At 34.4% G+C, this 72,089-nt stretch overlaps 1 pseudogene; it reads left to right on the forward strand.

Moving 5' to 3' along the window:
• The first annotated feature begins 21,486 nt into the window (after positions 1–21,486).
• Positions 21,487–22,027, forward strand: LOC123641442 (annotated as a pseudogene).
• Positions 22,028–72,089: the final 50,062 nt, after the last annotated feature.

Genomic DNA, 72,089 nt, shown 5'->3' on the forward strand with positions numbered 1-72,089 from the left:
CCTGGAACCTGTAGTCAGGGAAGGACTAGAGGAAGAGGGAGGAAAAGCCCCAAACCTATACCATTGACAAAAACACTCAAGACTCAGGCTAACTTGGGTGAATGATTATAGAACCCTTCCTTGCTCCACACCTTACCAATACACCAACAGGACTCCAGGATAGTAACAGTGGATGGCAACTAAAGAGCCACAAGACACAGGCTCGCTCTGAGAAGAAGTACAAAGCCAAGAGTAAAGGAAAAAAAACAACACTGGAGACATGGAAGCCTCTGGCACTTGGGGATACAGCAAACATTAAACATAGCTCAGCTTCTAGTCATGTTAACGTAAATCCTCACACTAAAGGCCCATTTACTTCAGTTCCTTTTACCTGATACATGTCCAGCTTTCAAATAATTATTATAAGGCATACTAAAAGGCAAGCAAAAACAGTCTGAACAGACATAGTCATTATTAGAATCAGACCCAGATATGACACAGATGTTGAAATTATCAACATCTGTTTAAAATAACTAGGGCTCATATATTAAAGAATCTCATGGAAAAAGTAGGGGACATGCAACAACATATGGGTAACATAAGCAGAAGCATAAGAACTCTAAGAAAAAATAAAAAAGAAATGCAAAACACTCTAACAGAAATAAAGAATCCTTTGATGGGCTCATCAATAGACTTGACATGGTCAAAGTAAGCTTAAGTGAGTGTGATAATAAGTCCACAAAAACTTACCTGCAAACTGAAATGCAAGGAGAAAAAAGAATGGGAAAAACAAGCAACAAAAAACACAAGATGGAACATCTAAGAACTGTGGAATAACATCAAAAGATGTAAGAAACTACCAAACTGTCTTCTAAAGTACCTGTACCATTTTATATTCCAACTAGTAATAAATGAGAGTTCCTGTTGCTTTGCATCCAAGCCAGCAATTGGTATTTTCAGTTTTTTTTTCAGGTTTTAGCTGTTTTAATTTATTTATACTTCCTTAATGGTATATGATGTTGAGCATTTTTTCATAGAGGTAAGAGAAGATATCCTTGCCTTGTTCCTAATCTTAGGGGGAAAGTATCTAGTTTCTCATCTATAGGCCATTTGTATGTTTATTTGTGTATGTTCCTTATCAAGTTGAGGAAATTACCTCAGCACAAACACCCTATATTCCTAGTTTGATGAGATTTAAAAAAATCATGACTAGGTGTTGAATTTTGTCCAAGTTTTTTTATGTTTCAATTGATATGATCATATGATTTTTCTTCTTTAGTCTGTTGATGTGGTGGATTGCACTGATTGATTTTTTAATGTTTAACAAGTATGATATGCCTGGAATAAATTTCATTTAGTCATGATGTATAATTATTATTATACATTGTTGACTTGCTAGTATTGTTGAATTGATATGCTAATATATTTTTAAGGATTTTTCGCATCGATGCTCACTAGAGATATTAGTCTGTAGTTTTCCTTTCTTATGATGTCTTTATTTAGTTTCAGTATTAGGATAATGCTGGCCTCATAGAATGAGTTAAGATATGTTCCCTCATCTTCTATTTTCTGGGAGAGTTTGTGGAACATTGGTATCATTTCTTTCTTAAATGTTTGCTAGAATTCACCAATGAAACCATCTGGGTGGTCTGGGAGTATGGAAACACTTTATACTATCTTTGCAAGTTTCTATAAATATAAAATATTAAATATTTTAAAAAATGAGTTTATTAAAAATAAATTTCAGAGTGTCACCCCATAACATTCTATGTGTTTGTCTACCTATATGTCTCCTGCTAGTTGTATGTATGCATGTAGCAATGTATAAAGATTAATTATTTCAGGATTGAGTATTTGTGTGATGTTTTTTCTTCTTTTTTGATTACATTATAATAAGCATGTCTCGTTTATAGAAACAATAATATTGTGCTAAAATAGTGAAAGGATAGCTACTATATTACCCACATGAGGAATCCTGTGGTGAGGCATATTAAGTACTTAGTTTATTACTCACTGTGTAATGGACATGCAAAATGATTATTACTATGATTTTGTTGCAAGCACTTTATGTTCTGACCCTTGTAAACCTTTCTAGTCTATTTTCTCATCATTTCCTACCCCACAATTGATGCTTCAGTATATCATAACAAAGATAAAGTATGTGTGATTAAGAGTTTGAACTATCTGGTCCAATATGCTTGAGTTTACAGCTGAACTCTGCTTCTATGAGGCCATCAGCAAATTCTTTAATTTCTCTAGGCCTCAGTCATGTCACTGGCAAAATGGAAATTATTACCATTATCTGCCTCATAGGATTATAGTGAGGATTAAATGGAGTGCTAGCAATTAATAAAAGATAGCCTTTTGACTACTTCCACCGCTATCAACATCACACCACCACTACCACCACCATCGCTTCCACCGCTCCTACTGATACTACCACCGCTACACCACCTTTTTCGTCATTATTTATGTGGGCCTTTTTGTTGGGAATACATATTTTCATGCTCATAGTCCACTATTCACTTTTCTAGTGGTTTCCTGGCAAACATTTAACAACTGATTCCAAGAAAAGAAACTATAACAACAACAAGAAAACTCTGTCACTTGTAATGAATGGCAATCTCCACAGAATAAATACCTTCACTGTTGCTGATTTCAGTTAACCGATATGACATTATTAAATGCAAAATAGAAAAGAAGCAGTAGCACCAATACATAGTATTTCTACCACATAGATTCATTAAATGTAAATAAAAAATAGGAAAACATTAGGATAATAATTAGGTAGTGATGAGTTTTGAGTATTTATTAACTTTGTTTATAATGTAATTTATTATTAGTTTATATAATTTAATTTTAACAAAGGCTGTGTTTAACAACCAGTTTGCAAATTCCTAAAAATTTAGCAATCAGCTCTCATGAACTCCAACATATTTCTGCTTGTGACTTATTAATTGATTCTCACCTTATAATCTTAACTCAGAGTTTACCTTCCCTAGGTATCCTTTATTGACTTCCAAAATGAGTCACTGAATGACAGAAAGAAAGCTGAAGTACCTATGGCTTATAATATTATTTTTTGTCCAGAATATAAAATTAGAATCAGTATTGTTCTCAGCCATTGACTATACTTTTCTCCCCCAACTCTTATCCTTATAAATTTTACATAAATTTTAAAATTACATGTATAAAATTAAAAAATTAAAAATCATATATACAGATTTCAGAAATGAATACTTCCTAGAAAGGGTGAACTAATTTTAGAATGAAATATACATTTAATACTATATTTTGGGTTTCCAAACAATGTTTAGCCCACTTCATCTAAGGTTTGGAGCCTTATATTTGTCTTCCTATTCCAAAATATTTTAGTGTTTGAGTGATGGTGACAGAAACTTCACTGAAGGGCACAGCTCCAAACAGCTACTCTCTCCACGTTTCTGCAACCCTCCCTCTATTGCCTATTCAGGCCCAGGGGAGACGATGACCTTCAGCTATTGCTAGCTCTAGGGTATTGCACTATCACCTGTTGCTTTTCCTAACTCCACCCACATTTTTGTAAATCTCAAATTACCCAAATTTGGTTTGCCATCTCTGTCTTGCACTGATATATTATCTTTGTCAGGCTTTCAAAAATATGAATGCTGTGTTTTCTTTATAAAATTAATGGGGAAAATAATATTCAGTGTGAGAAGTAAGAGTAGAATCTGAATTCTTTTTTTCCCATTTTATGTTCTGTTTATCATTTGATTTTTTAAAACAACAAAATCTAAAAAAAAATTTTAAATGCATCAGAAAGCTTTCTATAGTTTTCATTCTTACTCATAAAACCTATTGCCTGTTATCATTTGTTTTAATATTTACCAAACTTTTGGCCAAAAAGTCACATTCAATTGTTTTAATGTATGTTTCTTTGATCACTAGTGAGATTCAACAATGTATGCTACTGAGGGTTATTTTATTTCAAGAAACAGATTCTGTCTACCTTAAGTAAAGAAAAGGGGTTTATTGGAAGGGTACTGGAGAGCTCATGAAATATGAGAAGGAAAAGCAGCATGCAATTGCAGGCATTCCTTTCTCCCATAGTGCTGCCTTCAAATGATTTGGTTTCAATTCCTTTCCATTCTTGTGCCTCCATTCAGGATAACAATTCCTTGGGGAGAAGTTGTGATTGGAATAGCATAGGTCACATGATACACATTGTGATGAGGAGTGCATGGTTCCACTTTTGGTAGTTCCAACAACATCATATGAAGTGGAAAATGTAGTTCCTCAAAAGATGCCAATCATATGAAGACAACAGTGATTATCCTTCTTTTCATGTTTTTGACCATTTGTATTATTTCTTTTATAAATTGCCTATAACATTTTTTGAACCATTTCACTTTTGGAATGTTGGACATGGTTTAGAATGGCTAATGTGAGATTTTGTATTTTAAGATTATTAATAGTTTGGTATGTTTGTTGCAAATATTTTTTCCTATTGTGTCAACAACTTCTAGATTAGTTTTTATCATTAGTTTTGATATTTTTTCATGTAATGAAATATTTGTTTTTTAATTTTTAAATCTTTGTTCAAACTGAAATTAATTTTGGTTTATAATATAAAATAAGGATTTACTTTAATTTTTACTAAATGGTAAGCCAATTATCTCAGTACCACTTACTGAATAATTTCCCACTGATGTGAGTTGCTACCGTTGATATAGTAAATTCTTATGTTTTCTTGGGTCTGTTTCTGGAATTTCTATTCTATTTCAATATGACTTTTCAATTATGGCTTTGTTTTTTCAGTCATAAGTTCCATACTATTAAATTATTATAGTTCTATAATGTATTTTAAATATATGATAAGACAATTCTCCTCTTTTAACTCACTCTCCTTTTCCTAGCTGTTGTCATTCTTCCAGATGAACTTTAGTACCATTTGCTCAAGTTCCCCAAAATTGTACTTTATTTTATTTTGTTACATTAAATATTATTATCAATTTGAAAAGAATGAAAATAAATACAATAGTCTTCCCATGCAGAAACAGTCTATTTTTCTATTTATTTGATCTTTTTGTTTCACAGAAAAATTTTGTAATTTTCTTTATATAGATTCTTCATACTTTATGTTGGTAATTATTTTTAAAGTATTTTTATTAATATTACAAATGGGAGTTCCAAATTGATTATTATTGGTATGTAGGAGATTTTTTTTAACTCAATTTTCCTCTTCTATTAGTTAAAGTAGTTTTTAGTCAATTCTCTTGTTTCTTTCCAAATATTTTTTTCTTGAATCAATTTTAAGATCCATCCACATATTTGATTAATATTTTCCAACCTATTTTCATAGAATTTTATGTAGTGGTGTTATGATCTCCATTCTCTTCTCTACTTTTGCATACACCTACTTCCTCTTCCCTTCCCTGTCATGATTTTTCATTTGCTATCTCTATCTCATGTGTATGTGTTCATCTCTCTTTTTTTTTAATTTGTTTTGACGAGATTTCTTTCTTTTACTGGTATTTTATAAAACCAGTTTTTGGATTTATTATGAATTTTCTTCTTCCTTTGCTTTCAATTCATGAATTTCTGTTTTTATCTTTAGTTTCTTTATTCTATGTTGCTTTATTTATATTTACCTTTTAATAATTTCTTCAGTCAAAAACTTTCTAATTCACTCATTTTAATCTTTTAAAATTTTTTAATAAAACATTCAAATCTATGAATTTTCCCCAGAGAGTTTCCCATGTGTTTTGAAATATGTTTAATGGTATGCAATTTTTGGCCAGAAAGATATTTCTGTCATAATATTTTACTCTGTTTTTGTGGAGGTATTTTCTTCACTATAGAATGTTAATACCAGGATGTTTCTAGGTATCATTCCCTTTTTATTCACTCTGCCTTGTGTAAAGTGAACTGTTTAATTTCTATTCTTATTCCAAGTCAATAGCTTTTTCTCCTGTTTCTTATATTATGTTTTTTATTTTTTCTTAATGATGTGTTGTATTTTGATGTTTCCAGAATTTTGCTATTAAACAAACACAGAGCTAGAAACAAAACTGTAGCTATTAAGTATAAACTTCAAGCTTAACTTCATAAGCTTTTTAATAGTTGGAGGAAGATGCTTTCTTTCCCCATTTCTCATTAAGATAAGAAGATAGGGTTTATATAGCTTATTATATTTACTTTTCTCTTCACACCAGATGATATTCAGGCCTGAATATTTAGCAGACTTTATTGAGAACTTATAGGTAATCCCTAATTATATTTACTCAAAATTTTTCCTTGGATAATTTTGAAAATATTATAAAAATTTTCATCTATCTGATATTTTAATTTTATCTGATAAAAAATTCAGATATATGAGTCATTTATGGCAAAATATTTTGATTTAATTTTCTGAATTTATATAGGTAAATTTTAAATAAATATTTTATTTAAAAACAACACATTATCTACTTCTATATTAAAATCATGATAATTAAAAAATTTTATGAGATTTAATAAATTGGAAAAATAAATTTGATTCCAGTTTTGTCTTATGACATTATCAAACCTGTTGAATTTATAGTACTAGACTCTACTCCACGCTTTTGAACTTTCCTTTGAGTATTATTACAAACTTTCTCATTCTCATGAATTTGAACATAGAAAAATACCAAGATTGAATTGCATAATCTCACCCTTTTGTTAAGTTCATATTAAAGCAAATACATTGGAATGCAATAATTCACAGCTTTCCATGGATCTGATTTATACCTTCTAAATGAGAGAAGATATTTAAATGTATTGCACATGTGCACATCAAAATCCCAGTGATTCTGAGCACAGTAAAGTAACTAATGGAAATAAAGCCTTTAAATGGTTAAAGAGGTTGAGGTTTTTGTGAGGAATGCTAGATTCTGTTCTGGCTATACTTTATTAACCACAGGTGGTAACTGCTGCTGGGAATTTATGAGTTTTTATTTTTTTATTTTTTTCTTATAGCTTTGTAAGAGTTTCTCTTCTTGCGTTTTTAATAATTAATGTAGAGAGGGTCTTTTATTTGTGAGCAAGAATGATTTTTGTTCACTGCCTTGAGGGCTAAGGAATGAAACACTAAGTGTTGTAAAGATTTGGTTAAGAAAACTATAAAATAAATAATTTCACTGCATATGTCTTTTACAAATTGTCTTAGATTTATTAATTTATATAATTAGAACATCACATGATCATGTGAGCTGTTCATTAATTTCCTTTGAATTCTAGAACTAAATCTACAAAATAGCTACGGTTCAAGTTGCACATTTAATATTGAGTTTATATCTTTGTCCTTTTGACATAACCAAAAGGTTAATAATTGGTAGATTTAAAGATGTCCTTATTGATATAATAGAAAGTTATAGCTCATGTTAACAAATTCCATCAGTAATTTGACTTGCTTGTTATCTTGTTATCATCAAAAATAATAATGGATGTGAGTACCTTGAATTTTTTACTTTCTATCAAATACTTGCTTTTACTCTGAGAAACAGATATGCATAATTTAATCTAATTTTATCTTACTCATTAGAAATTAATTAATTAGCAATGTATCAGACTAGATGACAATCACAATTAGCCCAAAGTTTATGATCTCCTCTGTTTTAAAAATTCCCATCCAAGTGAAGCTTATGAACTTTTCATCATCACATTCTTATAAATCGCTCATATCTTTCTTTGAATTGAAATATGCCTAAAAGGCTCAACTTCAGATATAGAAATTCCCAACTCTAGAATCAACAGCAAATGTCTACGTTTGTAGCATTTCTACACCAATATAGGCTAACCATAGTTTGCCATGATCACTTTCTAGAAATTTTTAAGACTTTTCTTCCTTAATTCAACTACAATAGTGAGTCTTATTGTTGGTGGAATGTAATTCAGATGAATTTCAAATTTTTCTCTTTTTACTGAAAATATTAAGTTATAATTGATACAAGTTATATTTGATAAAAAGATCTTGCTTCATGAGCCAACTAATTCCACATCTTTATAGCACAAGGCACCTTCATAGCACCTAGCACAGCTTGTAGTTATACACTTATTTTGTAATTGTTTGACTCATGTGCATATTACAGTAGATTAAGAGGTTCACAGAGGAGAGACTGGTTTTTAATGCCCACTACTACATCTCCAGCATCTAGTGCAGTGCCTGGCATTTAGTAGTCATTTGATAAATACCGCACAGTGTTGAATCAGTAAATGAATACTTTATGTTGAGTTTTCCTTCCAAAATAGTATTTACATAGTTAAGATATCTTATCCTTGGAAATTATGACATGCTGTTCTCTCATGTTTTGGTGCACAGGTGATTAGTCACTATCAACTTTTTCTGAAATACTATTTTCATTTAGTAATAACTAAATGAAATTAAATTCATATGAATTTCCCACCTTGGAATGCACCAGACAATTGTTTTCTAGACAAGATTTTATGCATCTCATAGAAAGGATATAAACATATGCCTCTACTCTACATTTTATTTAAGTGAAATTTTAGATACTGATTTCTTAATTATATACTTTTAAAACAGTCTGCATTTCACTTCTTTCTATGGGAAAATTTCCAGCAATAAACAGCAGAGAGTTTGAGAGGTTTTTTTTTCTTTTTGGCTGCTTGTATAATATATAATTAAGAGTTAATAAATTAGATGTGCTGTTATGTTAAATAGATTATAATTAAAAGGGACTACATTTTTTGTGGAATATAAATGCATGTTTTATGATGGGATAAGGAAATCAGACATATTTAATTTTTGCATGACAATGCAAATGTAAATGCTACAGAATTATTTGTATTTAAAAATTTTTAATTTTATTTTAAATCTTCTGATTTTAAGGACATGTGATTAAAATGACCTTAAACAAAAATTAGAATTTTAATTTGTGGAACTGTTCTCTAAGATAATGGGCTTTAAATTTAATATCTTTATACCTTTTTGTAAAATTTGAAAATATGTGCCCTTCAGTTTGGCAGGCTATCTGAAAGCACTTTATTTCCATGACAGGTAGGAACCTTACAAATATATTCTGGTTTCAGAGACATGCTAAGCTCAGTTATGACACACAAGGACATAGAGATGAATTTTCCCTCTGACCTCGAAGAATTCATATTCTTTAGAAAGAGTGATTAAATTGGGTTCCTTCATTGGTTTTAATCTGAAAAATATATGGCAAAATGTTATTATTATTATAATGTTGCTTTTGAAGTGTAAAGGAATGACTGCCCTATTTTTCTTGATGAAAATTATGTCTGCAATTTTCACTATTGTTTTATATATCATTATTCTTGAAAAATGGTTTGACTACCTTTGAAAAATAAAGAGCCCCAGAATGAGCCATTAAAGTGGTTTTGAGAAGGTGAGCCAGCTGTGTTTGAGAACTTCTGGGAAGGGTCAGATTGGGGATAATATATAACATGCATGTCACATGTCAGTGTCAATTGAATGCTTGTGGGTAACTTCCTGTTCATAACATCGAAGATTTTGAAGCTGTGTCAGATTATCTGTACCTGCCATTGGTAACTATAAAGATGAAGGCCTTCCAAAACCACACAAAAATAGAGACAGAAAGAAACAAGTGCAGAAACTGCTGAAGGGAATTTCAGGTCTCTGTTCCCATTAAGGACATCTAAAGCAAAAGCAACAATCAGATTCCTGCTTAATCAATGTCTTGGGTATAGGGCCCCAGAATATCCTCTGAGTATTCTTACAGACAAGAAGTTTGAGAATCAACTTCTCTATTTAAATGTGGCCCTGTATTTGTTAATACTTAGAAGAGTCATTCTCAAAATTGACTCCACATTACAATCACCTAGGGAGCTTTTAAAAACTATTGATGCCTGGGTTCCATTCCAGACTGAATAAATCATCATCTTTGTGACTGAGGCTCAGACATTGGTATTTTTAAAAACTCTCGAAGGCACAGCCAGGATTGAGAATCACTGGCTTAGAACATTAAGTGAAGAATGGAAATTTCATATAATGGTAAAACCAGATGGTGACTGAGCACATCTATTTCTCCGTCATCTTTTCTAAGTTCCCATTGGAATGTAAAAAAGTGAATAATAATAATAATAATAAAATATACAAGTTCTGAAAAAGAAGACATGATTATCACAGGTCCAAACATTTTAAGACATTTTATAAGACAGAAGCAGATGGAATTAATTGGTGATGAAAATTAACAGAGAAAACCACAGTACAGTGTACCAGAGAGCTACAAGCTCAGATTCAATCAATACAAAGAAAAAAGAATCACATTCTTAATAAATGGGATGGCTGGGGCTTTCCAAGTTTCTGTTTATTACATAAATAAAGGGGCTGTGAGCAAAGACTTGAAGAAAAGAACAGAATTAGAGCTATTACCAGAACTCTGCTGAATACAGAGAAGGGAGGTGGAGAGAAAGGAGGAGATGGAGACAGAGAAAGGCACTTCTGCACAGAAGTGGAATTGACTCAAACATGCAGCCTAGTGTGAAGCCTTCATTACTTTGCCAAATATAGGGCACCCTGCTGCCCTCCCTGCCCTTCTGTATCGAGACATCCTTTTCACCCTGAACACCCTGTTCACTTACACAGAAACTGTAGGCATGCTTCCCATAAAGACAAAAGCATTGGAAGAAAGGGGCCCATACAATTTCTAGACTTTTGCTTAAAAAAGTAGTCCTTCATTTATTCCATAAAGGGCAATGAAGGATAACCAGATTTATGAGAGAGAGAGTCCTCACAGACAGTTGAAGTGTTAACCAGTAGAGGGTTTTATTGGAAAGGCTTTATTTAGCTAGCTCACACAATCAACGGGAAGTCTGGAGAACCAAGCCTAGAGACTGGGCAAGAACCTTGGCATTGGCATACTGTGCATCAGGAACAGTGTAGGATACTGCTACCAGTTCCATGTCCCTCAGTACATACCATCATGCCACCAGACCCAACTCCATTCCCACCAATGCAAATTATAACACACAAAATGACAAAGCAGGAGGGGGAGTTTTCTACCCCCACCCATAATCTTCTCTTGAGGGAGGTGAGCCTGTTTGTCTCTCTGTTTTGAGAATTTAAAAATATTTTAATGCAGGAATCCTAAAACTAAACAAATGATCACAATGAAAACCAAAACCCACAAACAAGAAAAATAAAAATATAACATACAGAACAACTGACCTCAGAAGGAAAAAAATTAGTAAGTTAGGGAACAGAAGAGAACCTTTAAACTTTTCTAATTAATGCATTTATAGAGATTTGGTAGAGTTTCATCAATAATTCAAGCAAGAAAATACTACCAAGAATAAGGAAAAATACAAAAGAATGATTACCTGAAGATTTGAGAAGAAATAATATCTGAAATTTTGGAAATGATCACTGAACTAATAAATTTAATACCTCAACTATATAGTAAACTGAACATACCTTATGATCAAGTTTGTGATCTGGAAAATAAAATAAATCTCCCCAAATTTATATTTCAAATAAAAAATTATTGAAAATTTTAAAAAAGTTAAGAGACTCTGAGAGTAGACCCAGGGTTAGAAAAGGTATCTAAGAGATATTCCAGAAGGAGACCTTACAAAGACTGTAAAGAATATGACAAATAAAATAAATAAGATTTTTAAAATCAAAGAAGAATTCCCCTTGTGCAAGAAATATATAATATTTGGATTGAGAGAGCTCACCAAGAATGTTGTAAGATTGATGACAAAACTACCCATGCCTCATCAATCCCTGATGAAATCAGAACATTAGGAAAAAAGAGATATTTCTAAGAGTATACAGAAAAAGTAAACAGCTTACTCATAAAAGATGAGAATCAGAATTTTAGTTTTCCTGTAAGCAACATTAGAAAATATAACAGACATTTGAAAAAAGGTCTTCAAAATTTTGAATCTAGACTTTTATCAGTTAAGTGTAGAGGTAAGCTAACAGCAATATTAAACATATAAAATTAAAAAAAATTAATCTGTAAAATGGTATATATAAAAAAATTAAATTAGAAAGGACTCTAACAAAGTCAAAAAGGAATTAGTAGATGACATAATGTACAAGAAGCAGTAACAGCTGAATATAACCCAGAGAAATTACAGAAAACTAGAAAATATTGTTTTGCCTTTTTTTATTTTTGCATTTTCTTATATTTTCTTTTTTCGTTTGTTTGTTTTTTGAGACAGAGTCTTACTCTGTCACCCTGGGTAGTGTGCAGAGGCATTATGATAACTCACTGCAACCTCAAACTCCTGGGCTCAAGGGATCCTCTTGCCTCAGCCTACCTAGTAGCTGGGACTAGAGGCATGTATCATCATACCCAGATAATTTTTTTTTATTTTCAGTAGAGAGGGATCTTGCTCTTGCTCAGGCAGGTCTCAAACTCCTAAGCTCAAGCAATCCTTCCCACCTCAGCATCCCCGAGTGCTAGGATTACAGGTGTGAGCCACTGCGCCCAGCCAGGAAACTGGATGTAATGAAGAGTATTTATTACTCTTTAACACTTAGAAGATCATCCTTTAAGTGGCAAACTTGAAAAAAAAAAAAGTTTTGTCACAACCTATTTCCATATGGGTGATCTTATTGTCAGGGTCACTGATTTTTTTCCTCAGCTATGTCAACTTGACTGATGTGCCTGTCGAAGGCATTCTTTATTTCTGTTTTGTATTTCTAGCATTTCCATATGATTCCTATAGTTTTTGTATTTCTGTTGAAATTATCCATTTGATTTTGTATGTTATCTACCTTTTCCAACAGAGCCATTAACATTAAATCTCTATCTGCTATGGTCTGAATGTGTCCCCCCAAAATTCATATATTGAAACCTAATTGCCAATGTGATGGTATTTAATATTAAGAAGTGGGGCCTTTAGGTGATTATGTCATGAGAGCCCCAACCTCGTGAATGAGGTTAATGCATCATAAAAGAGGCTTTACTCAGCATTCACCCCTTTTGCCCTTCTGTCCTTTCTGCCATGTGAGGACACAGATTGTCCTTCCTGGGGGAAGCAGTGTTCAAACTGCTATTTTGGAAGTAGAACCTGCCAGTGCCTTGATCTTGAACTTTCCAGCCTTCATAACTGTGAGCAATAAATTTATGCTGTTTATAAGTTACTCAGTATGTGCTATTTTGTTATAGCAGGAGGAATGGACTAAGACACTATCTGAAAGTTCCAACATCTGATCTATGCCATGTCTAAGTCTGATGCTGATGCCTGCTTTTTCTCTTCCAAATGTTATCCCCTTTTTTCATATATCTCTTTAAAAAACAACTCAACATATTTTGTAGGATAATAGATACTTAGAATAGATTTTATGCTTGGAAATGAGCACATGTTTCCTTCTGCTAGGCCAGAAGTTCTCAACCTAGGGTGATTTTGCCTCCCAAAGGATATTGGATAATAATGTCTGGAGACATTTTTGATTGTCACAATTGCAAGGAGAGTGCTACTGACATCTAGTGGGTAGAAACCAGGGATGCTGCTAAACATCTTATAATGGGTAGGTTGACCCCCACAACAAAGAATTGTCCAGGCCAAATGTTAAAGAGCAGAGGTTGAGGAGCCCTCATTTAGAGTGAAAATTGTTCTTGTATGACACTGAAAAATTGATTTGGAGGATCACACCCAGAGCAGACAGTGAGGGGTCTGGGAATTATGTCAGCCTGGGTCCTGGTTCCAATATGAATCTATCCCAAATCCAAGTAGCTTAATCAAAGATTCAATCCAGACAGGTTTTAGTATGACCTATTCTCAAAAAAAAAAAAAAAAAATTGAAATAACTACCAATGCATTAGCCAGAGAGGAAATGGAAACAGGCCTATGTATACAGGTCAAATATCACTTACATTTTTTTTTTTTTTTGAGACAGAGTCTCACTCTGTCACCCTGGCTAGAGTGCCATGACATCAGCCTAGCTCACAGCAACCTCAGACTCCTGGGCTCAAGCAATCCTCCTGCCTCAGCCTCACAAGTAGCTGGGACTATAGGCATGCACCACCATGCCTAGCTATTTTTTCATATATATTTTTAGTTGTCCAGCTAATTTCTTTCTATTTTTTTTTTAGTAGAGACAGGGTCTTGCTCTTGATCAGGCTGGTCTCAAACTCCTGAGCTCAAACGATCCTCTTGCCTCGGCCTCCCAGAGTGCTAGGATTACAGGTGTGAGCCACCGCACTCGGCCTCACTTACATTTTAATAGATACCCATGCTAATGAATATTAACTACTCCAAAGATTTCCTTTAAATGTGTGACTTTCTGTGAAGTTTGTATGTGCAATTTCCTGTTTCTTTTGGACCCAGATTAACACCTTTAAAGAACGTTCTGTGCCATGTCAGACATACCCGCCCCTCCAGAAAAAAATGACTTACTCGCAGCAACCTTTTGAAAATTAAGATTCTGAACTGCCAGACCTCACTGACTATAAAACAACCGCACTATTCATTTTTCTTGGCCTCCTGACAAGATACTTTAGTGCTTAGCTTCCATTTATATTCCCTTCTCACCTCTTTAGTAACATCTCAGTTAAGGTGTCTACGTGACTTGAACCTTGGCCTGTCTCCTGCAAAGGAGTCAGCATTTCCATGAACCATCACTCAGAAAATACCTCTTATATAGTTTGGACTATTGCTAGATTCTTCTCTTCCTTAAGTAATTCTGGTGAGAAGCATCTTCATCTTAGGGAGTTGGAACTTATTTGTGGACCCAGATAATTGCCCTAATAGTGAGTGGCTATGTAGAAAGAGAAGAAAGCAGATTAACATTTAATGAGCATCTGCTCTGTGTCTGGCTCTGTGCTAGGCACCATATACAGGCATACCTCATTTTATTGTGCTTTGCTTTATTGCACTTTGCAGATATTGCTTTCTTTTACAAATTGAAGATGTGGAAACCCTGAGTCATGCAAGTCTGTCAATGGCATTTTTCCAACAGCATTACTCATTTCATGTCTCTGTGTCATGTTTTGATAATTCTCAAAAATATTTAAAACTTTTTCACTATTATTATATCTGGTATGTTGATCTATGATCAGTGATCTTTGATGATACTATTGATGTAATTGTTTTGGGGCATCACAAAACACACCTATATGAGTTGGCAAACAATAAATGTATGTGTTCTGACGGCTTCACCCACCAGCCATTCTCTCCTCTCTCACTCTCTCTTGGGCCTCCCTACTTCCTAAGACACAACGGTATTGAAATTAGGCCAATTGATACTCCTGCAATGCTCTTTAAGTGTTCAAGTGAAAAGAAGAGTTGCACATTTCTCACCTTAAATCAAAAGCTAGCAATGCTTAAGCTTAGTGAGGAAGGCATGTCAAAAGCCAAGGTAGGCCAAAATTTGGCCTCTTGTGCCAAACAGCCAAGCTGAGAATGCAAAGGAAAAACTCTTGAAGGAAATTAAAAGTGCTATTCCAGTGAACACACAAATAGTAAGAAAGCAAAACAACCTTATTGCTGGTATGAAGAAAGTTTTAGTGATCTAAATAGAAGATCAAACCAGCCACAACATTCTTTTAAGCCAAAGCCTGATTCAGACCAAGGGCCTAACTCTCCTCAGTTCTACAAAGGCTGAGAGAGGTGAAGATGCTGCAGAGCAGAAGTTTGAAGCTAGCAGATGTTGTGTATGAGGTTTAAGGAAAGAGGCTGTCTCCATAACATAAAAGTGCAAGGTAAACAGCAAGTCCTGATGTAGAAGCTGCAGCAAGTTATCCAGAAGATCTAGTTAATATCATTGATGAAGGTGGCTACATTAAACAATAGATTTTCAATGTAGACAAAACAGCCTTCTATTAGAAGATACTGTCTAGGACTTTCATAGTTAGAGAGGAAAAGTCAATGTCTAGCTTCAAAGCTTCAAAGGACAGGCTGACTCTCATGTTAGTGACTAATGCAGATGGTGACTTTAAGTTTAAAGCCAATGATCATTTACCATTCTGAAAATCCTAAAAATCCTAAGGCCCTTAACAGTTATGCTAAACCCACTCTGCCTGTCCTCTATAAATGGAACAACAAAACCTGGGTGACAGCACCTCTGTTTACTGCATGATTTACTGAATATATTAAGCATACTGTTGAGACCTAGTGTTCCAGAAAAAAAGATTCCTTTCAAAACATTACTGCTCATTGACAATGCACCTATTACCCCAGAGCTCTGTTGGAGATGTACAAGGAGATGAATGTTGTTTTTGTTTGCTAACACAATATACAGTCTGCAGCCCACAGATCAAGGAGTAGCAATAAAAAGCTACTCCTTGATCTGTGGAGCAATGATTATTAGGTCGTACTGTTTAAAGAATACCTTTCATAAGGATATAGCTGTCGTAGATAGTGATTCCTCTGATGGATCTGGAAAAAGTAAACTGAAACCTTCTGGAGAGTATTCACCATTTTAGATGCCGCTGAGAACATTCAAGATTCATGGCAAGAGGTTAAAATATCAACATTAACAAGAATTTGGAGGAAGTTGATTTCAACTTTTATGGATGACTTTTTGGGGTTCAAGACTTCAGTGGAGGGAGTAACTACAGATGTGGTAAAAAAAAAAAAAGCAAAAGAACTAGAATTAGAAGATGTGACTGAATTGCGGCATACTCGTGACAAAACTTGAATGGATGAGGAGTTGGTTCTTATGGATGAGCAAATAAAGCGGTTTCTGGAAATGGAAACTACTCCTGGTGAATATGCTGTAAACATTGTTGAAATGACAAGAAAGGATTTAGAATGTTACATAAACTTACTTGATAAAGTGGTAGCAGAGTTTGAGAGGATTAACTCCGATTTTGAAAGAAGTTCTACTGTGCTTAAAATTCTATCAAACAGGATTGCATGCTACAGAGAAATCTTTTGTGAAGTGAAGGGTCAACCGATGTGGCAAACTTCATTGTTGTCTTATTTTAAGAAATAATTACAGCCACCCCAGCCTTCAGCAGCCATCACCCTGATCAGTCAGCAGCCATCAACACCAGCAAAAAGATTACTACTTGCCGAAGGCTCAGATGATCATTAGCATTTTTTTGGCAAACCAGTATTTTTAATTAAGGTATATACATTGTTTTTTCACACATAATGCTTTTACACACTTAATAGACTAAAGTATAGTATAAACATCACTTATATGGACTGGGAAACCAAAAATGTCATATGACTTGGTTTACTGTGTTACCCACTATATTGGTAATCTGGAACCTGCAACATCTCCAGGTATGCCTGTATACAATATCTCACTCAGTCCTGACCATAATTCTTGAAGGTAGCAAATGATACCCCTATTTTATATTTTTTTAGAACTGAGATCCTGAGGGATAATGCTTTGTCCAAACAGACTGAGCCACAAAGAGATGATTTGTGATTTAAACCCAAAGTATATGCTTTTTCAGGAGTTATTTCCTTAGGGAAATAAGACGACAAGAGAAATCTCTGTTCTACTTTTATATTTGGAGGAAGGCGACTTTTGAGGAAGAAAGACACAGAAGCTTAGAGGGCTGGTAAGCAGGGCTTTATAAAATAGGAGGGTTGGTTTGTTTCCCCACATGTAGAGCACAAAGACAATGTTTAGGCTACAGTCTTTCACTTGGTACTATGGCCCAGAGTAGCACTCCTTTAGTTGTGACGGATCTTACTAGAACATGCCGTATCAGAGCATCACGGGTATTTTAGTTGGATTTCTCTGTAATAATCATTGAGCCAAGCCCTTCTCACTTTGGATATAAGGAGACTAAAATTCAGAAACAGAAAAAAGAAGAGTTGTTGAATATTTGATAAGTGTTAGACAATTAGCCACTTAATAGGCACAAAGCACTTGGAGACATATAAAAATTCAAGTATGTGTCTAGATTCTCAGACGATGTTTCTCTTCATTCTTATATCACTTCACAAAAATTATATGTCAATAGTAATACCACGTTATACATTTTCAGATTGCTTTAACATATTTTATCTCATTTAAACTTCACAATCACCATTGCTATTAGACAGGGCATGTATTTTCATGCCTGTTTATTGATGGAAAATACTGAACGTCATTGTAGTTAAGTAGCTCCCTAAAGAGCTTACAACTAGTAAGTAGCAGAGCAGAAATAGAACCTGGATGTTTGGGATCCTAATTTAGTAAATTCCAAAGACAACACCCTCAACTTTATTCTACTCAGGCATAGCAGTGCAGGAGACAGCAAAGAAGTGCCGACTGGAGACTTGGCCCCCTGACTTCCATGCCTAGCTGTGCCATTATTCTTTGTGCAGCAAATACCCTCTTCCTTTGATGATTTCTTATTTGCAAAATGTGGAAATTGGATTAGGTCTAAACTCTATTCCAGGTTGAATACTAGTTTTGCTAATATTGAGTCATGTGACTTAAAGAATATATTAAAAATCAGAATTAAATTAAGAAAAATTTGTCCTTAGTTTATCAAATGTTTTGTATTTTAAACCAGTCTACATTTTTTAAAAAAAATGCTCTCGTGTTCAGAGCCTGCAATCTCAAGGCCACATGTAGCCCTCCAGATCCCCAAGTGTGGCCCCTCTACTGAATCTAAGCTTCACAGAACAAATCCCTTTATTAAAAAGATTTGTTCTGTAAAATTTGGATTCAGTCAAAGGCCATATTCAAGGATCTAAAAGGGCACATGTGGCCCCAAGGCCCCACAAGCCTCCACCCCTTAAAGGTGCTGGAATGAAAGTTGTGATAAGAATAAAGTTGGTTCTACAACAAACAACAAATAAATAGCCCAATTAAAAAAAATGGGCAAAGAATTTGAATAGATATTTCTCCAAATTTGTTATACAAATGGCCAAAAAGCATATGAAAAGATACTCAACATTACTAATAATTAGGAAAATCCATATTAAAACCACAGTGAGATATTACCTCATAACCATGGGATAACTACTATTAAAAACAACAAAAACAATAAAATAAAACAGAAAAAAAATGTTGTTGAAAAAAATGTTGTAGAGAACAGTATGAGGTATGGTGCACTGTCGGTGGGGATGTAAAATGGTGCAGCTGCTTTGAAAAGTAGCGTGGCAGGTCTTCAAAAATTAAAAAGACAATTACCATTTGGTCCACCACTTCCACTGCTGGATATATACTCAAAAGAATCGAAAGCAAGGTTTCAAAGAGATATTTATACAGCCATGTTCATAGCAGCATTATTCACAACAGCCAAAATGTAGAAGCAACCTAAATGTCCATTGACATATGTGAAGGGATAGACAAAATGTAGTGTATACATACAGTGTGATATTATTTAGCCTTAGAAGGAAGAACATTCTTGCACATGCTACAACATGGATGAACTTTGAGGACATTATGCTAAGTGAGAGATGTCAGTCACCAAAAGACAAATACTGTATGATTCTGCTTAGATGAGATATCTAGAGTAGTCAAATTCACAGAAAAAGTAGAATGAAGATTATCAGCAGCTGAGAGTAGGGGAAGAATGGGGGAGTTGTTTAAAGGGTATAGAGCTTTAGTTTCACAAGAAGAAAAAGTTCTGGAAATGTGTTACACAACAATATAACTATATGTAATACCACTGAACTTAGAAATAGTTAAGATGGTAAATTTTATTTTTTTAGAACAATTTTAAAAACAGGAGAAAGTTGGTTATGCAATCTTCTTCAAATATATATGTAAATATCAAAGAATGCTAATACAAACACACAATACATAAATAAAATGTAAAAAATATAAATATATAGATAGTATATAAATATATAAAATATACTTTAGAATCCACAATCAGCTCTCTGTGATAATAGAAACATAGTTGTGCTTAATGGCAAGGAAATGCACCATACCTTCCTTTGGGTCCTCTATGTTCTGAGATTCAGCACAATATTGAAATGCCTCTATTGATCTAATTATCCATTGTATTTAACTAATGGCTTCCTATCCTACTATTTTAAAAAAAGATATTTACTAGCTTTCATTTTTATGCTTACCTAAAACTTAAATTTTCATCTATATTAATAAGTAAATTATAGGTCATCAATGCAGGAGATAGTGACATAGTAGTAAATAATAAGACTTTGAAATCAAACAAACTGGATAAAATATTATTTCTGCCACTATCTAGCTTTGCAAATTTCAGCAAGCCATTTAACCTTTCTAAGACTCAGTTTCCTGAGGTATAAAATGGAGGTGATATCATCACCTCATGGGATTGCTGTGAGAATTGCATATGGTGGCATCTGCAAAGTTCTTTTTACTACATGTCGTCCTTGGAACATAGTACATAGTTGGTAAGTGATTGCTGTTATTATTAGACATATTAAGATGCTTATTTTCAAAACATGATTATCTAGGTTCCTAATTTAATAAAGATATAAAAATTTTATGGATAGATTAGGAGACATGTAATCATGAAAACTTTGAAAATAAGAATTTTGAAGCATGGGGGTTACTTAAAAGCCCATTTATTGTAAGGAAAAACAGAATCACTTTTGCAACAAAAAGCTCATTTCACAAGAAATAGGATCCTTCATTGAAATATCTGTATACCAAGGTGAGTGGTGATATCTTCTTTTTTAAAAATAAGGTCATTTATTTATCTCTTTTGAATATATGACATCTTTCCAGAAGTAAAGACAAGATAAATTACCTCTTATGGTCTCTTATAATCCTGTGTTTCTGTAACTCTAAAAAAGGCATTGCTGACATTCAGCCAATAGCAACCCTAAATTCATGAATCTTTTAAATATAGGTAAGTTTTTAGGCAATAGTATAGACATGGTTGAAAGCCTTAGGCTCTATGTACTCAAGAGAAAATCGTGTCCCATGAATTTTTAATAAACTAAACAGTGCTATTTCCATGAAGAAATAAGGTATGCTAAATAAGAGTGGCAGGAATTCCAAGGGGAAGGGCTGAAAAAAGACAGTGTTTGGCACTTTCATCTTTCAATGGAGCTTAATGAAAAAATGTAGGAATTTATAGTAAGAGTAGCAGATTTTATTACATCAAAACAAGGGAAGATTTCTATTTGGGTATTTTGCATAAATTTACGTGATAATTTGGAAGCCCTATCTGCAAATATTTCAAAAGAGGCTTAATTAATTAATGTACATTTTTGTAGTTGTATTTGACTTCAATATTCAGAGTATAGTGCACAAAATAAAGATTATATTTTAAAAACCAATTCTCTCATGTATCAAACATGTTATAGATTATTGTCAAGGTCAAAAGTAGAGATGAGAAGATTTCAAGTGGAGAAATGGACCCAGAATCAGGGATTTCTACAAAGACAGAGAGAAGATAAGGAAGGAGATAAGGGTCATTTTCCTTTTCTCTAGTCTCTGTCTTTTCCACCCCTTTCTTGACTACTCCTCCAAATTTATACCTCCCCTTTCTGGTGTAATGTCTTATGTTTTCAAATCCATCTTCAGAGTGGTTACTTATATTATTTCAAGTAGTATTTACGCAAGACTGAAAATCTGTTTTGTTCTCTCAATTTTAATATTTTTAAAATATTTGAGAGAGCCCTCTTCCCTTAAGCAGCCCGAGGTGATCTGTGAAAATGGTTCACTATTCACTTGACCCCGAAAACCCCACAAAATCATGCAAATCAAGAGGTTCAAACCTTCGTGTTCACTTTAAGAACACTGGTGAAACTGCCCAGGCCATCAAGGGTACGCATATATGAAAAGCCACCAAGTATCCTGTCACTGTAAAGAAACAATGTGTAACATTACAATGGTGGAGTTGGTAGGTGTGCCCAGGCCAAACAGTGGGGCTGGACACAGGGTCAGTGGCCCAAAAAGAGTGCTGAATCTTTGCTGCACACGCTTAAAAATGCAGAGAATAATGCTGAACTTCAGGGTTTAGATGTAGATTCTCTGGTCTTTGAGCATATCCAGGTGAACAAAGCACCCAAGATGCCATGCTGAACTTACAGAGCTCATGGTCATATTAACCCATACATGAGCTCCTCCTGCCACATGGAGATGATCCTCACTGAAAAGGAACAAATTGTTCCAAAACCAGAAGAGGAAGTTGCACAGAAGAAAAAGATATCCCAGAAGAAACTGAAGAAACAAAAACTTATGGCATGGGAATAGATGCAACAAAAAAAAATGCAAATAACCATTAAAAAATTAGAGGGAGAGAAAGAGAGAGTGAAGAAAAGCAAAACTTTGTAAAACCAAAAGTCCACCAGAGACTTAAAGCAGCTTGGAGAGGAGGGAGGGGCAGGGCACAGGCAAAGCTGTAGGGAGGGATCCATTACATAAATAATTCACGAATGCTTTGAATTCTGGAATATTGAGGGAGAAGTGGTTGTGTGTAGAGCCACCTCACCTTAATCTGACAAAACTAACAAAATAAATTATGGCTTTACCCTGCTTTCATTTAAAAAATTTTAGGTTTAGAGTTTGAGAGGGGGCTTCTCTAGGAAGTAAGATCACCTGGAAAAGTATTACTGGCAGCTTCTCACAGGACAAAACTTTGCAAGGGAGGCACATTTATTAATATCAAAGAGGCTAAGGAAGAATCAAGATTTCTTGCTTGGAGAGCTGTTAAGTGGCACATAAAGATAGAATTTGAGGTACCTAAGGTTCTTTGGGAAGGCTAGGATATGTTCCAAAAAACTGAAATATTACTGGAGTCAAAGGAAATATAACCATCCATTTTAAAGGAAAGGTCATGATGCGTACTCCTCAAGATTAAGAAATGAACCTAGGGTCTGACTAGGGCATGATTTACTACAGTCCAAATTTCCTGAGAGGGATACAAAGATTTTATATAGGTATTGGCATTATTTAAGTGTTATTCTTTGTTATACTGGAGAGAGGTAAGTCTAAATTACTAATACTTTACTATTATTTTTGTTTAAAAAATTGTTTTTCCCTGGGGGAAATATGGCCAGCTTAGAGTGAGCAACAATTCTGATATGTCTAGGATTGAGGGGTTTCCCAGAATGCAGAACTTTCAGTTCTAAAACTGGGACAGTTTTGGAGAAACCAGAACAGTTAGTTACCCTATCACTTAATATAAAAAAAAAGTATTTGCTCTACGGATTCTTCGGTTGACATTTACCGAGTACCTATAAACTTACATGTCTCATGGGGTACATCAATGTGTCAACTGGCTCTCATGAATGAAATAGAAAGGTGGGGAACACTGAAGTATGCATAACAATCATATGCTCCAGAGAAAGACATTCAAATTCAGATTTAAAAAGAGGGAGAACCAAAGAAAACTACATACTGCCATTCTCTAACTCTGACTTACTATGTGTCAGGTGCTAAGGATTCACTGATAAAGTGGATGCTAACACTCACTGCCCTCAAGGTATTTAAAGTTTGTTGGGAATAATGAGACACAAGAATGTAAGGGACCACATTTACTAGGTGAAAAGCACCTGAATTTCAGGCAAGAATTGACCTCTAGAAATCAAGAGACAAACTCTGGTCTGAATTTGTCTATTTCATAATTAGTTGTATAGTTTTAGTTACATGATTTAATTAAATCATTTAATTGCCCTGGGTCTCAGTTTCTCCAACTCTAAGATGAAAGGGCTGACATACAGAATACTTAAGTCTTTTTTAGTGTATGTATTTATGGGTCTTGGATCCAGGTACCTCAAATAGAGTTTTAAAAGAATAGAGTTGCCAATGAAACTTTATCATAAAGGATAACCAGTATATATTCTCAGGTCATCTTAATGCAAAAGATATATTCCGGGGAAATTTTTAAATCCTAAGACTGTGAAGAAAAGTGAGAGCTCATCCCTGGAAATAACAGGTACTTGGATTTCAGTGGGATGCTGAAGCCAACCAATTCTGTGCATCTCTTTCCAATTTTATGTTCAATATTTCATGCTCAACAATATAGAAGTAGTATTCTCTCTTAAATCATTTAAAATACATATGATTAATAATAGAAAAATTATAACATTTTCTATTTGCAACATACATAGTATATTGTGTAAAGTATGAGAGGGGTTAAAGTATATAGCTGCACAATTTCTGCATTTTTACATAAAGCTGAACAATGATGACTCCATGCAGACTCTGAAACTTTAGAAATGGGTACTGTAATATGCAAAGCAATCACTAAAAAAGTGCACAAAAGATATAGCTACAAAGTCAATAGATGAGTTAAAACCGAGTTGTAAAAAGTATTCAGTTAATTTAAAATAAGTCAGAAAAGGAAGTACAAGGAAACAAATAAAAGCATTGAAAAGTGAAAAAATAATATAATGTGGACTTAAATCCAACAATGTACAGTTACATCAAATATCAATGATCTAAATACTCTTATTAAAAGACAGAGGTGATCAGAATGGTTTTAAAAAAAGAAAACCAAGCTATATTATAATCTACAAGAAAGGAACTTCAAACATAAAACACAGATATATTGAAAGGAAATTAAAAAAAATACATATCATGTAAACATTAAGCATAAGAAAACTGCTTATGATATACAAATAGTAGATAAATTAGAATTCAAGACAAAGGTATTACCAGATATATATGAGAACATTTCTTAATGATAGAGTCAAATCTTCAGAAAGAAATAACACTATTAAATATGTATCTCCTAATAACGTAGCTTAAACTATATGAAACAAAAAATTGACAATTATTTTTGCTTTTGTTACCTGTTCTTTCAGTGTTATATCCAGGAAATGGATGGCATATTCATTTGATTTCATATCCAAGACCAAAATCATGAAGATTTTCTCCTATATTTTCCTCTAGGAGTTTTAGAGTTTCAGGTCTCATGTTTAAGGTTTTAATCCATTTTGAGTTGATTTTTCTGTATGGTGTAAGATAAGTGTCCAGTTTCATTCTTTTACATGTGGATATCTAATATTCCAACACCATTTGTTGAATAGGCTATCCTTTTTTGTGTGTATTTTTGGTGCCCTTGTAAAAGATTAGTTGATTGCAGTTGACTCTTGAACAACATGGGTTTGAACTACACAGGTCCATTTAAATGTGAGTTTTCTTTTACTTCTGCCACTCCTGAGACAGCCAGACCAACCCCTCCTTTTCCTCTTCCTCCTCCTCAGCCTACTCAACATGAAGATGAGGGTGAAGACCTTTATGATGATCCCTTTCCACTTAATGAATAGTAAATATATTTTCTCTTCCTTATGATTTTCTTGATAACATTTTCTTTTCTCTAGCTTACTTTATTGTAAGAATACAGCATATAATACATATAATATACAAACCATGTGTTAATTGTTTATATTATCAGTGAGGCTTCTGGTCAATGGTAGCCTATTAGTAGTTAATTTTGGGGGAAGTAAAAAATTATATACAAATTTTCAACTGCATGAATGTCAGTGCCCATAATGCTTGTGTTGTTGAAGCATCAATTGTATATATGTATAGATTTATTTCTGAGCTCTTTTTTCTTCCCATTGGTCTATGTGTATGTCTTTATGTCATACTATACTGTTTTAATTACTGTAGTTTTATGATATATATTGAAATCAGAAAGTATGATGTCTTCAGCTTTTTTTTTCCCAAAATTGTTCTGGCTATTCAGGGTCTTTTGCAGTTCCATATGAATTTTAGAATTTTTTTTTTCTATTTCTGTAGGAAATACCATTGGGATTTTGATAGAGATTGCATTGTATCTGTAGATTACTTTTGGTAGTATGGACATTTTAACAATATTAAGTCTTATAATTCACCAACATGAGATATCTTTCCATTTGTTTGTATCTTCTTTCATTTCTTTTATCAAAGCAAAAATAAACAAAAGGGACTACATTAAACTAAAAAGCTTCTATACAGCATAAGAAGCAATCACTAGAGTGAAAAGGCAACCTACAGAATGGAAGAAAATAGTTACAAACCATATATCTGACAAGTGGCTAATTTGCAAACAAATAAGGGAGTCCCACAACTTAAGAGCAAAAATCCCTAATAACCTGATTAAAAAATGGCCTAAGGACTTGAATAGACATTTCTCCAAAGAAAATATTCGAATGGCCAACAGGTATATGAAAAGATGTTCAACAGCACTAATTATCAGGAAAACGCAAATCAAAACCACAATGAGATATCACCTCACACTTGTTAGGATTGCTACTCTCTTAGTCAATTCAAGATGCTATAACAAATTACCATAAACTGGGTAGCTTATAAACAACAGAAATTTATTTCTCACAGTTCTGGAGGCTGTGAAGTCCCAGATCAAGGTGCCAGCAGATTTGGTGTCTGGTGAGGACCTGCTTTTTAGTTTATATATGGTGCCTTCTCTCTGTGTCTTCACATGGTGAAAGAGGCCAGCTAGCTCTCTGGAGTCTCTAATGGGCACTAACCCATTCCTGAGGGCTCTAGTATCATGACCCAATCATCTCCCAAAGGACCCACCTTCTAACACTATCAGCTTGGGGGTAGAAATTTAACATATGAATTTTAGGGGGACAAAGACATTCATACCATTAGCAAGCATTATCACAAAACAAAAGACAGTAATTGTTGGCAAGGTTGTGTAGAAATTGAAACCCTCATACACTGTTGGTGGGAATGCAAAATGGTCTGGCTGCTATGGAAAACAGCATGGAAGTATCTCAAAAAACTAAAAACAGAACTACCACATGATCCACCTTATGGGTATTTATTCAATCCTACTTCTGGGTATTTATTAAAAATAATTGAAATCAGAATCTGGAAAAGATATTAGCACACTTATGTTCATTGTACTATTCACAATAGCTAAGATTTGGAAACAACCTAAAGGTCCATTGATGAATGAAAGGATAAAAAACACATGACATATAATAATGTGCCACATAATGACTTTTTGGTCAACCATGAACAACATATATGACAGTGGTCACATACGATATAATGGAGCTGAAAAACTCATATTGCCTAGTGACGTCATAGACATTATAGCTTTCATAATATCATAACATCTTAGTGCAATCACTTTATTTTTAAAAATAAATCTAGTGTAGCTTAAGTGTACAATGTTTATACAGTATACAGTACTAGAAGATAGAATTTCTTAATTTTTGGTTCCTTATGTTCAGGACTTCCTCTAAGATGTTTCCCCAGAAAGGATTTTTAAAGATTTTGCATTGTACTAAAATTTTCCCATGCATGCACACACATACACACATGCTTATTATTTATTTGGTTAAAAGAAATAGGAAGAAAAAGTTTTGTTCCTCTTAATCGTTTCTTGTGTTTATTTTTTATTTGTCTATCCAGCTAGCTATCTATCAACCTATCAATCACCTATACCATCTTAGTGTGTTCATAATTTATATTGGGCTCTGGTGTTGCTCTCTTAACTGATAATGACTTAGCTCACCCAGAGTATAGCCACTAATTTTTTTTATACAACAAAAAAATTAGTTAATCTTATTTTTTGGCTAATCAGTAGTACACATAATCAGTAGGAAGGCCAGTGGGTTTTATCCACTGTGCGCTCTCCCACTATTGATTGGGTAATAGGTTCTGAATTAAATTTAGCTCAGTATGTAATTACATAATTTGAATTTGATTCTGCCAAAGCTGTGACATGAAACCGAGGTGCTTTTTTTTTTTGCCAAAAAATAGGCTTTTTGCAAAAAAAAAAAAAAAAATAGGGATCAAAATTACCATATATCCTTGAAGCACATTTGAATCACATTAAGATGGACAGTATACCCTATAATGTGTATATGCCTTATGTTATTAATTGAAATTACAGTAAAATAGAAATAAATAATGTATCTGCCTTGCCAAACTAAAGCAAAAGCAGTAACAAAAACCTTAACTAAACTAACTAGCTGCAGAGTTTTGAAATCAGGTGCGTCTTATCATTTATGGATAAGTTTGTCATGCAGTATAAACAAACCCCACAACCTGGCTTTGTCGTAATTAGCAAAGTAGTTGCACAGGGATTTTCAAGGGTATGGTAATCATCAAACCTACATTTTTCAAGAAGTTGTCTCTGACTATTTCATATCGTTTTAATCCTACCCCTTTTGTTGGACGTTTCCTACCTATGAGTGCTAGAGCATTGCTCTCGGATTGACTCAGGTATGTTCAGTTTTCTCTAGATCCCATGAGAACAGGGATTATGACCTTCACTACTCTCTTATGTTCTGTACTGTTTACCATAGAGTCATATTTTCAATAATATAGCAATAAATATATATTAACTTTTAGATTAAATTTTTAAATGGTGTTTTCACTCTAATATCCTGTTAGTGATTGTTTCTTAATACTTACCTTGAAAACTACGGTTGGAGAGGTGAATCTGGGTGGGAAAAATGTGTGACATGTTATGTGTGGATTATATAAACCTTTTACTCAGTAAATAAGCCAAGCCTTGAGGTTCTTTGCCATGTTTGAATTTCAGCACATTTTGAATAGGTGTCAGTGATCTGCATTTTTTTTTTTCTGGAGTGGTTTTGGATTTTGTGTACTTGTCCTAAAAATCCACAGTTCCAGTGATGAGCTATTAACCCTGCTGAGACGTACTTCTGAAAGGAAGTGGACAATTCAGGATTTTGTTTCAACAAATGGTTCAGAAGACAAATAGCAACAGAATAAAATTTCTGCTGTTACATTTTAAAGGCTATCTGATTATCAGATTAAGGGAAAGTGCACTGAATATTAGCAAGTGGGAATTTAGTGGCAATGATTGCAAATTAGAGAACATGTCAAGATTATTAAAATCAAGATCATGCCTCTCCAATCCTGATTGGCTGGGTATCAGGTGGTTCAAATGTTCACTATATTATAGAACTATTGAGGTGTTAAAAGCAGAGTGTGAAACATTACATAGAAAAATGCATGCTTATTTGGAAAATTTTATATAAATTATCAAAATTATTCATATGTGCATATAATTTAGTAAATAGTGTATTCTTGAGACTATTTGTTTGAATGTTCTTGTTTAAATGTTTACTATAACTTTGCTATGTTTCATCGCACCCTATAGCTGTGTATGTCTGATTATTTATCTTGAGTTGAAGACTGAATTGTTTTGAAAAGGAGCAATAGCTCTGGAGTTGGCATAAATATAATTAAGAGTTTTTTTTTTTTTTTTCTAGAAAGGTGACTACATTGCACAGCAAGTATTTCAGACATCTCTGTGAGCCTGGTCTTCTTACCTAGGAGTCAGTGGGATGGCAGGTAAGAAAAGGGGCCAAGGCATCACAATGTTGAAGGCGGGTTCTGGGTTACAGTCACGGCACAAATTTCTCACAGTTTCGTTAGTCCATATTCTATGGAAGGACTTTACTAAGAAAGGATGGAAATAATCACTGGTCAAACATTTTTTTTCTTCTTTTTTAAATATCCGGATATTTGGGTGAATGTACTGCCTTTAAACTGTTTAGGACAGTGGCTACAGACAGTCATTAGGCAAAATTTTCTCTGTAAGATGTTTTAAAAATAGGGAAATTTCACATAAACATCAGGATTTCTGAATTTTATTAAAAAAAAAAAAGGACTCTCTAAGATGTAGAGGCCACTGAGCCTATATTCCCACATGACAGCATTGGCTTGGAGGTGAGTAGCATGTGCCCTTCCCAATCTTCCACTGTTTTATGCCTGCATCACTTAAATATCTTCCTGCTCCCCTACAGACATCTGAGTGTGTGACCTCTTATTTAGTACGTCAACTTACCTATTTGCAGTGTGTATTTACTTAGCATTATTTCTTTTTATTGCATATTGTTATTACAGATTTAATTCTCTAATTGGTATTCGTAATTGTATGAAAAGAGCTGGTTCTTAGCTCAAAGTCTCAAAAGAATAAAGTGCTATCTTTTCTGGCAAATTACATTAATATGGTTTTGGAATCCAAGTTTTAAAAAAATAGATAAACAAACGAATAAAACATGGTGCGTAAAATCTAAGTTGACTTTTACTCATGTAAATTAAAGTGTTCTTAACAGATTGTACCCATCAGATTTAGTTTAAAATTTGTCTTTCTGTTCCTTTTTCATTAATGTGAAATGTGTGGGCTAGGATCCTAAGAAATATGGTACTTATTTTAGAAAGATGTAGGGCTTTTAAATTATCTGAAAAATTGACATAATTGTTCTTCAAACCAAGAACAATTGGTCATAGAACAAAAGGTCATAAAATCAGTTGCTTCATTATTTTAAAGGAACTTTATATTCAGAAAAGCTGTAATAATACCTTATTTTATCTTGCACTTCCGAAAGTGATTTACAGACACCATTTAACTTTTTTGCTTAAAACCTCCCATGAGGTAGGCCGATGTGTAAATGCATTTATATATTGTAAATGCAGGCCTTGCTGCTCATAGAGTTTGAGGGACTTTCCCAAGGTTATACAGCAATCACTCTGGGAGTTGGGACTGCCTACTAGATCCTGAGATCCAGTTTTCAGAAAATTATAAAAACATCTCAATGTAATTAATGTTTGTTTAAAAATATTTTGAAGCTCATTTCAAAATTATTGTGCCCTGGAATAATATTCATTTAATGCAAATTTCTAACTCTGAAGATTCTTGAGAATTATCCAGAGTCCCTATAATATGACATATTGTGACATCCCTGTTAGGGGAGTGTGGAAGTAACACTCTTAAGTATCATATTATAATGTGAAGTTTACCTCTCATGGATTAAATGCATCATGTATCACTGCAATATAGGGCTTCCCAACTTGTCATCATTGACATTTTGGACCAGATAATTCTTTGCTGTGAGGAATTATTGTGTGAACTGTAGGATGTTTAGCAGCATACTTGGCCTCTACCCTATTGACACCAGTAGCAACTCCCCAGTTGTGACAAGCAAATAATGTCTCCAAATATTACCCAATAGCCTGGGGTCAAAATTACTTCCTGTTGAGAGTCACTGTTACAATTTGACTGACTGCCCAAGCAAGTGAACTGTGGAAAACTAGAGGTTCATTACCATGTCCTCGATAACTTGGACATTGACTCCAGAGTCTGTAAAGGTTAGGTTAGAATGAGGTTTCTAGCTCCTTATTTGAACATAGAGTTAATGATAATAGCTCCTTTCCCTGACTTTTAGGGCAAAGACTAATATTGTTAAGAGAAAGAGGAATTCTCTGTCCCTTAGGAATGGTAACACATCTGGAGATACTAGAGCTACAATCAAGTAGGAGACTTAAAAAAAAAAAATCTTTTGCAGATTTGGGCCAAAAATTAAATTTGGTTGACATAACTAATCCAGATGAATTATCATGACTTCTTGTGGAGTAGCAATTCTGGAAGTAAAAATAATAGTTTTCTGATATTTTTATAGCTCCTTATTAGAAATTGATAAAAATCTTCACAAAATAGGATTAAGGACTTCTACTTCTCTCAGAATTTCACCTATTGTGTTGTTCAGGCTCTACTGAACTTTTGGTGCTCCGTTTTGGTTCTGCCCATGAATTTTCACTACACCAAAAGTTTTATTACTAATAGGATAAGATTTCCAGACTTGGCCCATAGTTGTTTAGCAATTGTGATACTGACATGAAGCGTCCTTGAATATACTCTGCCAAATGCCTACTCTCCATAAGTCATTCCTATAGAAATATCTATGTTCTGCATTTTTGTTCCCCCTATGATTTTGGGAGGAGCTTACCAACCTGCTCCTTTGACAGGAGGACTACCTGCTAGATTTAGGGTTGATCTATAAATAAAGTCTTAATAATACTTTCTTGAAAGTACATATTAATATTCTCATTTTACAGATGAGGAAGTTGAGACACTGCGATGTTAAGTAACTTGCCCATGTTATAGAATAGGGACATAGCTGGGATTCAAACCCAGAGCTGTCTGATCCCAAAGATTGTGTTCCATCATTCTACAGTACCTTCCTGTCTTGCTGTCCTCCCTCCCATGAAAGGCGGTAGTAACACTCTTTTATAGACTCTTATGAAATTTATACATACACATAATTATATATACATATAATACACACATATTTTCAACTATAGTAAAATTGGGATGGATGGGCAGTAGAATAATGTTGAATGTTAATGCAAGAGGGAAATGTAAGAAAAGAAAAGGACCCCAAGTATGGAACAATCTTTGGGAAGGAGGCCTATTCATTATTTTATTCATTCATGCATCTATTTGTTCAATCATTTATTCACTCATTTGACATATGTATATTAAGCCCAGTCTGTGCTAGCCAGTGTGCTGCCGGACTATGTGGGAACTACATAGAGTGGGCTATGAGAAAACTCAGGTGGGGCTCCAGGAGGGTAAAATGATAGATGCTAAAACCCTGATTGGGTGGGTATCATGCAGGGAGAAAAGGGAGAGAAACCTGTAGCTGCCTTACAGACGTGTCTGGGATGATATTTATTGTTGACATGAACTCAGTTATTGCTCCTAGCACAGCCTTCACATCTCCATGACCCTGCCAGTAGTTGCAAGGGTATAATATACGTGTGTTGCTGTAAGGTCTGATGTCCTCTGATGTAGCAGGTATTTGTGGTGTCAAAGGAAAAATAAGAACTCAACCAGGATTCAATCGGAAATACTGGCTTACCTTAATTGGCCCTCGTTTGACATTATCCCTTCCTGTACTGAGGCCAATTCATGCACCTCTGTAGAAAAAATCTGAGTTTAAAATTTAGCCTTTTAATTATAAGAAACATAGAAATAGAATTCATTTTAATCTGGGAATGTTATTTTAGGCACTCCTAGACCAAATGGGAAGAATTTATAGAACAGTAAAACAAACAGTCACTGACTGTTTTGATGTGTTATTAAAATAGGCTGCATAATAAAGCATATGTAAGGGATTTTTATTGTAATTGCATATAAAATAGTTTGCATGGCTAGTATGCAATTTTTTTCTAAATTCCCTTAATAATGATTTTTTGGGGGGTGGGTTATAACTATCAGCATCAAGAGATTGCAACAGAGCTACACTGGCCTGGGAATTCACAACACATAAAGTACAACTAGTAATTCAAGTTATTTTCTCTACACAATGGTAACGTATTAAATTACCAATGAGTATTAAGGAGTAATGAGGAGTTTGCAAGGTTTGGAATTCAAAAGGGCTATTGCACTCATATGTATAATTTTATCCCTTGCAAATTATGGCATGTCTATTTACAGTAATAAGTTATTATAGAGATGGCTGAGTCATAGGTAGTTCTTATGGGAAGATGCTATAGTTTTCTATCCTTTTCGCAGCTGATGTTACCACTGGAAGCCAGAAGTATAGTTATCAGTGATAACCCAGGGCCAAGGTCCTCCTTCCACTTCCATACCTCCCTAAATAAATGCAACCGACCGAGTCTAGGTGCCAGATATGTAATTCTAACGTATAAGGAGTGCTCTGTGCAGTGTCCCTTTAGTTATGCAACACCTCCTCAAATAAGCAATAGTGGCACAAAACTAACTTGCTTTCCTTAGAGTGAGGCATTGGTTTTGTCTGCACTTGAGCTTTTCAGGTCTCATTTGCCCTTTAGGACAAGTGCATAACTCTGGATGGCAGACCAATAGTTTCCACTGATGACAGGGAAACTTTTCAAACTGAAGCTGGTAAAAGACTCAAGTAAGTTTATTTGCAAGTCAGGTCTGTTTGAATCATTCTGTAACTGGAATGTCCCCAGGTTTCATTGGTCTGTGGTTACAAATAAGACAAGATTATTAATACCGTTCCAATCTTAATGACTCACTGACTCTAACTGCAAGACAGCCATCTCAGGCACCTGCAAAACCCTCTCATCCCAGGACTTTCCAGGTATGTCTTTTATGTGCTCTTCTGCAAGGCCCTACTGCCCTCCCACCAGGCCTCCACCCAGTACTTCTGTCTCTGCTGACCACCACCCATCTGTGTCTGTGTTACGAGTTGTATCAGTTTCCTATTGCTACCATAACAAATTACCAGGAACATAATGGTTTAAAATAATACAAATTCATTATCTTATAATTCTGGAGATCAGAGTGTAAAATTGGTCTTATGGGGGCTAAAATCAAGATTTTGGCAGAGCTGCATTCTTTCTGGGGGCCTGAAGGGACAATCTGTTTCTTTGCCTTTTACAGCTTCTAGAGGCTTCCCAGATTCCTTGGCTTTGGGACCCTTCTTCCAAATGTAAAGTGCATCACTCCAACCTCTACTTCCATTATCCCATAGTCACACCCTTTTCTGACTATAATACTCCTGACTCCTTCTTATAAGGGCCCTGTGATTACACTGTGGCCTCTCAGAAAATCTAAAGTAATCTCCTAACCTCAAGGTCCTCAACTAAAGGTAATATATTCACCGGTTGTGGGAATTAGGATGTGGAAATCTTTGAGGGGGGGCATTATTCATCCCATCACACAGCTACCTGCCCAGACATTGATGCTGCTGTCTTAAGTACCATCACCAATGCCCTAGAACTCTTACAATGCAGGAGTAGTGCTAGGTGCCAAACAAAATAGGGGGTGGGGGGAAACAGACATCATCCCACTCTATGTCACACCTCAGAAGCACACGCTTCAAAGTCCCCATGAGAACCGTCTTTCAGCTTCTACTTGTGTTCCTCTCAGTGAAGAGCTCTGACATAGTTCATAGCCCTGGGCTGGGTTCATTCATCATACTCTCTTCTCCATCCATGGTACTTCATCCCTGCAAGTGAACAGTCCCACATAAAACTTCCTGCTGGTAGGCTTTCTGCTGTGAGAATCAACGTCTGCACATAGGTGCCTAGGCACAGTTAATCCTTCAGTACCAACATACCCAAATCTTAGCTCAGGCCAGTGTCCCCCTGCTATAATTTATCAGTTGAAGAATTTTCCAATCCATCTTAATTCATTGTTGAAAAATCTATCACTAAATAAAAAGTCATTACATTAAACATATTCTCATTAAATTTAGCAAAAAAATTATGATTCGTTCCATCCCAACTAGCCCCCTTCTAAGATATTGAGAACATGCTAGACTCACATCTTTTTAAATGGCATTCATATTAATAAATTCACACCTCATTCATTAACAATATGTGATGAGATAGACTTGCAGTGAGGCTGGAATTTGGATGTAGGAAGGGAGCTACTGCAAAGGGTGTATAACATTATAAGAGTAATGTTTAGAACTCCTGAAAAAAGTATATGCAAATCCAGTTTGGAAATTTTTTTTCATACAATTAATTAATAGAATAATTATGTACATTATTTCCTGCTACCTTTGGTGGGAACATTTAATCAGCATCATTCTAACCAAAATGTGGTATGTAATCAAATGTGAATGATAAGGTCAAATATCACTTTTTATATTTATTTAATGACATTTCGGTAGAAACTAGCTATATCAAGATAAAATGGAGTTCTTGGAAAAGTGTTGGAACTTTTCAAAAACCAATATTTACTTTTTCTACATGAAGAAAGTCTATATTTATTAAACACTTACTTATGACAAGCTCAGGGATATCAAGGCAAAGGAAACAATATTCCTATAATGAGGAGGTTCACCATTTAGTGGGAAAGATCAGGAAGTTTTGAAAATGTACAGAAACAAATCAAGTCATTAATATAGTTTCATTCAACATATTTATTTTCAAATATCATACAGTGAACTTGCATAGCTTTTATAAATAGAAACATTTGTAATTTATCCTTATGCTCTTGAATGCATAAGACATCCTTATGCTATCTAATGCAAGTTAACAATAAACTACAATTAAGCCACTGGGCACATCCAACACTGATCTCAAATTAAAAGCTATCTCTTAGACCTCAGAATTGGTATTGTATAATTACAAGTCACATCTCTAACTTAAAGTTGTTATGTCAGATCTTTTCTAGCCCAGGCCTGACCCTCCAAATTTTTTGGCTTTCCTAAAGAAGAAATGATTCTAGTTGGTTCATGTGTTCTGATAAACTTCTCAGTAATCGTAAAGGAATTACAGAACTTTTTAGTTGGGTCTTAGAGTTTAAAAGTAACTTACATATAATTACAACTAGAAAAATGGAGGCCTGGATCAGTGATAGGAGCTTGGCAGTAATGTGAATTATTGGCGTCATGACTCTGGAAAGAAACTATTCATGTGCTTCTCTTAAATAAGGAGCCAACTTGGGCTTCATAGGGCCCACTCCAAGAGATTCTGAGACGCCTATCACCACCCAACCTGAAATCTGAATTAAAGCAATAGCCAAAATCTAATGAATTCTTCCTATACTTTCCACATCTGTCTCAAACTCTGCTGCCAAGGTCAGTTCCAGCAGATCAGGGAATAAAACCCAGCCTGTGGAGCTCCCCTCAAATTTAGCTCTTCTTTTGGCTTTCTGGGCAGGCCAGCCATCTTTGGGAGTGACCACATCAGCAGTCTTATTCTTGGCTGCTCAGTCCATATTTTTTAAGCACAGATTACTTTGGTCCATGGCTTAAAAGATGGGCCCTGGCCTATTATTCTGCATCTCTCTTGCTTCTAGGCCTGGTGTCCCCTGGTTAGACAAAGATACCAATGAAACAAAAAAAAAGCATAGCTCTTAAACTGCCTTTTTCTTCTCTGCTTTGCTTCTACATTTCCCCAAGTTATCAAATCCCTCCCTGCCCTCTGTACCATTTGGGGCTGGCATACTCTTTCTTCCACTGTGTGCAACCCTTCTCCTTGCAAGCTAAGGGTGAAAAGTAGGGCATTCCAGAACTTCCCCCTTAAAAGATTTCATAGCTTAATCACTCAGGGGTAAGTTTTGAAGTCAAAGAAACCCATGTTAAAGTCCTAGCTCACCCAATTACTAGCTATATAGCTTTGTGTCCTTGGGCAAAAATTTTATTTTCACTGTTATAAAATGAAAATGATAATAGCACTAATTTATTGAGTGGAATCATTGAAATGATGCAGGTAAAAGCTCAACAGGCAGTAGCTTTTTCTTTACTAACTCCCCAAATGCCACACTGGACTCTCATTTATAGGACTCGTGTGCTGACACTCAATGTGCATATTCGGTTTGCTCCAGATTATATTGTAACTGGTAATTAGGTGTTGACATTTATAATATTACATTGGTACTATTGTCTGGTTTTAATATTAGTTTTAATATTTTTGCTAGTTTGGGGTTTCTTAATTGTGTTGGGCTTCAAAGAGGGCAGTTATTTAAATAGGCATTCTTTTCATCATCTTCCCTAAAAGTCTTCTCAAATTATTTTTCCATTTCTAATATGTTAAATACTATTTTGAACCTTTTCTCTGAACGTTAAGTGTCAACTTTGCTTTTAATAAAACACGACACTAAAAGCTACCTGGATATCAAGAACAAATGTCCAGTTCGTCACCTTATTTTATTTGAGACAGATGACCAAATTGATTTCTTTTTCTTTTTCTTCTTCTTTTTTTTAATCTCAGGAATCCCACACAAGTCAAATCCAATGATTCAATCAAACACTTTTTTTTTTTTTTCTGATTTCTGGCTGTAATGCAATGATTTGATTTTTACTTAGTTGGCATCTATTTCTTTTATCAATTCTTGCATTGCTTCTCATATAATAAAATAAAGCTCTAATGTGATTTTATTTTCCTTTTTCCTGAACAGGGAATAACCCCCCATTTCTGGTGGTTTTTCCTGTATAAGCATGTCCTAGTGAAAGATAACCCATTACAAAATTCAGAATGTCAAGAGAAAGATAAATGGCCTTGAATATTTTGAACAATATAAATTGAACAGAATATAGAATATCTGACATTTTAAGCCAAACTCTATTTTCTGGAAAAAGAAAATATGGCTAAAATGTTTTGTAGTGCAAGTCAGCCTTGATTCTTTAAAAATCACTGAAAGAATTGCATGTGCTGATGAGAACAAAGTCTTTCCTTTTTAATGATCGTGTATATGAGTAATTCAGGGCTTTTATTTCAAGTTTACTGGTCAATCTGTGCTTTTCACTGACATTAACCTTCCTGTAAAATGAGATCATTTAAGTTGGTCTTTCAATTGACTGGCTGATATTTAAAGTCACCTATTCTCAGATTTAATCAAGAATAAACTGAAAGTCTTCTCTGGGTCGCATTACCTAGTCTAGTAAAATTTTGAGACAAGGTCCTTAACAGTAATCATTGAGCTCACGCTGCCCTGGGTTCATGGTTTCCTTAACTCCTTGCTTTCTGAAATCTTTATTTGCTTTACTTTCTTTGTTTCTGTTTTTCCCCATCACCTTTTGCAGAGAAGGTGAGAGCCAGCTCTATTGACTGTGTTTGTTGCCATGGTGAAGAAAATAGTACAATTCCACAGTTAATAAAGAGTATCAGGGTGAGAAAGATATTTCTTCCAAGCTCACATGATTTTCATTTCATTACAGTGGAACTAAAGAGCATTGACAGCCCTGTCGAAGCAAAATCTTATGTTAGATGTAGTTCATAATGTCATGCTATTCACTCAGCATATAGTACTTTCCTTTGAGAAATTATTTAAAATGCCTGCACTGGAGGAATGTTTTAAAAGGGGCTTCATGTGGTCATTTTTTTCTAACTAAAAAGGAGCTGACATTCTACAGATTTCCATTTTGAAAACTGAACAGTCACAGAGTAATATTGTTGCAAAGATCCTTATTAATTCATGCTTTAAAAAATGATTTGTGGCTTTTCTAAAGGAAACTGTCTTTATTTAGCTGTCCTATCCAAACTTGGGTGTGGAAAGCATAAAGGACCCTTCATTTCACTGTAAGTACAAAGGGTAATGCATTTTTAGTAAATTATGTGGTTCTGAAAAGAAAATCTCTCCTCTCATTCCTTCTCTCCCATCCCTTTCTATGTCTTCTACCTACCCCTTCCACTCACCCCAACCTCCTTTCACATACACATATAGATTCAGAAGAGCCAAGTGTGTTAGGAATTTTTACTGGAAGAGAGAGAGGGGAGCAGCCTCGAGCTGAAAGTCTTTGCTCATGAATTTTTTAGTTGTTAGGAGGTGTTGAGTTGAAATTGGGCAGTGTAATTCAAAACACCATGGCTGAACGTTTTGTAAGAGCTCACGTCAACTTCATAATCTTTTATTGAAATGGAAGCAAATGGAAAGCTTCCTTGACTGCAGTTTTTTTCCCTAGTTTAAGTCTAATTTACTATAATGAAAGGCACTTTGGTGAACATTCAGTTGTTTCAATAAAGACTAGAAAAATAATTTTTAAAAACCTAGATTGAAGAGAAGTGAGAATATTTGAAAAATAGAAAATTTCCAACTTTTAATCCCATTGTTAGGATGTCAGGTCCTTTATGAACACTGAGACTGTTAGAACTGCAAATATAGTAGAATAGAAGTGACTTATGTTGAAGTCTGCTGGCAGAAAACATAGAAAGATGTTATGTAAGAATTTTTCTGTATAAATATAGTTCAAACAGAAAAAGTGGAAAAAGAAAGTTTAATGCAGGTAAAGTTTTCTTTAGAGGAATGGAAGTTACACTTAAAAATAAATAGGGGACATTCTTTCAAGAAATTATTTTAGAATGGGCACTATTGAGATAGATGTATGGGAAAATGGAAGAAGTAATGATTGTAGAACACTCATACTGTGCTATACACTTTCTATAATTTATCTTGTGTAATCCTTGTTTATCAACTCGAGGAAATGGGTAGCAATGTGCACATTTTTACAAATAGTGAGAGAAGAGAAATCCTTTCCTTAAGCTCCTAGAATAGAACACTTGAAGGAGGCCATATCTTACCGTCTGCCTCCTGCTGATAAGGGAAACAAAGTTCCTAGTATTTTGGAAAAGGGGGCATTGTAAGAGAAACTGCAGAGAGCAAATTTGTAAATTTTGCATGGTTAATTTAATTTTATTATTTCTTACTAAACAAAATAGGTATTTTGATGGTCACATGACCAGGAAATTTTATTTTTTCAGCTGAATGTTGCAAGTATTTACCATAATCACCTTTTGAATCTCACAACATCCCTTCCCTTTATGATAATTATAACCTATTGACTATATTTTTCCATTTTACAGGTAATCATATTTATTTGCATCCATTAAACAGTATAAATCTTTTTTTAAAGATCACATCAAACTTAAGTAGAGAAAGACTGTACAGTAAGATAAAGAAGAAATGGAAGATATGGACACTACCTCTTAAAAACATAAAATCTAAACTTTGATTCAGGTCAAAATAGCAAATATAAATGTATTTGAGACTCACATGATGAAGCGCAGCACAAATGTAGATCAGCATGGATTGCTCTGCAGGCAAGGCCCAAGGATCCAGACTGATGAGAAGCCTAAAGCTGTTGAGGACAACGACCACTAGATTCTGCAATGGAAAGCTGCATGTACAGCTGAGGATTTTTACTAAACTTACATTACCAAGAGTTTTAGTGAATTCTGTTTCATAGACAGTGTGTTACGCAATTTGAAGTAGGCTAGCATTTTTGTTTTCTTCTAAAGCTATCAGTTCTCGGTGAAATCACACTCTAGAGTAAATAGAAGCAATGGCTTACCACAGGTTTCATATCTTCCTTTTAGAGCATTTTTACAAAAAGGAATACCTTCATTCACTTATCCTTTTATTGAAAAATATTGATTGTATGTATACTGTTTACTAGGCGTTAAGTCAGGAACAAAACATACAGTTTTTATGTTTGATGTTGAATATTACAGATCATAAAAGTAAAAAATAAGGCAACAAAATACAAGAGCAGAGTTTCAAAAAAGTGCTTTTCAAAATACTAATTCTACAAGGTGCTTCACATCCCATAAAAGGCTCTTTGGCCAAACCCATTTCGTTAGCATTGCACTGCACATTATAGTTCTGTCTTGGAGGGAATTCACAGTACACACTAATGTAGTCAAATTTCTCTCACTAATTTCTCAAAAGAATGAGAAATCCTACAGGAAAGAAGTTCCTTTGGCTTTGTTAAGCCCAAAACACTTTTTTTCTTTTTACCCTGTAACAAAGATTAACATCCTGTTGTGTAGAACCTCCTAGGAGAGCTGTCAGCTCAGAGCTCAGAGCAGGCTTATTTAGGAGTACAAATTCAGCAGGATAAAGACATGAGAATAACAAACAAGCAGATGCCAAATTCTGTAACAGCTAGCAGAAGAGCAAAAAAGACTTTTAAATATGTTATAACTCTGTCATTGAGAGATCAAACATATAGTTATTTGGAATAAAATCAACTATAGAAAACTAATAATTGGTCTGCATGACAAATAGAATGCAGCAGAAGTAATGGTATGTCCCTTCACAAATTAGATCATAAAAGACTGTAGCTTCTCTCCTGGACACTCTCTTCATGGCTCATGCTGTCTCTCAGATCAGTACTCACTCTGGGGGAATCCAGCTGCCATTGTGAGCAGCCTTTTGGAGAGGCCCATGTGACAAAGAATTGAAGCCTATAGACAACAGCCATGTGAGTAAACTTAGAAATGGATCCTACCTCGGCCTAACTTTAGGATAACTGTGGCCCCAGAAAATAGCTGGACTGCACCCTTACAGAGATTCTGTGTTAAAACCACCCAGAATGCGCTGCTGACTTCCAGTCCCATGGAAACACTGAGATTAAAAAAAAAGTGAGAGAGTTTGATGTTTTCAGCTATTAAGTATGGGATAATTTGTTACACAGCAGTATATAAATAATATACCCAGGAAATCAACTCTTAGGTATATATCCCAGGGACACTCTTGAACAGATGCCTACACCTGTTCACTAAAGCATGATTTATGGCACAAGTAAATTTAGGCAAAAAGATTTTTATCAGAATGAAATAAGTAAAAGGTAAATTCAAATAATGTAACACTGTCAAATGCTGGAAGTAATGAGCTAGATTGCACAGACAGCTCTTCAAAACACAGTAATCAGTAAGTTGTGCAAAAAAATTATATACATAATCACCATCATTCATAATACTTAACAAGAGATATAAAAAGACTTAGATAAAACTAATAATTTTTTAAATATAAAGATTATCAGTTTATTATTCATTTTATAACTAATCAAAGATATACAAATAAAAATATATTTCCTGATTATTGGAGAGAAGGAGGAGAGGAAAAAAAACATATATTAAACTAAAATTGAGTGATGAAACATGGGCTATATAAAGACCTTTGACAATACCCCCCCGTGAACTGAGGAGTATGTAAATTCTATTCTCTGTAATTGAGGTTCAAAAATATTCCAACATAGTAAATGAAAATGTGGACCAATGTTATAACTTTACTTATAAACATAAATTCAAAAAATTCTAAACAAAAAATGAGAAAATTCAACCTAATTAGGTAATAAAATAATAATGCATCATAGTAAAGAATGGTTTATTCCAAGAATGAATGCAATTCAATATTAGAACAATATACTATTATAATTTATTACATTAACAGATTGAAGAAAAATATAAGGTAAATAAATTTGATAAAAATAAACATTTAATATCTTTTAATTAACCAGTCTATCTAAAGTTTCATATATATGGAACTTCTTCCATTTGATAAAGGGTATTTTCTAGAATCTGTGGGGAACAACATGCTTAATTTTTACACATTAGACAATTGTATATTAGAATTTGTACATTGAAATTTGATTTCTAGTAATTTGATGCCTTATAACTACTCTTGTTAAAATCAGGAATATGACAAGGACATTTAGTATCACTGATAACTTTTAATGATATAGATGAGATTCTAGTTAATGCAATAAAATTAAGGTAAAGCAATAATGAATATCAAGTTTTGTAAGGAGAGGACAAAACTGTCATTATTTTCATAGAATAATTTTTTTGTTTTGTTTTGAGACAGGTCTCATTCTGTCACCCAGCCTGGAGTACAGTGGTGTGTTCATAGCTTACTGCAACCTCCTACTCCTGGGTTCAAGTGATCCTCCTGCTTCACCCTCCCAAGTAGCTGGGACTACAGGAATGCGCCACCACGTCCAGCTAATTTTTTAAAATTTTTTTGTAGAGATGGGACCTTGCTATTTTACCCACGCTGGTCTCAAACTCCTGGACTCAAGTGACCCTCCTCCGTTGGCTTCTCAAAGTGCTGGGATTTCAGGCATGGGCCACCATGCCTGGCCTTATTTTCATAGAATAGTTTATCTAGAAAATCCGAGAGAATTAAGTAAAAAGATTTTAGTATTAAAAAGATAGGTAAACTTATAAAAAACAATAGCTTTTCCAAATGCCAGCAACAGCCAGTTTGAAACTGTTAATATAATGGGGAAAATGAGCTTCTTACCATGATAACAACAACAGATCATAGATGCTAAGCAATAAAATTAACAAGAAACGTGAAAAATCTACAAGGGTTTAATTTATAAAATTTTACTGAAGTGTATAACAGATTCATGCTCTGATCAGGAAGACCTAACATAATGTTTTTCTCCAAGTTAATCTACGTAGTCAGTGCATGCCTCCAAAAATCAGAATGGGATGATGTTTCATAATGGAATTTCATAGACTACATTGAAAGAAAAAAGAAAATGCATATGAAAGAAAAAATGCTTAAGGATAACTAAGAAAGTTTTAAAGAAATAATTACAGTAAAGGCATCTTCCCTTTGGAGATATCTAGCATGCTATCAACTATAGTAATAAAAATAGTACAGTTCTAGTGCAGAAATAGACAAGCCAGAGGTACACGATAGACAGTATAGAAGTAGATCCATACGTAAAGTTTTAGTTTATAATAAAAGTAATATTAAATTGGTAGAAAAAAATAGCCTATAAATTGTTCAAATTGTTTTCAACAATTAGCTACCCACTTGGAAAAAGTAATGTCACTTCCAGAGCTTATATCATTCACCCAAATGATTTCTAGATAATTTAAATAGATAAGCATAAAATAAACCAAAATTATAAAAAGCATTTGTAAAAATGTTTATAATTTTTATGTGATGAAAGCTTTCTTATAAGAGATACAAAACTCAGAAGCTATAAAGAAAAAATAACTGATTTATTTTCATATACAGGCTTTGAATTTTCTAATAGATATCATGAGGTTAAGTTAGTGTTTTAAAGTACAGACTTTAGAGCCATAGTTCCTGCATTTAAATTCTGCCTCTGCTATGCGATTATATGGCCTCGGGTAAAATACGTAATTGCTCCACTCCTCAGATCTTTTTATCTGTGAAATGGAGATAATAATAGTATATTCCTCATGGGACTATTGTGAGTCATAAATGAGTTCATATGTAAAGTACATTACCAAGCTCATAGTAAATATTACATAGGTTTTTGCTACTATTAAAAAGACAAGTTGAGAAAAAAATATTTACACAATGTTAGACACATATGGGATCATGATCCAGAATATATAAAGAACTCTAACAAGTCATTAAAGAAAAACATTCCAGTAGAAATATAGGTAAAGGATATAAAGACACAATTCATAGAAGAAAACAGTTTATGACCATACATACTGGAAATAAGAGAAATGCAATTTAAAAGCTTTTGAAATGGCAATAAAAAAGATTTATATTATCAAATTTTGCCAAAGATATGGAAGAATGTTAGGCCTATAAATTGATGAAACATTTTGAAAAGCAACCTGAAAATATCTGTAAACTGTAGATGGTCTTCCATTATTTACAATTCCTCTTGTAGGCATACATATCAGAAATATGCCCACATGTGTACAAAGATATATATACTGAAGTGTTTCCTGAAACATCATTTATTACAGAGAAAGAATTGTAAAAGACCTAGTGTCCCTCCCCGTGGAGGGGATGCAATAAAGTATCTTTCATTCATTCAATAAAAATGGTGCAACTCTTACAAAAGAATGAGGTAGTCCTAAATATATACTGATGTGGAAAAACAACTCTTCAAGGTCTATATTAAGTAAAGGAGCATATTAAAGGTTATTATATTCTTATTTTAAAATAAATTAATGTTAATATTTATATGTATTATGTAAATGCGTGGAAAGTTAACTGAGTGTCACCCCAAACTTGACATTGCTAATTGCTGGGAATTGGAAGAAGGGTGTAGGGGGAAGGGCTGTTTAATGTGGGTATGGGGATGAGGAATAAAATAAAAAATAAGGAAGGCTAGAGAAAGCACAAATAACAAGACATGGTTTTTTCTTTCAACTAGATTGAATATAGAATAGGTGATAAAACAGGTTATCAAAACGTATTTATGAAAGCATCTATCTACATCCAGAGCCATATCTATCAATTTAGGATTACTATGAAGATCAAAAAGATAATACATATAAAAGGCTTACAAAGTGCCTGGCACATGGTAAACCCTCCAAATATTTTCAAGTATATATGTTTTAATTTTATTGTGAAGGATAAAAAATACAATAATGCTATTGGCTAAGAGCTGACATTTTTATCCTGTGCATCAATCAATGCAATGTCATAGCACTTACCTGTCTGATATCTGCTTTGCTTATATGCTTACTTCTATATAATCTGTTTCTGTCCACCACAGTGAAGCTCAACTACTGCTGAGGGTTATTTTGTCCCATATTGTTTTCTCACTGCTTGGAATAAGACTTGGCACACAGTATGAACTCAACAAATTTTTGTTGAATCTGAATTACTTTCTGTCAGTGCTTATCTCTCATACTGATTAATGCATTTCTCACTATGGTAAATGCTTGAGTGGTAATCCCTAACTTCCCAAGCAAACATTTCAAAACAGAGGTTTGAGTTCTACACTTTCACTAACATCTTCACTTGCAGAAAACAACATTTGACCAAATTCAATAGTTATTAAAAGCAGAGTTCATTTGCTGTTTTGCTGTAACAAGGAAATGAATGTTTTGAACAGAGCTATACTTATTCTTTCTGTGAAATGTCTATTCAAATGGGAATGAGTAAAATGAAATTGTACTGGCCTCCAGAATCCCAGAACAGCATGTGTGCTTGCCAAATGCAGGAAATCATCACTGAGGAAAAGATGTTTGCCTTCAATTTTCCAATAAATTATCTAGAGTGACCAGAGGAAATATGAAAATAACAATTGGCAATGTTTGTTTAAATTAATGCCAGAAGATTTTACTTTTATCTTCTCTTGGAAAAAGATTCTGTTGTCAAAGTAGGCTTCCCCTTGTGTAGGGAAGAGCAAATGTGCATTAAGCAAAAATGCTTCTATCATTTAATTTTTTCTTTTTTTTTTTTCTTTTTTTTCCAGATCCCCTCGCCCTCCTCATTTAATTTTTTCTTGCAAAAAGTATGAAAATCTACTGTGAGTTGAATTCTAGACAACATCTTTGGTGGTTTGTGAGTCATCAGGTTTTTGGGATCGGTGACTGCAAAATCTTGGAACTTTTAATTACAAAGATAAGAAAGTTGAAGATGGCTTGATGTGCACATGTGCCATTTGTACCTTTTTCTTTTACTTTAATCTTTTAGTCATTAATCGGTGAGAACACTTTGTATATCAGGGTATTAGTTCTTTATAACTTATTTTGTAAATACTTTTAACAAATTTGTTTTCTGTCTTAAAATTTATGTATGATATTTTGTTTATTTTCCATATATAATGTTTCAATTTTTACACAGTCAAATCATGCAATTTTTGATGTTGTTGTTCTGATTTTTGGTTTGATTTTCATGTTGACAAAGACCATTCCAAACCCAAAATAATTAATGAGCTATATTCTCTTCTATTGATTTTATGGTTTTGTTATTATAATTAAGTATTTGATAATTTTACAAGAATTTAGTGTACTGTGACAGGTAGTGATCAAATTTTATTTTCAAAATGGTTTTATAATTTTCAATAATGTTTATATTATTAAAAGTTAAATTCTACCTTTTTCATTTACTAAATTGGTATGTATGCTTGAGTCTTTTTATAAATAGTTACTCGACCTCTTTATCAAAGATGCTATTTTAAAATTCAGTAGGGAAAATCCTTTATTTTCATAACTCTCCTAGCAGCTCTTTTTACATGTTTATTCTTCCAGATGGGCTTCTGAAAAATAATTATATGACTATATTCTTATTGTAAAGATTTAGAACACTATATAGAATAAAATATGATAATCTCCTCTTAATACTTCCTTATTTCTACTCTTCTCCCAGAAATAATGATGGGTAACACTTTGGAGTGTATGTTTCTATGACATTTTCTATTCATTTACTTAAATATATATGCTTATGTACACATTTTAACATAAATAGAATCATACAATTATGTTCTTGGGTTCTTTTACTTTGTATTTCTGATAGATCTGTGTCAACATACCACAGTTTCCCGCAGTATTTTAAGATATATATTTTATCAAGATACACACACACATATATTTATCAGCCCTCAGGTGATATGTATTTACATTATTCTATATATTCTTTTGCTGTGACAAACAAGGCTCTTTGTAATGGAATTAGCATTATAGGAACATCTTTTTCTTTCTGCATTTCATTGAGATTCTTAGAAGTGGAATTGTTGGACCATGGAACACAAACACTTGATAAACTTGAAGTCATATTGCCTTCCGTAAAGGCTGTTTTGAACATTTACACTTCCATTAAATACACAGGAGTGCTTGTTTCTCCATTTGTACACCAATTTTTGAAAATCATTTGCTAATATATGGCTTCTATTTTGAATTTTCATAGGGGAGAATTAATAAAATACTTGTTGCTTCAGAAGCCAATTAATTGAGACAATTAGATTGAAGCATGTCATTATGATGTACAAAAGCAACAAATAGTAAAACAAAAAAAATAGAATTAATATACTACAAATTACTAGAGATGAGATGTACTTCAGCAAACACAGATCATGTAACAAAAATCAAGTGTAAAAAATAATTTCAGTACCATAAGAAGAAAAAGCAAAAAAACAACAAGGTAAAAGTAAGATCAAATATTTTCTTCATCTTAGTAAGTGTGAATGGGACACCCACCTACTAAGCACACTGAAAAAAAAACAAAAAACCAATACACACATATAGTAATTCAGAAAAATTAAAGAAATCATGAAGCTATACCTGATAAAAATAAAATTGAATTCAAGGTGAAAAGTATTAAATGACATTTAAAAGTCTATTGCAATAAAAAGTATATTACACAATGCATAAAACTCTATCATTAACTTTTTACAACAAACAAATATGACTTCTATGTATAAAGTAAAAAATATTGGCAAACAAGTTTTTAAAAGTAATGAGAGACTTTTAATACCCTTTTCTGAGTTCGTCAAAGATTGAGCAGATCCAAAAATCAAAATTAATTTGATGATTAAAAATATCATTAATGAGATTTTTATATATAAAATATATATTAGTGTATATTATATATAATTACATATAAAATTATGAGATCATATCTATCTACATAGATATTTCATATTTCTTATTTGTAAGGCAGATGTTGCTAGTTGTCCACCCACCTAGCAATAATCCACCTTTTTTTCTGGATAACAGGAAACCAATCTGGGCATCTTTAATGATCACAAGGTATGAACCATGATGGGTCTAAACAGCAGACAGCAATCTGATTTCTATTTGCTAGTAATTGGTGGGTGTTTCAGATCAGAGAGAAAACACTTTGGGGCCTTCTGTGAAATATAATATAATACTTATTCCTGACAGGAGACCTGTGAGAACCCTTCTTTTTCTCTTCTTGGGTTCAGACATTGTTGTGAGATAAAATGATAATTGGAATTATTGTAATCCAATTGTTTTGAGTCCGTGAGGGCAGACACCACCAATACAGAGGGGAATAGATCATAAAGAAGGAAAGAACCTGAATCCTTGATGACACAGCAGACTGCAGAACCAGCTCTGGAAATCTCCACTCCTGAACTTCTTTTTGTTTTTTTAAATTTATTTATTTTTCTTTAAAATCTTATAATTCTTATTTTTTTCAAATTTTTTATAGCTAAAGAGGCCAAGACTGAACTTCTTAAGTGAGGTAACAAATTATTATTGATTAAGCTACTTTCAATCAGCAATTTTAGTACTTGCAGTTGACAAAAATAGAGGCCAAATTCTCAAACCACTGACCAATACATATGGAAATAAATAAAGAATAGAGGGAAGAAAACAACCATTTGAAATTTTTTTTTTACAATTAAATTTTTTTAAAAATTTCAGCATATTATGGGTGTACAAATGTTTAGGTTACGTATATTGCCTTTGCCCCACCAGAGTCAGAGCTTCAAGCATGTTCATCCCCCAGACAGTGCAGACTGCACCCACTGGGTGTGTATATACCCGTCCCCTCCTCCCCGCTCCTATATGCCCAACACCTGATAATGTTATCCCTCTATATGTACTTAAGTGTTGATCAGTTAATGCCAATTTGATGGTGAACACATGTGGTGCTTGTTTTTCCATTCTTGTGATACTTCACTTAGTAAAATGGGTTCCAGCTCTATCCAGGATAATACAAGAGGTGCTATATCACCATTGTTTTTTGTGGCTGAGTAGAACTCCATGGTATACATATACCTCATTTTATTAATCCACTCATATATTGATGGGCACTTGGGTTGTTTCCACATCTTTGCAATTGTGAATTGTGCTGCTATAAACATTCGAGTGCAGATGTCTTTTTTATAGAATATCTTTTGTTCTTTTGGCTAGGTGCCCAGTAATGGGGTTGCTCAATCAAATGATAGTTCTACTTGCATTTGATAAATTATTGATTCAAAGATAATTTAAACTACTATTATAATGTCTAGTAACAATGCTGAATTTATTCCATATCAAAATCTATGAGATAAAACTAAAAGTTACACAGAAGAAACAAGAAATGATAAAAATAACATCAAATGTTCAAGAAGTTTGAAAAGTAACACAAGATAAGCCTAAGGACACCAGAATAGAGTCCATGATCATAAATTGGAAAAAAGAAAACAAATTGATAAATAAAATAGCTAATTGCTTTAAAATGTTAAAGTACTTGTTATCATAATCAAAAATTGTGTGAAATAATATCTTATAATTATCTTTTTTTGGTCTCTGATTATAGAACTTATTTGAATCATAATTACATATTTTCTCTTTTCTCTCTTTAGCCAGATTATATCTTTAAATTAATTTTTACAAAAACGTGCATGGGTGATTCCTATATGTGAGTGTGATGTTTAATTTTATGTGTCAACTTGACTGAGTTAAGATATGTCCAGATAGGTGGTAAAACATTGTCTCTGGGTGTGTTTGTGAAGGTGTTTCCAGAAGAGATTAGCATTTGAGTCAGTAAATAACAGAGTAAAGAAGATCTACCTTCTCACCAATGTGGGATAAACTTCATCCAATCTGGAGAGGACCTTAATAGAACAAAAAGGTGAGGAAGGGTGAATTCTCTCTCTTCCCTTATGCTGGGACATTCACCTTTTCTGCACTGGAGCACCTGGTTCTCAGGCCTTTGGACTTTGGGACTTAAACCTGTGGCCCTGCTCCCAGTTCTCAAGCCTTTAGCTTGAGAATAGGACTTACACCACTAGCTCTCCTGGTCCTCAGGCCTTTGAACTCAGACTAGATCGCACCACCAGTTTTCTTGTATCTCCACATTGCAGAAGGCAGCTAATGGGATGAGTAATTTATATAATGTCTATCTATATCTATGCATAGATATCCCATTGGTTCTGTTTCTCTGGAGAATACTAATACAGAGTCCTTGCCAATTTAAAAATGTATTTCTTAATAAAAATGTGGGACTAAAATTTCTAGATTAATTTCTAGATGGCTTGTCCCCTTTTATTAAATACAAAAGAATTAAAAAATGCCTCATTATCTTTAGTGATCTAATATTTCAGCCTATTTTTTTCTTTAATAAAAGATCTGTTTGTTATTTTTTTATTCAATCATTATCAGATATATATTTGTTACAAGATATTAGCCTAAGTAAATGAAAATATGATAAAGAACAGATATTTTAAGACTTCATTATTCTTGAAATATAATAAATTTGCAAGGATGTGATTCATTATACACATTTAACTTTTTTTTTCTGGCACATGACGGGCCTATTTAACCAAAAGATTTTATGCTTTGTTTCATTTCATGAAAGTCACTTTTTATTACATCTAATGTAATTTGTTTCTAATACATTTTCTGTTCCCTCTACATACATGGGTTTTTATGTTTATCTTCCTAATCTGTTATCCTTTCTAATAACTTTCCTTGAAGTCCTTTTTCTCTGTCTTTTCTGCTATTTTTAAATCCTTCTTGCATTTTACTGACTTGATTTTCTAATTGTCAGATATGCTTTTACTTCTAATTTGGTTTTAGCATCTGTTATGTCTGTTATACCTTCATTGTCTTCCATAATTTCTTACTTCAGTTCTGCTGAAGAAATGTTATATCATCTTTATCTCTCATAGAATTCATAGTATTTAAAGATTTTCTTGAGAGTGAGAAGCAGTTATCTAAGTGTCCAGATGAAAAATGTTATTTTTGTGCTCTTCATCTATGCTTTGTTAAACAATTTTTGCATAGTTCTAACGTTTATTTTGCTGTCTTATCTTTGTATCATTTTATTATGGCCTGCTATTTGACACTAAACAGTGTGATATATTCTTCTGATTCCACTTCTTGTTTACCTGGAAATTATTAGAGTAGTGCTATTTTTTTTTTTTTTTTGAGACAGAGTCTTGCTCTGTTGCCCAGGCTAGAGTGCCGTGGCGTCAGCCTAGCTCACAGCAACCTCAAACTCCTCGGCTCAAGCAATCCTTCTGCCTCAGCCTCCCAAGTAGCTGGGACTACAGGCGTGCACCACCATGCCCGGCTAATTTTTTGTCTATATATTTTTAGTTGTCCAGCTAATTTCTTTCTATTTTTAGTAGAGATGGGGTCTCGCTGTTGCTCAGGCTGGTCTCGAACTCCTGAGACTCGCCTCGGGCTCCCAGAGTGCGAGGATTACAGGCGTGAGCCACCGCGCCCAGCCTAGAGTAGTGCTTTTCCACTGTTGCTATTCATTAAAATCACTCTTTAAATATAGAGATGCTTGAGTTCCGGCCTAGCACATTTAAATTTCAATCACCAGTGATGGGCCTCAGATGAATGGATGATGCCATTGTGCTACAAGTGTAGATATCATTGGTTTTGATTAACTGAATTATCTGTTTATCTGGTTTAGGGTGGTAGAAATCTGTTTGAGGTTGGCTGGGTCCCAGGAAGCTTGGAGCTTAGAAACTGGAACAGTGTATCTTCTCTTCAGTATTCACTGAAACACTTGCACTTGCACTAGAGCAATTAGAGAGTAACTCTTTGGTATTTTGTTATCTGTAGCCATCCCTTACTTTCAAACACAGTTAACTGTCCTTTGACATACTTATTCCCCTGCCCTGACTTTATATAATATAGTTTACACAATCAGTTTACATAAAGTAGTACCTATCATTAACAGATTTTTAGTGCTGAAAGGAACCTTAACAATCATGTATTCCCATACCAGAAGACTGAGCATCAAAGAGGTAAATTAGTTACCCAGAGTATGTAGAAAGGGTGTTATATGTAAATGAGAAGGGATATCACATATCAGGCACTGTTATATGATTTATGCACATTATATCATTGATTATATTCTAATAATCCTTTGAGATAATGTGGATGAAAATTATCAGTTGCCTATTGGTGTTCATTCTCTATCATTCTACTTCCTAATGGCTTCCAAACTTTCCTTTAAGGAAACATCCTTTCCCCAATCCAACCCTTAGTTCCAACATTCATCAAAAATCTTCCACTTGCCAAAGCAATTAGTTTGGTGCTGGGCAGGAAACCGGGTACAAGTCAAGCAGTGCACAGGCTTCTCCTGGCTCTAGTGATTGCTTCAGATTGATCTCATCAGAGCAAAGCTCAGGGTTTTTGTTAAATGTGTGGAAAGCAATGCTCTGTCTCTTACTGTCCTACTAGATGTGAATGAGGAACAAATAACGCCTATTGCTTCCAGCAGTCAGATTGTGATCATCAGGAAAACCAGCATAAAGAAAAGGATCAGACAGAAAAACAAAGGAAAAGCAAGAAAACTGGAGAGAGAGACACACACACAGAGAACCCTGATTGAATTATGCTTGGCATCTCCTACTTTTGGACTTTTCAGTTAAAATGAGCCTATACATTTCCTTTATTGTTTAAATTTTGAGTTAAATTTTCTCTGCCTTGCAACTGAAAGCATCATTATTCATAGAAGAGGAAGTTGTCTGAGGCTGCACTGCATTGTCCAATACAGTAGTAGTAGCCACATGTTGCTATTTAAATTAAAATTAATTAGAATAACTAAAATTAAAAATTCAGTTCCTCAGTTGTATTAGCTGGATGTTAAGTGCTTAATAGCTGAAAGAAGCTATTGGCTATTTTAATGGACAGCAGAGATGGAGAACATAACTCTCATCACAGAAAGGTCTATTGGTGAGGGGTCTTCCGTAATTAGTCCATAGTCACACAGCTGTTAAGTGGCAGAACTATTATTTGAACCCAGGTTTTAGATGCTTAGAAGATTTTTCTTTCTGTCTTACTCCATTAAGCCCCTATAAATAAGTGTGCTGACATAGGTATTATCTAATAAAATGGGGCCACTTGTTTTGTGTTTGCATTCTGGCTTTGCAAATGCATTCTGGCTCTGTAAATGAATGGTCCATAATGCATATCCATTCAGGGCCTGGCTTGCTTCATTCATATTACATAAATCCTTATTCATGAAGGTTTTAACCTTGAGTGCTTATTACTTTTATTAACACTTTGTGTTTTTTCCCCAAATTTATAAAAATGGTTAAACCTTTTCTAATACTTTCATTGTTACTGCTTTAATTTTTCTCGAGATTCTTCAGGGGTTTCCTTTCCCTTGTGAATCTGCTAAATGTCTGTCTTTGCCTTTTTATTTTCAAATACTTGCACATCAGGAAGCATTCCCCAAGGTATCTGAGCTCTCCTCTTGACAGAAACTGTGACATGAACAGAAAAATAGTACCAACTCCTCCATGCATGTCTGAAAATGAATTTGACAAAGCTTATTAATACCAGTAGCCTTCTGGCCATTTTAAAATCTAAGCATTCTGTTCATAGGCAGTAAAGCTTATTTCTTCTTGATTTGCTTTTTAATAAATAACCTATTGAATATTTGAAGTGCTTGCTGGTTATCAAATTTAGAATTAATTGCACTGTATTTCTTCAGGCAGATTTAAAAAGCTGCCTATTTCAGCAGAATTCTATCCTAATGGATATTTTGTGGTACTATTGGAAATAATACTGAACATAAATGAAATAAAGATTTAGTTTCAAGCATGACTAAGTTCAGAGTCATGTTAACTAATAGATATATGAGATTTTAATCTTTGAATCTTTAAAAGTTCATCATATTTTTTATTATAAGTGGTATATTCTGGTTGCTTTTAAAAAATATAAAATGAGGAGACGTATCAAAATGCTTTCCTAAATCATTTTATTATGCAAATTATATATATATTTTACCTATTTTTTGCTCTATATAATTTTAAAACTTTGATAGAAGAAATGAGATTTTATGTTAGGGCAAAGTGCATTAGCCATTGGCATTCAAGTACAGGAAATAAAATTTATCCTGGATTTTACCATGCTCTGTTATTTTGGTATCATTGCTAAGTTGCCTCATTGAAAGTGGTGTTTCCATAACAGAGAGCTCAATTAAGGTTAATTAGCAGAAAAGACTTGATGTCCATGATTAATAACCCAACTGCTACACAAATGCACTGAGGTTTTTGAACCATGTATCTAGCACCAGGTGTCATCTTGCTGGAGTAATTGAAGTAATAAAGTGTTTTTTCTCCTATATGCTTATTCAGCAGAAATAATCCCTAAATGAGCCTTAGTTATATTTAAGATGGCTTTGTCATTTATTTTTGAATAATAATGTTTACCTTCCATTATATCACCATAGTGAATGTTTACAATGATGTGTTCAGAATCATTGTTGCGAAAGATAGTTATATATACATATATATATATATATGAAAGGTCCCCTCATTTTTTACATTTTTATGTTGCTTCATTCACAGTCTTCTTTATTCTTGTAGTGCACCTTACTGTAAAATAAAGTTCCCAAGTTAAAGAGAAACATAACATGTAACAGTATGAAACTGACATAAAGCAAAGTGCATCTGAATGTATAGTTCTTTGGTCACACAACCATGGAAGCAAAATAGGATACATTTTTGGCACTTGGAATTGTCCTGAACATTTATTACTGTCTTAAACATCTTGGAAATTTTACTAATATTCAACATGTTTCAGAGATTTCACTTTACTCTGGGAAAATTTGTTTTCATCTGCCCTAGGTCAAAGTGAACTCCTGCCTGAGATACCATTAGAAGTATTTAACCAAATACGTATGTGGATACAGAGTCAGGATAGTGGAAAGAACATAGCCTGGAAATCAGAAGACCTGAGTTCTAGGATAATCTAGAAGAAATGGATAAATCATTACACATACAGGTTACCAATATTGACTTATAAAGAATTAGAAAATCTGAACAAACTAATAATGAGTGAGGAAATTAAATCAGTAATAAAAAGGCTTCCATCAAAGAAAAGCCCAGGACTTGACAGCTTCACTGCTAAATTCTGAGAAACATTTAAAGAAGAACTAATGCTAATTATTCTCAAATTATTCCAGAAAATTGAAGAATAGGGAATATACTTCCAAGCTCATTTTATAAGTCCAACAATACCAGGATACAAAAGCCAGATGACACAACAAAAAAAGAACACTACAGGCTAATATCCCTGATGAACATACACAAAAAAATCCTCAGCAAAATACCAGCAAACAGAATTCTACAGAACATTAAAAAGATCATTCACTGTGATCATGTGGGATTCATCTAAGGGGTGAAAAGATGGTTTAACATACATGAATCAATAAATTTGATACATAATATAAAGGAAGGACAAAAACCATGTTATCATTTCAATAGATAGCAAAAAAGCATTTGACAACCTCTACATTGAAAACAATAAAACATCAATGAAAGAAATTGAAGAGGACACAAATAAATGAAAAGATATCTTGTGTTCACAGATTGAAAGAATTAATATTGTTTAAATGGCCATACCACTCAAAGTAACTACAGATTCAATGTAATCTGTATCGAACTACATTCTTCACAGAAATTTTTTAAGATCCTACAATCCATATGGAACTACAAAAGACCCCCTAATAGCCAAAGCAATCTTGAGCAAAAAACAAACAAAAAACAAAGCTGAAGGCATCACACTACTTGACTTCAAAATATCCTACAAAACTATAGTAACCAAAACAGCATGGTACTGGCATAAAAACACATGGACCCGTGGAACAGAATACAGCAAACTACAGAGCCAAGTAGTAAATCCAGGTATCTATAGCCAACTCATTTTTGACAAAGGTGTTAAGAACACATGTTGGGGAAAGGACATTCCGTTCAATAAATGGTGCTGGGAAAATTAGAAATCCACAAGGAGAAGAATTAAACCGGACTCCTATCTTTCACCATATGCAAAAATCAACTAAAAATGGATTAAAGACTTAAGTGTAAGACTTAAAACTGCTAGAAGGAAATATACGGGAAATACTTCATGACATTGGACTGGGCAAAGATATTTTGGATAAGACCTTAAAAACACAGGCAAAAAAGCAAAATTAGATAAATGGGGTCATATCAAACTAAAAAGCTTCTGCACACCAAAGAAAACAATCAACAGAGTGAAGAGACAATCTACAGTTGTGGTCCCCAACCCCTGGGCCGCAGACCAGTACTGGTTTGTGGCCTATTAGGAACCAGGCCGCACAGCAGGAGGTGAGTGGTGGGCAAGTGAAGTTTCATCTGTATTTACAGTCACTCCCCATTGCTGGCATAACTGCATGAGCTTTGCCTCCTGTCAAATCAGTGGTGGCATTAGATTCTCATTGGAGTGTGAACCCTACTGTGATGTGAATGCGAAGGATCTAGGTTGCACACTCCTTATGAGAATCTAATATCTGATGATCTGAGGTGGAGTTGAGGCAGTGATGCTAGTGCTGGGGAGCAGCTGCAAATATGGATTATCATTAGCAGAGAGGTTTGACTGTACCATAAATGCAATGTGCTTGAATCATCCTGAAATCATTTCCCCACCCCTGGTCCTTGGAAACATTTTCTTTCGTGAAACCAGTCCCTAGTGCCAAAAAGTTTGGGGACTGCTGATCTACAGAATGGGAGAAAATATTTGCAAACTATACATCTGATAAGGGGTAAATATCCAGAATATATAAAGAACTCAGACAACTTAATAGCAAAAACCCCACAAATATTCTTATTTAAAAATGGACAAAAGACTTTAATAAACATTTCTCAAAAGAAAAGACATATAAAATGGCCAATGATGTATGACAAAATGTTCAGCATTACTAATCATTAGGGAAATGCAAATCAAACCACAATGAGATAGCACTTCACTTAATTGCTATTAACTTAAGCCATTAACTTCACTTTAATGGCTATTATAAAAAAATGCAAAAGATAACAATGTTGGCAAGTGTGCAGAGAAAAGTGAACCCTTACACACTGTTGGTAGGAATGTAAATTAGTACAGTCACTATGGAAAACTATATGGAGGTTCCTCAAATAATTAAAAATAGAACTACCATATGAACCAGCAATTCCACTACTGGGTATATATCTGAAAGAATTAAATCAGTTTGTTGAAGAGATATCCACACTCCTATGTTTATTGTAGCACTATTCACAAAAGCCAAGATACAGAGTCAACCTAAGCGTCCAACAACAGATAAATAGATAAAGAAAATATAGTACATATACACAACACAATACTATTCAGCAATAAAAAATAATTAAAGCCTGTCATTTGTGGTAACATGGGTGAGTCTGGAGGACATTATGTTAAGTGAAATAAGCTAGACCCTGAATGACAAATACCACAGGTTCTTACTCGTATGTGGAATCTAAAAATGTTGATCTTGTAGAAATAGTGAATAGAGCAGTGATTTCCAGACAATGGGGAGGGCAGGGGGAATAGAATGGTCAATAGGTACAATGTTACAATTAGAAAGGAATAATAAGTCCTGGTGTCCTACTGTACAGTAGGGTGACTATAGTCAACGGTAAGGTATTCTATATCTCAAAATAGCTAGAAGAGAGGATTTTGTAGGTTCCCACCACAAAAAAATGATAGATATTTGAGGTGATGGATATGCTAATTATCCTGGTTTAATCATTACACAGTGTATACATGTATCAAAACATTACATTGTATCCCATAAATACATATGATCATTATGTCAAAAATAAAAATTAAAAAATAATAATACATATTAGCTAAAAAAAAGAAGAATTGGTTCTTATATCTGTAAACTATGGGCAAATCTTTGTAAAATACAGAAGACATCTTGTTAGTATTTTTTGCTATTGTATGCTTGTAACTTAGAATAGTGCCTGGTACATTGTAGATGCTCAATAAACATCTATTAAATGAATGAATGACAAACAAGCTATGGACTATGCCATCTTCTAGGTTTAGTTGTAAAGCTTTCTGTAGAAGTCCTATTGTGTGCTATAATTATGTTAATCATACTTAACAGAGAGGGAAATAGCTTCTCTTTTGAATCATTTTTTATTATAAAATGAAGAATAATAAAGCCTATCCTATGGAATTTTTAAAGGAATAAATGCTTAATGTGCATATGCATGTGAACAGACTTGTAAATTTAAAAGTATAATACCAGTATTAGTTGTTATTAGGCTCCATTTTACTTTATCATTCTATTAGGCTATTAAGCATGAAATGTTTGATTTCCTTAAGTACTAAGTTAGATAGTTGATATCTTTGGCATTTCACTTTGACACTTCTTGTTTTATTTTTATTGTAAAGCAGCATCCTCATTCTTTCAAACATGGTTTGGCTTGTGATTGTCTTTCAGATTTTTTTATAGCAATTTTTGTGAAACCATGGATAAGTCAAAAATTTGTGTTATTTTCAAATATGAGTTCTGTTGTGGAACCAATGATGGACAGACAGCTTGAAATATCAACAAATTGTTTGGGAAGGATGTGGCTAATGAACACACAGTACGTGGATGGTTTGGGAAGTTCCATTCTGGTGATTTTAATCTTGAAAATGAGTCTCGTGGGTGACCTGAGACCAAGGTGGATAATGATGAGCTGAAAGCTGTAGTGGAAGTGAATCCATCTGAACCTACTAGTGAATTAGCAGCAAGGTTTGACGTTACTATTCCAACAATATTAGACCATTTGAAACAAATCAGCAAGGTAAAGAAGTTGGATAACTGAGTTCCACATGAATTGAACAGGCGTCAGCAGAAAAATCATCTTGAAGTTTGCCTTTCTTTGCTGTCACAACATAAAGGCAAACCATTTCTATACCTTATTGTTATGTGTGATGACGAATGGATTCCCTTTGACAATCACAAGCGTTCAGCACAATGGTTGGATAAAGATGAAGTCCCAAAACACAGTCCAAAACCAAATACTCATCAAAAAAAAAAAAGCTAATGGTGTTTGTTTGGTGGTCCAGCACTAGTATTATCTACTACAGCTTCATGAAACCTGGTCAATCGATTATAGCAGATGTCTTACTACAACCAATTGGATGAAATGATGAGGATGCTTGTGATTAAGCAGCTGAGATTGGTCAATAGAGACAGGCCCATCCTCTTGCAAGGCAACACTAGACCACATATCACACAAACAACGCTGCTCCAACTACAGAGGCTGGACTTGGAAACTCTCTGTCATCCACTGTATTCACCAGACCTTGCACCAACTGACTACCACTTCCTTCAGGCTTTGGAGCACTTCTTGCAAGGAAAAATATTCAATTGTTAACAAGCTGTGGAAAACACCTTTTGTGATTTCATCACCACTTGATTTCATCGCCACTTGCTCTCCAGGCTTTGCTGCTGACATAAACAAGCTACTGTTAACATGGCAGCCCTGTGTTGATAGTTTAGGTGCATATTTTGATTAATTGTACTGCTTCTTGTTTGAGATATAATAAATTATACTTTATTATATCTGAAATCAGACATTTCATATTTAATGACCTAATACATTTCCTAGCACTTGGGGACATTGGTGAAAGACATTTTTCTGAAGAAAGATTATAACTAAAGATGCTAGTGTGGAGTAAACAGATGCTTAGTGGGATAAAAATGCAAATATGCAAATACAATGGTGATAAATGTATTTTGCTATGATCAAATGAAAGTATTTATTCACTAAGTAAATCTGTGCATAAGTTTCCAGCATCAACACTGAACTGTATACACCGCAACCAAGCAGATAACAGAGTGAATCACAAACACTGTGAAGTGTGTTTTTTAGTACAATCTTACTACTCATTTTCTCAACAAGAATCCTCTACTAACAAAAACTAAAAAAAAGCAAACAAAAGAAACCAGATTTCTTAATAGTGCTTACAAAAGTTAAACCCCCTGAAACCCAATTCTGTTCCAATCTAGATTCTTCACTTGCATCGTAGGCTTGAGCTCCACCTCTTTGGTGAAGACTTTCCTCAGTCTAGAGGCTATTGCTATTCCAAAACAACTACAGCACTTAGTGACACAACCCAGTGTTTTCCAAGGGGAACAAAGTCATTTGTCTTAAGTAATTAGCATGGTTTCCCTGTGTCACTTGAAGAACTAGCCTCTTTGTCTTGTTGTTGGTTTTATATCTTTAGCCAAATTGTATGCTTCAAAGGTAGAAGCCATTATTCATACATTTGTGTTGTCCCTCTCAAGTCACAACAGGGTTTTTCACTATAAGTACTTGATAAATATATGCTCATTTTATTTTAGAACTCAATCAAAGCACATAATGTTCCAGCTGAAAGGGATACTACAGGTGTCACCACGTTTCAACGTTTTGAATTTAATGCCTTTGGGAAGGATATGTCATCTTCGGTTCACCAGAATCCCCACCACTTTTGTCCCACCCTCGCTACCTCCACATTTATATCTTTTCTGAGGCATTTGCAGTTGTCATTCTGCATTGACATCCGTAACGGGCTATGTTGCAGAGGCCTTCAGTGAGTTGCCTTAAATGACAGCAAATTACCTTAATGACACTGCCAGGCCTAACCTGATGGCCTTATTTTTATGTTATCTTGTTTATTATTCAGAGCTCTTTTCATCTCAATATGTTGCCTTCTCCAGTGGCTTTAAACCTGATTGTTGTTATACGCCAGCCTGCTTCCTGCACCCAAATTCAGTTGTAATAAAGGTCAAAGTCCACTGGTTCAAGACTAGAAATGTAACATCGCTGAGGATGTACAGTCAACAATGTAAATAATAACATAAATATTGTTTATAACAGATAATACAAATATAGTTTGGTATGTTAACTTTCCAAAGGCTCTTTCACAGTAATACAGAAGAATGAATCTGAACTTGTGAAATGTTTAGGTAACAGTAATAAGTCACAACAAAAAAATTGTATCAGGCTGTTAAAAATCATAATCAAATGGAGATCTTAACTCCATTGTGTGTAAAACATTCCTAGACCATGTTTTTTTTTTTTTTTTTTGAGACAGAATCTCACTTTGTTGCCTGGGCTAGAGTGAGTGCTGTGGCGTCAGCCTAGCTCACAGCAACCTCAAACTCCTGGGCTTAAGCCGATCCTATCAGCCTCCCGAGTAGCTGGGACTACAGGCATGCGCCACCATGCCTGGCTAATTTTTTCTATATATATTTTTAGTTGTCCAGATAATTTCTTTCTATTTTTAATAGAGACGGGTTCTCACTCAGGCTGGTCTCGAACTCCTGACCTCGAGCGATCCACCCGCCTCGGTCTCCCAGAGGGCTAGGATACAGGCATAAGCCACTGCGCCCGGCTTAGACCATGTTTTAAAATAGAATCAAAGGCCCTGTAACTCCTAAAACAAGTCTTCGATGTCTTCACTTTGTCCCTTTACCTTTTCCAGATGTATAATGGTCAAAATAACTTACGTTTGCAAGATAGAGACACTATAATCAAAAACCTTTAACCAGAGAGTGAGAGAGAGAGAGAGAGAGAGAGAGAGAGAGAGAGAGATTGATTGATTATAGGATCATTTATTTTAAAAAACTGGAATAAACATTGGCATCTATCCTAAGATCTAGTACAAATCTTATCATGAATCTATTTCATGATTTAAGCAACGCTATCATTTAGAGAGTTAGTTTTTAATACTTAACACAATTGTTTCCCAATGACGTAGTTGTTCTTTCTCTATATAATTTCTTAATTAGTACAATGTAATATTAGCTTGAAGAGATTAATTTAAAAATCCAAATGAATGCATTTCCCTGCCTATGGTAAACACAGGACTTCTTGGATTTATCATTAAAAAATGATTTAGTTGTTATACAACAAAGCAAACAAATTTGACTTCTAGCTCTTTCTTAAGGAAGCAGATGAGGTCTTTATCTGTTCATTATTGTTATTATGCAGAGAAAGAAAAGATTAATAAATTCTTATGCCGGTGACACAGCTAATGGGTTTATAAAAAATGAAAATATGGGAGTAAATGTTCTTAAATAGAAAAAATGTATACAAACTGAAAAAGAACTTTGAAGAAAAACCATGTCTGTGGGCTAAAAAAGAAGCGAAACCATTTTAGAGTTCTCTATTTTTAGCAGAAGATCAGTCCGTGGGGGGAAAGTTGCAAGTTAGGCAACTTAACACCTTGAGGAAGTCAAAAGGAAACTGGACAAACCACAAAGTAAAAGATACATAGAAAGGAAAGGGAGGAGCGAACGCAAGCAGGTGAATTTGCTCTGTGTAAAACCTTCGAAACATAATGAGAATCATGAAAACGGACCACCTACTCCTTCCATACAAGTGTCCTGATTGAGGCACTCTTTGCTATTGTACATAGTTCTTATATTTTCCTACACCTACATAAAATACCAGCCCCACTGATTCTGTACCCGATAACCCTTCTTTATCTTTTTAAATAGCAGTTATCACCACCTGACATGTATTTATTCGTGTATTGTCTAAATTTCCCCAGTGGAATATAATCTCCATGAGGTCATAGTTTGGTGTTGTGTCGACACCATTGTGCCTAGAACCATGCCTAACACATGGAGGGTGCTCATTAAGTATTTGCTCAAAGAATGTGCATTTAGGTACTGATACACTCTTCACTTGTTTGGTTCTATTTTAAAAAATCCTACTGTATAATAATTGATCTGTTATTGGATTATAGACACAATACTTGCCATGGTTCAAATGTACCACCAAAATCTCTTGTACTGGAAACTTAATTCCACATACGGCAATATTGAGAATTATCTCTTTAAGAGATAATTGGATCATGAGAGCTCTGTTCTCCTGAATGAATTAATCCATTCATGAGTGAATGGATTAATGGGTTATCATGGGAGTGGAACTGATGGCTTCATAAGAAGAGGAAGAAAAACCTGAGCAAATAGGTAGCACACTCAACCCCCTTGCCATGTGATGCCCTGGGCTGCCCCGGAAATCTGTAGAGTCCCCATCAGCAAGAAAGCACTCACCAGATTCAGCCCCTTGACCTTAGATTCCTCAGCCTTCATAACTGTAAAATATAAATTCCTTTTTATTTTTTTAATAAATTTCTTTTTAAATAAATTAGCCAGTTTCAGGCATTCTGTTCTAAGCAACAGAAAATGGACCAAGACAATATTATAGAATATATAATTAAATATGGTATTTAGCTTTGAAATGCAGAAATGCATACCCACACACTGTCTTGATTTAAGAGAAATTACTCTAAGCTTTGTGCTCGGCTCAACCGAGTCCCTCTTTGGATTGACTCTACATCTTGTGACCTGGAACTCAACTGATGATTGTAGGCAAGAAGCTCTCAAATACCCAGAATGGATAATTGGACATTTGATATATTTAGCTTAATTATATGTAAAGTGTATTTAGATCTTTGAACCACAAGAGAAAATTTTTTACTATTTTTTTTAAATTAGCAGGAGGATCACAATCATGAGTGTTGGATACATTAGACAATTTAGCAAATAAAATCACTAGCTTAACACTAGGTGATGAGGATTTTTAAGATGCATACATATGTGTATGTATATATGTGAGAGAGACAGAGACAGTGAATTGGGTGCACAGATACACACACAAACAGGGGAGTGTGATTTCTTGAAACTCTCAAGAAGAGGTATCTTTTCCAAATATCTTCAACACATTTCAAACGTATCTCAGTTGTTGCAACAATGTAGAATCCTAAGTATGGAGGGGACTTAATTACCATCCAATCTAGTACTTCATTTTCTTTTTTTCTTTTTATCCTCCTTTTTTTTTTTACCCTGGAAATTTTAGCTTAGACAAAAAAAATATGTTTATAAGGAACTAAAATCCAAAAAGGTACCAGTGGACTGTGATCCCCAGGCCTCTATCCAATCAGTACCTCCTACCCTCTACCACCTACAAAGGTGCACATCACCTTATACTGTTATACTTACAATGTGATACTTCAGTATCATCGTCTCCACTGTTTTGAGTTCAATCTTTGCCTGACCTCATTGACTTGCCCTATTCAGACACATCAGATCATTTAAAAATGCTACCTTAAGTTGAATCAGAATCTACCCTTTTGTACTCACCCTTGAGCTCTGGTTCATTCCACTACGAGAAAAAGATAAAAAGAGGTACAATTCCAAATGTATTGTATCGCCCTCATTCATTTCCACTTACACATTCCCATTTCCTTCAAGCATTCATAATGTGAAACAGTTTGAGTTTTACCTACCACCCTGGCCGTTTCCACTAGCATATAGTCAGATTTTAGACCTGAGTCCCAGGGTCTGGTGCCCAGCACTGAGTAAAGTATAATAGGTGAAGTTCCAAAACATCTTTGTATAACAAGTCAATCACCTGCCTTGTACTTCTGCTAATGAAACCTAGAGCAACATTAATTTTATGAAACTCATAGCAAAAATATTCTGCCCCTTGTGTACATTGTGCTAGTAAGTGATATTATTCTGTTATGCTTCAGTTGAATTTTGGCTTCAAATAGAACATTTTTTATGTATGTAACATTAATAAGTTTCAAGTTATTAAACCTTGCCTGTTATTTCAGACTGTTGAGAAGTAGGCCTCAGATTTTGCCAGTGAATGGATGAATTATCCATTTGCAATTTCTGTGATTTGCCAATCAGATAATTATATCATTCTGAAAAAAAACCAAAGCCAGAGTCCAGCAGGCCATTTCTAAAGACTTTCTTCCCAATTGGCATTGACTAATTAGGTAACATTTTAAAATTTTCATTGTTCAATCAATTATGAATCCACTTATTTCTACTATTACCAGCTACAATCCTGTCCTGTTCAGATGAATAAGTGACAAAAGTTTTCAAGTTGGAATCAAGATACATTTCAGGCCGGGTATGGTGGCTCAGGCCTGTAATCCTAGCACTTTGAGAGGCCGAGGCGGGAGAATCGTTTGAGCTCAGGAGTTCGAGACCAGCCTGAGCAAGACGGAGACCACTCACCCCCCCCCACCCCCCCACCCCCGTCTCTACTAAAAAATAGAAAGAAATTAGCTGGACAGCTAGAAATATACAGAAAAATTAGCCGGGCATGGTGGCGCATGCCTGTAGTCCCAGCTACGTGGGAGGCTGAGGCAGTAGGATTGCTTGAACCCAGGAGTTTGAGGTTGCTGTGAGCTAGGCTGACGCCACGGCACTCATTCTAGCCCGGGCAACAGTGAGACTCTGTCTCAAAAAAAAAAAAAAAGATACACTTCAGCTATCAGTCTTCTCTTTTTACAGCTCTAATACTATTAAAAACAAAATATACCAGTTATGTTTGTGAATTCCCTGCTGCCTCCTACTGAGCACATCTTCCTTTAGAATGAACAAAAAACATTTAAAAAAATTTACTATAGAATTTTGCTCAGGATTAATGTCAATTACACTGCCCTGTTTTTCATGGAATTTTTGTGTATGCCATTATTGCTGCTTAATAACAGCAAAGCTTGGAATTGATTTTTATGTTTATTTTTCCTGAAGAATTCAAAACTCTGATATATTATTTCATTGTTACCATTTTCCTTTGGGGTGATAATTTATATTCATGAAATACAAGTTACTAGTTATGGCAAATTTCATTATAGTCTACAGTTATAAAAATTCCCTAAATTATCTTAAATGCCCAGAACAACTATGAAGAGCCATTTTCAGAACAAAAACAGAAACAATGAGTAATATTAGCAATATCAGAACAGTATCAGCAACAATATCAGATAATGATTGCTTGTGATGGGAGTGTATTTCTTTCAATCTCAAGACAAGTAATATATTTTTAAAAACCCTTTTAATAATACTCCCCACAATATTAGCATGATTCATAAGTTTGGCCACAAAAACTCAATGGTCAAAGGAAATTATGTCATTCCAGGCTGATTCCTGATTATATTTTCACAATGAAAATGTTGCTGCCTGCTTTGCTGCTTTGATATTCAGAAAATCTCACTTTGACTTTGTGACCATATAAGACCAAGGTTTTGCCCTCTGTTGCTTTTGTGTTTTCTCAAGGGACTATTTGTCAGGTTTCATTTGTAATGTCCAAACTTTTGAGGCCAATTGTCTCTGACAACCATTTTAATAGTAATATTAATACAAATTGTTTTCTTATTTAGTATAATTAAACTTGCATTTGTACATTTTATTTTCTAAAACCAGACAGCTATCAATGAGTTCTTAAGCTTTGATTGTATTGTCAAGGAAGAAAGCTTTAAATTAGAAAGGAAGATCTGATGGTACAAAATGGCAAAGAGAAAGGGATTAAAGTACTTTATTCATGAAACCTCCTTAAATATATGTGCATTGGACCATATGTTTTAAATGTATTAAGGAAAGAATAACTATCTGAATCCCAGGGTGTTTGTTAATAATGCAGATTTGAGGTTCTTCTGAGGCCTAAGAATGAGGTATTCTTATTCACACACCACCATACTAAACAAATTTATTTTTAAATGAATCATCTGCAAAATATATTTGGGAAATAATTATTTTTCACACAAACCCATAATTAATCTATTATTTTAAAGTTTGTGATTTCAAATATTAGGGTTTTTTTAAATTGATTAATTACAGACTGGTGAAATTGGCTGCAGCTTGGAAATTTTTCCGACTTGTCACAGGGAAATTGGCAGCAAAATGAGGACAGCCTGGAAGCAGCCAATGGTGAGTTACACCCATGGCCTGTAGGACAGGGCTTTTTCTATGGAAAAGGCCAAAAGGTAAATGCGTGATGTTTGAAAGTGTAAATCAGCCTCCTAATAAACAGCTGTGATATTACCATTTGTTGGGTCAGTTTTCATCACAGGCCACCTATGTGTCAGAGGCAACTAACTGGACATTTCTTCACCCCATAATTAATTATCACATGCTGCGAGGATGAAAGATCATGCTAGGCCTTGGGTGTTAGGAAACGAGAAAGCCTATAGTCCCTCTCTCAAGGATTCACAGACTGAAAGTGTGAAATAAAGCATTTGATTCTATTTGGACAATCTTTAGATAGCAGACGGCTAACCTTCTGGCCTGAGTTATCTCACTCTTTTTCAGGGCCGGCATCTAAAGGCCTTTCACTTCCAGGGAGATTCTGAAATACCAAGCCCTGAGTCTTGTGTATTCTAAGCTTTGACAATCTTATACGTGCTTGTCAGAGTCAAGAGGTTCTTCTCAGGGTATTTGGAAGCCTTTATTGTAAATTTTTCCAACTTTTTCTCTTCTGTCCAAAATTAAGAATGGCTTTATACAGTATTTCAGAAGTGTGACATTGTTTATCAGACTTTTTTCCCTGTTATTCTGGCCACTTACTAGCCTGACTTGAGCCCAAGAATTGTAGGTTTAAGTTTTATTGAGAAATGTTGCAGGGAAAGTTGCACAATATGGGAAAGCAGACAAGATCAGGGGGTGGCTTGCCTGAGTCCCGGCTTTATTCCTGTTCCATCACTTACTGATTGGCTAGTTTTTAGACTGACACCCCAGTTCTCTGAGACTCAGTGTTCTCGTTTCTAAAGTGGGGAGGTTGGACCAGATCATTTCAATGGAACCTTTAGGCACAAACATTGGAACATTATTCTGAGAAACTAAAAATCATAAAATCTGTTCTCACTTCAAACCACATTTACTGGTGGTGTGATCAACAGACAGAGAAAGAAAAATATTGCTTTTTAAGTTAACAACAAGAATCGAATCTAAACAAATGTTGCATCTGTTTCTTTACACAAAGAGGTTTTCAACCCTTCCATTTTTTCTTCATGTTGTATTTTTCTTGACTTCTGGATGTTTTCCAAAATGGAGAAAACACTATCACACCTATTTCCAAAATAATTTGGTGAGTTTTCAATTGTTTTAAGTCCATAAAATGCCTCGACTAGAGTGATTTTCAAATTGGCAAGGTAGAGAGATAAGCACAAAATGCGTACTAACCTACCTAAGTTGAAATTGTAAATTGAAAAACTAAAGTAATAAACATTATAAACTCAAAATGCACACTGACCTAAATTAAAACAAAACAGAACATTTTGTGGATTGGATTCCACTGAACTCACTTAATAGCTTTTTTTAATTTTTATTGGATAAAAACATGGATGCACTGATAGACTATTCCTAGAGTACTACTAAAGTTATTAAAATCTAATAGATGTTACAAAAATTTTGGAAACAGAGAAGTGAATGAAACCATGTTTCTGTTAACCTCCTTAATCTCCAATTTACTAATCTGCAAGATAAAAATAATATTGCTACCCATCTCATGGGCTTGTTATAAGAATTGAATGTGATAATGTAAGTAAAATCCTCGGCCTGGCATGCATTAATTGCTTACCTGTGGGTTTCCTGAGCTCCACACAATGCTCATTACCAGGTGTACCTCCTTTTTGTTCTACAGGTGATATTTTGAATGATATTTTGGAATGGGAATTTTTTATGATTATTTTACAAATGAAAAAAATTGAGAATCAAAGAACTTAAGGTCCTTATCCAACATCACACAATACAAGGGGGTTATGGCTGGAATTGACCTCAGATCTACAGGGCTTTAAGCACGTGATTTTTCTGCTATATTACACTGCATCATCCCCTTGGGTTCCAATCCAAATATGTAAGTCTTAAAATACTTATTTTAAGTTCAGAAGAGATTTTTGAGTTGATAAGTCTGCATGACAAAATCATACTATTGCTTTTCATATATAGAAAAGTAACTAAAATTTATTGAGATTTTGAAAAATCACTGAGTCTTGTATATCAAAATGACTGTTTTCAAAGTGATCTTTTTGGGAGGCTGTCCTGTGTAGTCCTTCCACTGTCCAGAGTGTTTTGAAATTGCCAACTCAACTAGCGACACAAGTTAATTGGTCTCATTATTTGAGTCACATCTACTTTATTCTTTTAAAGAAAATACTGTTTTAGCCAATGTGTTTATTTACCATATTAACTTCTGGCTGTTTCTAAAGAATAAAGTAATATTAAACAGAGTCAATATTCTGAATTTAAAGATATTAAAAAGAATATAGATAGGCTTAAAAAGCATGTCTAGATAAATGGACTCTGATATTATTTTGAGTAATGACACCCTTTGTAATATAGTAATGTCTCACTTATGACAGGAATATGCTCTGAGAAATGCTGAATCATTAGGCAATGATTCAGTATTTCTTGTGAGAACATCACAGAGTGCACTAACACAAACCTAGGTGGTACAGCCTACTACACCCCTAGGCTATATGGTATAACCTATTGCTCCTAAGCTACAAACTTGTGCAGCATGTTACTGCACTGATTACTGTAGACAATTGTGACACAACAGTAAATAAAGCATATGTCAGAGATATTTTGAGTGGGTGTGTACGGGCCACTACAATAAAGCAAATGTTATAAAAAAGTCAGTCATACAAATTTTTGGTTTCCTAGTGCATATAAAAGTTATAGCATTATGTACAAAAACAATGAACATATCTTAACTAAAAAAATACCTTACCGCTAAAACATGCTAACGATCATCATAGCCTTCAGGAAGTTGTGATCTTTTTGCTGCTGGAGGGTCTTGCCTTGATGTTGTTGGCTGCTTCCTGATCAGGGTGTTGGCTGCTGAAGGTTGGGGTGGCTGTGGCAATTTCTTAAAATAAGACAACAGTGAAATTTGCCACAAGTTGACTCTTTCTTTCATGAAAGATTTCTCCATTGCATGCAATGCTGCTTGATAGAATTTTACCCAGAGTAGAACTTCTTTCAAAATTGGAGTCAATCCTCTCAAACCCTGCCACTGCCTTTTTCAATTAAGTTTATGTAATATTCTAAATCTTTTGCTGTCATTTCAACAAGTGTACAACATCTCTACTAGAAGTAGATTCCATCTCAAGAAACTACTTCCTTTGCTCATCGTAAGAAGCAACTCCTCATCTGTTAAAGTTTTATCATGAAATTGCAGCAATTCAGTCACATCTTCAGGCTTCACATTTAATTCTAGTTCTCTTGCTATTTCTACCACATTTACAGTTACTTCCTCCATTGAAGTCTTGAACCCCTTATATTTACCCATGAGGGTTGGACTCAAATTATTCCAAATTCCTGTTAATGTTGATATTTTGACCTCCCATGAATTATGAATGTTATTAATGGCATCTAGAATGGTGAATCCTTTCCAGAAGTTTTTCAGTTTACTTTACCCGTATGCATCAGAGGAATCACTATATATGGCAGCTATAAAATTACTCCTTGGTCCATGGGCTACAGAACGGATGTTGTGTTGGCAGTCAGGAAAATAAACATTTATCTTATTGTGCATCTTTGTCAGAGCTCTTGGTGACTAGATGCATTGACAATGAGCTATAAGATTTTGAAAGATTCTCAACAGTGGACTTAACATATTCAGTAACCATGGGGTCAACAGATGTGCTGCCATTCAGGCTTTCTTGATCCATTTATAAAGCATAAACAGAGTAGATTTAGCATAACGCTTAAGGGCCCCAGGATTTTTAAAATAGTAACTAAGCATTGGCTTCAACTTAAATTCACAAGCAATGTTAGCTACCAACAAGAGGGTAGGCCTGTCCTTTGAAGCTTTGAAACCAGGTATTGACTTCACCTTTCCAGCTATGAAAGTCCTAGATGGCATCTTCTTCCAACAGAAGGCTGTTTCATCTACATTGCAAATCTATTGTTTAGTTTACATAATTTCATCAATGATCTTAACTGGGTCTCCTGGGTAACTTGCTGTAGTAATTCCATCAGTACTTGCTGTTGTATCTTCCACTTTTACGTTATAGAGATGGCTTCTTTACTAAAACCTCATGAAGCAACTTCTGCTAACTTCCAACTCTTCTTCTGCAGCTTCCTCACCTCTCTCAGCTCTTACAGAATTGAGGAGTTAGGTCCTTGTTCTGGATTAGGCTTTGGCTTAAGGGAATGCTGTGGCTGGTTTGATTCTGGCCAGACCACTAAAACTTTCTTCATACCAGTTATAAGGCTGTCTAACTTTCTTATCATACATGTGTTCACTGGAGTAGCATTTTTAATTTCCTTCAAGAATTGTTTCCTTTTCACAATTAAGCCAACTGTCTGATGCAAGAGAGGCCTAGATTTTGGCCTGTCTTGAATTTCAACGTGCCTTCCTCAGTGAGCTTAATCATTTCTAGCTTTGGATTTACAGTGAGAGATGAGTAACTCTTCCTTTCACTTGAATACCTACAGGCCACTGTAGGATAATTAATTGGCCTAATTTCAATCTTGTTGCATCTTAGGAACTTAGGGAATAGGGAGGCCTGAGGAGAGGGAGGAAGGGCCAGTGGGTGGAACAGTCAGAACACAAACTACATTTATCAATTATGTTACCCGTTTATATAGACGTGGTTTCTGGTGCCTAAAAACAATTGTAATAGTAATATCAAAGATCACTGATCACATATTCCACAACAGATATAATAAGAATGAAACAGTTTGAAATATTGTGAGAATTACCACAATGTTTTGTGTCACAGAGGCACAAAGTGAGCAGAAACTGTTGGAGAAATGGCACTGATACATTCGCTTGATGCAGAGATGCCATAAACTTCAATTTTTAAGAAATGCAATATCTGAGAAGCATAATAATGGAAATAAAACAAGGTATGCCTGTATTTGTATATCTAAACATAGGAAAGGCACAGTAAAAAAAATAGTATAAAAGATACAAAGTGATACACCTATATGAGGCATGTACCATGAATGGAGCTTGCAGACCTGGAAGTTGCTCTGAGTGAGTCAGTAAGTGAGTGGTGAGTGAATGTGAAGGCCTAGGACATTACTGTACACTACTGTGGACTTTATAAACATTGTACACTTAGGCTACACTAAATTTATAAAAATATTTTTCTTTCTTCAGTAATACAT

This window comes from Lemur catta, chromosome 1, assembly GCF_020740605.2.
Source record: "Lemur catta isolate mLemCat1 chromosome 1, mLemCat1.pri, whole genome shotgun sequence".
NCBI lineage: Eukaryota > Metazoa > Chordata > Mammalia > Primates > Lemuridae > Lemur > Lemur catta.